Source organism: Trachypithecus francoisi, unplaced genomic scaffold (genome assembly GCF_009764315.1).
Source record: "Trachypithecus francoisi isolate TF-2019V2 unplaced genomic scaffold, Tfra_2.0 Lachesis_group9, whole genome shotgun sequence".
Taxonomy (NCBI): domain Eukaryota; kingdom Metazoa; phylum Chordata; class Mammalia; order Primates; family Cercopithecidae; genus Trachypithecus; species Trachypithecus francoisi.
In genome coordinates, this window is record NW_022681474.1 from 45,019,615 (window position 1) to 45,091,703 (window position 72,089).

General features: G+C 36.7%; 1 long non-coding RNA gene across 1 annotated transcript; it reads right to left on the minus strand.

Moving 5' to 3' along the window:
• Positions 1–11,922: 11,922 nt before the first annotated feature.
• Positions 11,923–32,081, minus strand: LOC117082441. The gene is made up of 3 exons (XR_004436613.1): positions 31,957–32,081; positions 22,484–22,488; positions 11,923–11,933 (listed from the first exon to the last, which is right to left on the minus strand). It is a non-coding gene; the product is annotated as an uncharacterized LOC117082441 (long non-coding RNA).
• Positions 32,082–72,089: the final 40,008 nt, after the last annotated feature.

Consider the following 72,089-nt stretch of genomic DNA (forward strand, 5'->3'; position numbering starts at 1 on the left):
TAGGTTACAATGGCCTACGGAAGTTACTGATGTATATTATCTATGATAGCAGAAACTAAGCTCCTTTAATGTGTGATTACCAGTACCTATTTAATGGCTGGCAGGGAATATTAAATATACTTAAAAATATGTAAAAGATCAATATGATATTTCCTAATTAAAGTTAGTTTACTAAAGGTTATGAAAAAAAAAAGATTACATATCTGCAAATAGAGATAATTACACTTCTTTCTTTCAAATTTGAATGCCTTTTATTTCCCTTTGTAGCCTAATTTTTCTGACTAGAACTTCCAATACTCTGCTGACCAGAAGTGGAAAAAGCATACATTGTTGTCTTCTTCTTGATCTTGGAGGAAAAGCTTTCAGTCTTTCACAGTTGAATGTGATAATAGATGTGAATTTTTCCCTTATGGTTTTTATCATGCGAAGGTAGTTTCCTTCTATTTCTACTTTGTTGAGTGTTTTATTTAATCATAAAGTGTTTAATTTTGTCAAATCCTTTTTCTGCTTCAATTGAGATGATCATTTGTTTTTTTTCATTCATTTCATTAATGCAGTATATTACATTGTTAAATTTTTGTATATTGAACCATGCTTGCATTGGCATAATAAAAATTTCACTTGGTATGGTGCATGATAATTTTAATACATTGCTGAAGTTAGTGTACTGGTATTTCAGGATTTTTGAATTCATGCTTAAAAAATATATTGCTCTTTACTTTTCTTATAGCATCTTTTCTTGGCTTGGCTATCAGGGAACTGCTGACCTTATAGAATGAGTTAGAAAGTGTTCCCTCCTCTTTAACTTTTTTTTTTTTGGTAAGAATTTCAGAAGGATTAGTGTTAGTTCTTTTAAAATATTTGGTAGAATTTACAAGTAAAGTAATCAGATCCAGGGCTTTTCTTTGCTGGATTGATTCAATTTCCTTACTACATAGAGGTCTATTCAGACGTTCTATGTCTTTGTTATTTAGTCTTGGTAGGCTTTGTATTTCTAGGAATTTGGCCATGTCAACTAGGATATACAATTTGTTGCTGCAATATTATTCATATTACTTTCTTATAATCCTTTTTAATTCTATAGAATAAGAAGGAATGACCTTGCTTTCATTTCTCATTCTGTTGAGTCTTATATGTCTTTATCATTGTCAATCTAGCTAAAGTTTTTCAAAGAACCAATGTTTGTTTTGTTTATCCTTATATTTTTTTTATGCTCTTTAATTTATCTCCACTCTAACCTTTACTTATTTCCTTCCTTCTGCTAGCTTCAGAATTTGATTAGTTTAGTTCCATAAGTTGTAAAGTTTGGTAGTTGATTTGAGATTTTTTTTTTAATTAAAGTATTTTTAGGTGTAAATTCTTCCCTTAGCACTTATTTTGCTGTGTCCCCAAAGTTTTGGTATGCTGTTTTTATTTTCATTCATCTCTTAAAATTTTCTAATTTCTTTTGTCATTTCTTCTTTGACCTTTTTGTTGTTTAAGAGTGTATTAATTTCCACAAATTTGTAAGTGTTTCAGTCTTCTTTCTGTTATTGATTTCTAACTTCATCCTGTTGTGGAAGGAGAAGGTACTTTGTATGATGCCTATCTTTTAAAATCTATCCAGCCTTAATTTGTCATCTAATATATGCTCTCTCCTCAAGAATGTCCCATGTGTACTTGAGAAGAATATGTATTCTCTGCTCTTTGGGAAGAGTGTTCTATATATGTCTGTTAAATCTAGTTAGTTTATTGTGCTGTTCAGATTCCTTGCTTATTTTTTTGTCTGGTTATTCTGTCCATTATTGAGAGTGGAGTATTTAAGTCCCCAGCTGTTATTGTAAAGAATCTATGTTTCCATTTAATTATGTGAATTTTTACTTCATACAAGATGGTCTATTATTATGTGTGCACAAGTTCACAATTGTTATATCTTCTTGCTGTACTGAATATTTTATTACTATATAATGTCTTTCTTCATCTCTTATAACAATGTTTTGATTTATGTATTTCCAACTTTTATTTTAGGTTGAAGGGGTGCATATGCAGGTTTCCTACTTGGGTAAATTGTGGTCGCGGGGGTTTGGTGTACAGATAATTTTGTCACCAGGTAATCATCATAGCACCCAACTGGTATTTTTTAAAAAATTACCCTCCTCCCACCCTCCACCCTTAGGTAAGGCCTAGTGTCTATTATTTGCTTCTTTCTGTTCATGTATGCTCAATGTTTAGCTTCCACTTGTAAGTGAGAACATGTGGTATTTGGTTTTCTGTTCTTTCATTAATTTGCTTAGAATAATGACCTCCAGCTCCATCTATGTGTCTACAAAAGACCCAACATCATTCTTTTCTATGACTGCATAGTATTCCATGATGTATATGTACATTTTCTTTATCCAATCCACCATTAATGGACATCTAGGTTGATTCCATGTCTTTGCTACTGTGAATAGTGCTGTGATAAACATACATGTGCATGTGTCCTTACGGCAGAAAAATGTATACTTCTTTGGATACATACCCAACAATGGGATTGCGATGTCAAATGGTAATTCTGTTTTTAGCTCTTTGAATAATCTCCAAACTGATTTCCTCAGTGGCTGAACTAATATGCATTTGCACCTACAGCATATAAGTGTTACCGTTTCTCTGAAACCTAGCCAGCATCTGTTACTTTTTGACTTTTTAACAACAGCCTTCTGACTGATGTGAGATGGTATTTCATTGTGGTTTTGATTTGCATTTCCCTAATGATTAGTGATAAATGAGCATTTTCATATGCCTATTGGCTGCATGTATATCTTTTTTTGAGAAATGTCTGTTCATATCCTTTGCCTATTTTTTGAAGTGGTTGTTCGTATTTGCTTGCTGGTTTAAATTCCTTATAGATTCGGGATATTAGACATTTGTCAGATGCATATTTTGCAAATATTTTCTTCCATACTGTAGGTTTTCTGTTTACTCAATTGATAATTTCATTTGCTGTTCAGAAGCTCCCTCGTTTAACTAGCTCCCAATTGTCAATTTTTCTTTTTGTTGCAATTGCTTCTGGAATCTTAGTCACAATGTCTTTGCCAGGGCTATGTCCAGAATGGTATTTCCTAGGTTTTCTTCTAAGGTTTTATAGTTTTAGGGTTTACATTTAAATATTTGATCTATCTTGAGTTGATTTATGTATATGGTGTAAGGAAGGCGTGCAGTTTCAATCTTCTGCTATCCAGTTAACTCATTTATTAAATGGGGAGTCCTTTCCCCATTGCTTGTTATTTTTGGTTTTGTTGAATATCAGATAGTTGTAGGTGTGCGGCTTTATTTTTGGGCTCTCTATTCTGCTCCATCAGTCTATGTGTCTTCTTTTGTACCAGTACCATGCTGCTTTAGTTACTGTAGACTTGTAGTAAAATGAGATAGTGTGATACCTCCAGGTGTGTTCTTTTGTCTTGGAACTGCTTTGGCTATTCTGGTTCCTTTTGGTTCCATATGAATTTTAGAATGCTTTTTTCTAATTATGTGAAAAATGTCACTGTTAGTTTGATAGGAATAGCATTGAATCTATAAATTGCTTTAGGCAATAGGGCCATTTTAACAAAATTGATTCTTCTTATCCATGAGCATGGAATGTCTTTTCCATTTGTTTGTGTCATTTCTGAATTATTTGAGCAGTGTTTGAATTTATTATTGTAGAGATCTTTCACCTCCCTGGTTAGCCATATTACTAGGTATTTTATTCTTTTTTGGCTGTTGTGAATGGGATTGCATTCTGATTTGACTCTAAGCTTGGATGTTATTGATGTATAGTAATCGTGTTGATTGTTGTACATTGATTTTGTATCCTGAAACTTTACTGAAATTGTTTAACAGATCTACGAGCCTTTGGGCAGATATTATGGGGTTTTCTAAGTATAGAATCATGTCATCTGTGAAGAAGGAGATAGTTTAACTTCCTATTTGATACCTTTAGTTTGCTCTTCTTGCATGATTCCTCTGGCTAGGACTTCCAGTACTATGTCATATAAGAGTGGTGAAAGAAGGCATCTTTGTTTCGTATCTGGCTTTAAAGGGAATGATTCCAGCTTTTGCCCATCAGTATGATGCTGGCTGTCAGTTTGTCAGAGATGGCTCTTATTATTTTGAGGTATGTATTTTTGATACCTAGTTTGTTGAGGGTTTTTTACATTAGTGATGTTGAATTTTATTGAAAGGCTTTTCTGTGTCTATTGAGATGATCATGTAGTTTTTGCTTTTAGTTCTGTTTATATGATAAATCATATTTATTGATTTGCCTATGTTGAATCAACCTTGAACCCCAGAAATAAAGCCTATTTGATCCTGGTGGATTAGCTATTTAATGTGCTGCTGAATTTGATTTGCTAGTATTGTGTTGAGGATTTTTGCATCTATGTTCATCAAAGATACTGGCTTGAGGTTTTCTTTTATCATTGTGTCTCTGCCAGGTTTTGATATTAGAATGATGCTGGCCATATAGAATGAGTTAGGGAAGAGTCCCTCTTTCTTATTTTTTTGAAATGGTTTCAGTAGAATTCATGCCAGCTCTTCTTTATATGACTGGTAGAATTTGGATGTAAATCCTTCTGGACCAGGGCTCTTTCTGGTTTGTAGGTTTTTAATCACTGATTCAATCTTGGAATTTGTTATTGGTCTGTTCAGGGTGCCAATTTCTTCCTGGTTCAATATTGGGAGGTTGTATGTTTCCAGGAATTTATCAACTTTGTTTTTCTAGGTTTTCTGGTTTGTGTGTATAGAAGTGTTCATAATAGTCTCTGAGGGATTTTTGCATTTCTGTGGGGTTGTTGGTAACTTCTCCTTTGTCATTTCTGATTGTGTTTATTTAGATCTTCTCTCTTTTTTTCTTTATTAAACTAGTTAGGGGTCTATCAATCTTATTTTTTCTTTCAAAGAACCAACTTTTGGTTTTGTTCATCTTTTGTGTGGTTTTCCTCATCTCCATTTCATTTAGTTCAGCTCTAATTTTGGTTATTTGTTTTCTTTTGCTAGCTTTGGGCTTGGTTTAGTCTTGTTTTCCAGTTCCTCTAGTTGTAATATTAGGTTATTAATTGGAGATCTTTCCAACCTTTTGATGTGGATGTTGAGTGCAAAAAACTTTCCTTTTAACACTGCTTTGGATGTGTCCAGGACATTCTGGTATGTTATATCTTTGTTTTCCTTTGTTTCAAAAATTTTCTTGATTTCTGCCTTAATTTCATTATTTGCCTGAAAGTCATTCAGGATCAGATTATTTGATGTCTATTTAATTGTATGTCTTTGAGAGATATTCTCTGTATTGATTTCTATTTTTATTGCACTTTGGTCTGAGAGCATGGTTTATTTGATTTTGTCTATTTTTTTAATATGTTGAGAATTGCTTTATGGCTGAGTGTGTGGTCAATTTTAGAGTATATGCAATGTGTAGATGAGAAGAATGGATATTCTATTTTTGTTGGGTGGAGTGTCCTGTCCATTTGGTCAAGTGTCAAGTTTAGGTCTCGTTTTTAAAATTCTTTTAAATTTTTGTCTGAGTTAATTCAAAGAACCTTTCTAAAAACTCTGAGATTCTTTCCTCACCTCAGTCTATTCTGCTGTTAATACTTCCAATTAAGCTATGAAATACTTATAGTGAGTTTTTCAGTTCTATCTGCTCAGTTTGGTTCTTTCTTAAAATGGCTATTTCGTCTTTCATTTCTTGAATTGTTGGATCGGGATTTTTTTAGATCCCTTGGAATGGGTTTCAACTTTCTCCTGAATCTCTATGACCTTTGTTGCCTCCAGATCCTGAATTCTATTTCTGTCATTTCAGCCATTTCATTCTGGTTAAGAACCATTGCTGGGGAGCCAGTTGTTTGGAAGTAAGGAGATATTTTGGCTTTTAGAGTTATCGGAGTGCTTACACTGGTTCTTTCTCATCTGTGTGGGCTGATGATTCTTTGTTATTTTATTTTACTTTATTTTATTATTTTATTTTATTTTTGAGACGGAATTTCACTCTTGTTGCCCAGGCGGGAGTACAATGGCACAATCTCAGCTCACTGCAACCTCCACCCCCTGCTTCAGCCTCCTGACTAGCTGGGATTACGGGTGCCCACCACCATGTCCCACTAATTTCTTATATTTTTAGTAGAGATGGAGTTTCACCATGTTGGCCAGGCTGGTCTTGAACTCCTGACCTCAGGTAATACAACTCGACCTCCCAAAGGGGCTGATGGTTCTTTAACTGTGATATAATTTGAGTACAGTCAGTTAGCTTCATTTCTGGATGTTTTCAGGGGGCTGAGGTGTGTAGGGACATTATCTGTGGCTGAATTGTTGTCCTTTGTTTCTTAGGGGCATATATTAGCAAAGTATTTTTGCTGTTGATACTTGGGCTGCAATTCAGCAGATGGAGCGGAAGTGTAATGGCTGGTAGACAGGCTTCTCTGTATTTCCTTGCAGTTGCACCTGTGTTCCTTCTCAGTGCTCTGAGAGTGTGTGTTCCTCTCCCAGATCTAGGCTTGGCACTCTTGGGCTGTGCACTGCAGCCTTGGGGTGAGCTCAGGATTTTTGCTTTTTTCCTCAGCTTGGGGGAAGCAGGTGTGGGGACTTTGGTGGTGGCAATGGCAGAGGGTCTTTCCCTTTCTCTTGGGCCTCCACCCCAGAGAAACACAGAGCAACTACCAACCAGAAGGATCAGCCAAGAGTGGAGCAGCTGCATTGTGGGCCAAGCCAGGGAGCCTTGCCTCTTAAAGAGCAGGTGGAGTGGAAGGACTCATGGGGAAGACAGTCTGGCCTCTTCTCCATAAAGTGCCTGCAGCATTCAGGCTCTTTGTTCCTTCCCCAGCCTGGTGGCAGCAAACGCAGGTACTATTGCAGTGGCACAGGCAGAGGGGCTTTCAGATGCCTCTTGGAACTTCACCCCAGAGAAACATAAAACTACTGCCAATGGGAATGTTCAGCTGGGGAAATAGAAGTGGCTATACTGTGAGCCTGAGCTGGAGGCCCTGCCTGGTGAACAGCAGGGGATCAGGGGCTTATAGAGAAGAGAGACTGAGTTCCCCTCTGTATGGTGGCTGTGGCATGCTGGAGGTGCCAGCAAAGCAGCCAGGGTCTTTATTCATTCCCCAACCCAAGGGCATCAAGGGTGATACCACTGCAGTGGCAGTGGCAGAGTGGCTGTCTGTTGCTTCTGGGAGCTCCACCCAGAGAAACAGAGCCACTGTCAATGGGAATGTTCAACCAGGGGTGAGGCAGCTGCACTGTGGACCCATGCTAGAGGCCCTTGCCTAGTGAAGAGCAGTGGGTCAGGGGTTGACAGGAGAGACTGGGCTCCTCTCCTGTGGTGCCTTTGTGTGCTGGAGGTGCCAGCAAAGTGATTGGGCTTTTTGTTGTTTCCCCAGCCCCAGAGCAGCAAGGGCAAAACTGCTGCCATGGCAATGGCAGAGGGGTTGTCAGTTATCTCTAGGAACTCCACCAGAGAGACACAAAATCGTTGCCAATTGAAACCTTTAGAAGTGGAGTGACTGCACTGTGGGCCCAAGCTGGGGGTCCTGCCTGTCAAGTGCAGGCAGCCAGGGGCTCACAGGAAAGTAAGATCAGACTCCTCTCCATATGGCAACTGTGGCTTGCTGGACAAAGTCATCCGGGTCTTTATTCTTTCCCCGGCCCAAGGACAGCAAGAGCCGTACCACGGCAGTGGAATTACAGACAGCCTGTGGATTGTCTCTAGGATTTCCTCCCTAGAGAAATGCAGAGCCACTACCAAATGAAGCAATCAGGCAGGGGCAGAACAGTTGTGCTGGAGGCCCATGTGGGGAGTGGCAGGGGCAGGGACCCATGTGGAAAACAGTCTGGCTGCTTTTCCATAAAGCAGCTGAGTGTGCTGGAGGCCTGTGATAGTTCTTGTGCTCTCTGCTTCCTCCCTAGCCTAAGGACAGTAGGGGCAGGGGCTCTGGCAGCAGAAAAGTGGTGGGCCTATTGATTGCCTCTGGGAACTCTGTCCCAAAGAAATGCAGAGCTGCTAGTAGCCTAAACGCACAGGCAGGGGCAGGGGTGAGGGGGCCACACTGGGGTCCCAGGGAAGTAGGCTTTACCTGTCCAGGGGTATCGGAGGTGAGGTCTATAGTTCGTCTGCTCCTCAGCGTCATGGATGTGGCTCCTATCCTGGGACCACATGAGAGATCCTCACCTCCTTTGTTGATGGAGCTGTGGCAGCAGGCATCAGGGTCCTCAGGAGTCCAAGGCCCTTGTGGCTCCCCATGGGCCTGAGTAGTGGTTCTGCCCAGACTGCATGCAGAGTGTCAGCCTGGAGGTCCCAGGGAGAAGAGGTCAGGGGAGATCTCCTGTGCCCAGAATTGCAAAGGTCCATGGTAGAAGTGTAGGTCCCTGGAGACTCTCACTTACCAAAGGAGGTGGGGAGACACCCTTGACTCCATGCCAATCCCAGGTGAGTGGGTGTCCTGTCTTGCTCCTCTCTGCTGTCTGTGAGTCATGTTGCTTCTTTAACAAATCTCAATGTGTCCTCCAGAACTATCCAGTTGAAGAGCTAGTGTTTACTGGTCACTGTATCTCCTCTCTGTGAGAGTGACGCACAGTAGCTGCTTCTAGTCAGCCATCTTGCCATTGGTCCCCCAAGTTTTTGATTTAAAGTCTATTTTGTCTGATATTAGTATAGCTACCCTGCTATCTTTTGGTTACTATTTGAATGGGATATATTTTTCCATTCCTTCCTTTTCAACCTATTTGTGTCTTTGGATCTACAGTGAGTCTCTTGTAGACAGCATATAGATAGATTTTTAAAATCTATTCTTCCAGTTTCTGTCTATGGATTGGTAAATTTAATTCATTAACATTTAAAGAAATTATTGGTAGGGAGGAATATAATTGTTATTTTACTGGTGTTTCCATATATCTTATAGCATTTTGTCCTTATTTTCTGAATTACTGTCTTCTTGTGTGTTTAGTTGGTCTTTTGTAGTAAAATGTTTTAATTTCCTTCTTACTTCCTTTTGTGTATAATCTATAGCTATTTTTAACTGCATATATTTAAGGTGTACAACATGATGCTTTAACACATAGTTAATTGATTACCACAGTCTAGAAAATTAACATATCCACCATCTCACACAGTTATCTTTCTTTTTTTGTGTGTGGTGAGATTAGCTAAAATTTACTCTTTTAGCAAATTTCCAGCCTACAGTGCAATATTATTAATGATAGGTCTCATGTTGTACATTAGATACCTAGACTTATTCTGTATAACTACATACAACTTTGTACACTTTAAACTACATCTTCCTATTTTCTGCACCCCTGGTAGCCACCATTCTACACTCTGTTCTATGTATTCAATTTTTAAAAATATCCCACATACGAGATCATACAGTATTTGCCTTTCTGTGGCTGGCTTACTTCACTTAGCATAATGTCTTCTAGGTTCTTCCAGTGAACCAAATGTCCCAAATGTCAAGGTCTCCTTTTCCAAGGCTGAATCATATTCCATTGTGTGTGTATATGTGTGTGTGTGTGTGTGTGTGTGTCCATATGTGTATGAAACATTTTTTAAAATTCATACATTTAAAAAATTTGGTTGTTTCCATATCTTGGCTATTGTTTCATTGATGGACAAATTTGGTTGTTTCCATATCTTGGCTATTGTGAATAATGCTGCAGTGGATATGGGAGTACAGATATCTTTACAAGGGGTTGATTTGCTTTCCATAGGGTATCACTATTTTCTTTTCAGTTACCATGAAGATACATTGAACATCCTAAAAGTATAACATTCCAATTTGAGTTTGTACCAACTTACCTTTAATAACATACACAAATTCTGCCACTGATTGGTAGGTCCATCTTCACCCTTTTTCAGTTATTGGTGTCAGAAATTATATCTTTATGCATTTTATGTCCAGAAACATAAATAACTATTTTTATGCATTAGTCTCTAATTCATGTAGAAAACAAACAAAAGAGTAACAAACCAAAGTTACAATACTACTAGTTTTGTAATTATTTATGTATTTACCTTTACCATAGATTTTTATTTCTTTACATAACTTCAAATTTGTGTCTAATGTTCTTTCATTTCTCCAAAAAGGACTCCCTTTAGCATTTTGTGAATGGCTAGTCCACTGGTAATAAATTCTGTCAGCATTCTTGCAATTAAAAATGTTTTTAGTTCTTACCATATGATTTTTAATAGATTTTGTTTTTTAAAGCAATTTTAAGTTCACAGCAAAATTAATCAGAAAGTACAGAAAGTTCTCATATATTCCCTGCCCCCACATATGCAAAACCTCTCTCAGTATTGACATCCCACACGACAGTGGTACATTTGTTAAAATCAATGAACCTGGCTGGGCGTGGTGGTTCACCCCTGTAATCCCAGCCGTTTGGGAGGCCGAGGCAGGTGGAGCATTTGAGGTCAGGAGTTCAAGACCAGCCTGACCAACATGGTGAAATCCTGTCTCTACTAAAAATACAAAAATTTGCTGGGTGAGGTGGCAGGTGCCTGTAATCCCAGTTACTCGGGAGGCTGAGGCAGGCGAATCACTTGAACCTGGAAGGCGGAGGTTGCAGTTAGCCGAGACTGCACCACTGCACTCCAGTCTGGGTGACAGAATGAGACCCTGTCCCTCTACACCCCCAAAAAAATCAATGAACCCACATTGATACGTCGTTATCACTCAAAGTCCATGACTGACATTAGCGTTCACTCTTGTACATTCTATGGGTTTTTGACAAATAAATTCACCATTGTGTTATCGTACAGAATAGTTTTGTTTTCCTAAAAGTCCTCTGTGCTTGCCTATTCATCCCTCTCTCCCTCATCCCATTACAACCACTTATCTTTTTACTGTCTCCATAGTTTTGCCTTTTCTGGAATGTTATATAGTTGAAATCATGCTGTATGTATGCAATCTTTTCAAATTGGCTTCCTTCACTTAGTAATATACATCCAGGTTTCCTCCATGTCTTTTCATGGCTTATTTCTTTTTAGTGCTAAATAATATTCCGTTGTCTGAATGGGTGACTCTTCCAGTTGATTTATCCATTCACTTGCTGAAGGACATATAGTTTGATTCCATGTTTTGGCAATTATGAATAAAGTTGCTATAAAAATTCATGTGCGGGTATTTGTGTAGACATACCACTTCAACTCTTTTGGATAAATGCTAAGGAGCATGATCACTGGATTTTATGGTGACAGTATGATTAGTTTTGTAAAAACTGTAAAACTGTCTTCCAAACTACTGGATAATTTTACATCTCCACCAGCAATAAGATTTTCTGTTGCTTCACACCATCAATAGCACTTGGTGTTTTGGCCATCCTAATAGGTATATAGTAGTATCTCATTGTTTTAATTTGCAGTTTTCTAAAGTAACTTATGTTGTTGAACATCGTATTCTTAAAAAAAATTATTTCCATAGGTTACTGGGGAACAGGTGGTGTTTGGTTACATGAATAAGTTCTTTAGTGGTGGTTTGTGAGTTTTTGTTGCACTCATCACCCAAGCAGTATACACTGCACCCTATTTGTACTCTTTTATCCCTCACACCCTTCCCACCATTTCCCCCTGAGTCCCCAAAGTCCATTATGTCATTCTTATGCCTTTGCGTCCTCATAACTTAGCTCCCACTTATGAGTGAGAACATACAGTGTTTGGTTTTCCGTTCCTGAGTTACTTCACTTGGAATAATAGTCTCCAACCTCATCCAAGTTGTTGTGAATGCCATTAATTCCTTCCTTTTAATGGCTGAGTAGTATTCTATCATATATATATATATATATATATATATATGTACATACACACACACATATATACATATATATATATGACAGTTTCTTTATCCACTAATTGATTGATTGATTGATGGGCATTTGGATTGGTTCCACAGTTTTGCAATTGCAAATTGTGCTGCTATAAACATGTGTGTGCAAGTATCTTTTTCATATAATGACTTCATTTCCTCTGGTTAGATACCCAGTAAGGGGATTGCTGAATCAAATGGTAGTTCTACTTTTAGCTCTTTAAGGAATCTCCACACTGTTTTCCATAGTGGCTGTACTAGTTTACATTCCCACCACCAGTGTAGAAGTGTTCCCTGTTCACCGCATCCACACCAACATCTACTATTTTTTGACTTTTTGATTATGGTCATTCTTGCAAAAGTAAGTTGGTATCACATTGTGGTTTTGATTTGCCTTTCCCTGATCATTAGTGATGTTGATCATTTTTTAATGTTTCTTGGCCATTTGTATATCTTCTTTTGGGAATTGTCTATTCATGTCCTCAGCCCACTTTTTGATGGGATTGTTTGTGTTTTCTTGCTGATTTGAGTTCATTGTAGATTCTGGATATTAGTCCTTTGTCAGATGTATAGATTGTGAAGATTTTCTCCCACTCTGTGTTGTCCGTTTACTCTGCTTACTGTACTTTTGCCTTGCAAAAGCTCTTTAGTTTAATTAAGTCCCAGCTATTTATCTTTGTTTTTATTGCATTTGCTTTTGGGTTCTTGGTCATGAAATCCTTGCCTAAGTCAAGGTCCAGAAGGGTTTTCCCAATGTTATCTTCTAGAATTTTTGTAGTATCAGGTCTTAGATTTAAGTCCTTAAACCATCTTGTGTGTGAGAGATGAGGATCCAGTTTCATTCTCCTGTATGTGGCTGACCAATTATCCCAGCACCATTTGTTGAAAAGGGTATCCTTTCCCCACTTTTTGTTTTTGTTTGTTTTGTCAAAGATAAGTTGTCTGTAAGTATTTGGATTTATTTCTGGGTTCTCTATTCCATTCCATTGGTCTATGTGCCTATTTTTATACTAATATTGTGCTATTTTGGTGACTATGGCCTTATAGTATAGTTTAAAATCAGGTAACATGATGCCTCCAGAGTTGTTCTTTTGGCTTCATCTTACTTTGGCTAGGTCGGCTCTTTTTTGGTTCCATATGAATTTTAGAATTGTTTTTTCTAATTCTGTGAAGAATAATGGTGGTATTTTGAAGGGAATTGCATTGAATTTGTAGATTGCTTTTGGCAGTATGACCATTTTCACAATTTTAATTCTACCTATCCATGAACATGGGATGTGTTTCCATTTGTTTGTGTCATCTATTATTTCTTTCAGCAGTGCTTTGTAGGTTTCCTTGTAGAGGTCTTTTGCCTCCTTGGTTATGTATATTCCTAAGTATCTTATTGTTTTGCAGCTATTGTAAAAGGGGTTGAGTTCTTGATTTGATTCTCAGCTTGGTTGCTGCTGGTGTATAGAAGAGCTACTAATTTGTGTACATTAATTTTGTACCTGGAAATTTTACTGAATTCTTTTATCAATTCTAGGTGCTTTCTGGAGGAATTGTTAGGGTTTTCTAGGTAAACAATCATATCATCAGCAAACAGAGACAGTTTGACTTCCTTTTTACCCATTTGGATGCTCTTATTTGTTTCTCTTGTCTGATTTGTCTGGCTAAGACTTTCAGTAGTATGTTGAAGAGGACTGGTGAGAGTGGGCATCCTTGTCTTGTTCCAGTTCTCAGAGAAAATTCTTTCAACGTTTTCCCACTCAGTATTATGTTGGCTGTGATTTGTCATAGATGGCTTTTATTACATTGGTTATGTCCCTGGTATGCCGATTTTGCTGAGAGTTTTAATCATAAAGGGATGCTAGATTTTGTCAAATACTTTTTCTGTATCTATTGAGATGATCATGCAATTTTTGGTTTTGGATCTGTTTGTGTGGTGTATCACATTTATTGACTTGCATATGTTAAACCTTCCCTGAATCCCTGGTATGAAACCCACTTGATCATGGTAGATTATCTTTACAATGTGTTGTTGGATTTGATTAGCTAGTATTTTGTTGAGAATTTTTGCATCTATGTTCATCAGGGATATTGGTGTATAGTTTTCTTGTTCTGGTTATGTCCTTTCCTGGTTTTGGTATTACGGTGATACTGGCTTCATCGAATGATTTAGGGAGGGTTCCTTCTTTCTCTGTCTTGTGGAATAGTGTCAGTAGTATTGGTACCAATTCTTCTTTGAACATCTGGTAGAATTCTGCTGTGAATTGTCTGGTCCTGGACTTTTTTATGTTGGTAATTTTTAAATTGCCATTTCAATCTTGCTGCTTGTTATACAGGGTATCTAATTCTTCCTGATTTAAGCTAGGAGTGTTGCATATTTCCAGAAATTTATCCATCTCTTCTAGGTTTTCTAGTTTATGTGCATAAAGGTGATCATAGTAGTCTTGAATGAACTTTTGTATTTCTGTGGCGTCAGTTGTAATATCTCCCATTTCATTTATTGAGCTTTCTTATGGAGCAATCTCTTCTTTTCTTAATCTTGCTAATGGTCTATCAATTTTAATTATCTTTTCAAAGAACCAGCTCTTTATTTCATTTATCTTTTGTATTGTTTTCTTTTTGTTTGTTTCAGATTCATTTATTTCTGCTCTGATGTTGTGTATTTCCTTTCTTCTGCTGGGTTTGGGTTTAGTTTGTTCTTGTTTCTGTAGTTCCTTGAGGTGTGACCTTAGATTGCCTGTTTGTGCTCTTGCAGACTTTTTGATGTAGGCATTTAGGGCTACGAGCTTTCCTGTTAGCACTGCCTTTGCTGTATCCCAGGGGTTTTGATAGATTGTGTTACTATTGTTGTTCAGTTTGAAGAATTTTTGAATTTCCATCTTGATTTCATTTTTGAGCCAATGATCATTCAGGAGCAGGTTATTTAATTTCCATGTATTTTCATGATTTTGAGGGTTCCTTTTGGAGTTGATTTCCACTTTTATTTCACTGTAGTTTGAGAGAATGCTTGATATAATTTCAATATTCTTAAATTGATTGATGCTCATTTTGTGGACTATCATATGATCTATCTTGGAGAAAGTTCTATGCCATGTTAAATAGAATGTATATTTTGTGGTTGTTGGATAGAATGTTCTGTGTATATCTGTTAAGTCCATTTGTTCCAGGGTATAGTTTAAATCCATTGTTTCTTTGTTAACTTTTTGTCTTCATGACCTGTCTAGTGCTGTCAGTGGAGTATTGAAGTGCCCCACTATTGTTGTGCTGCTGTCTATCTTATTTCTTAGGTCTGTTATTAATTGTTTTACAAATTTGGGAGCTCCAGTGTAAGGTGCATATATGTTTAGGATTGTGATATTTTCCTGTTGGACAAGGCCTTTTATTATATAGTGTCCCTCTTTGTCTTTTTTAACTGCTGTTGCTTTAATGTTTGTTTTGTCTGATATAAGAATAGCTACTGCTGCTCACTTTTGGTGTTCATTTGCATAAAATGTCTTTTTCCATCCCTTGATCTTAAGTTTATGTGAGTCTTTATGTGTTAACTGAGTCTCTTGTATGCAGCAGATAGTTGGTTGGTGAATTATTATCCATTCTGCAATTCTGTGTCTTTTAAGTAGAGCATTTAGGCCATTTACATTCAATGTTAGTGAGTGTTGAGATGTGAGGTACCATTGTATTTGTCATGCTATTTGTTGCCTGCATGCCTTGGTTTTTTGTTTTTGTTTTTTAAATTGTATTTTCGTTTTATAGGTCCTGTGAGATTTATGCTTTAAATAGGTTCTGTTTGATATATTTTCAGAATTTGTTTCATGATTTAGAGCTCTTTTTAGCAGTTCTTGTAGTGGTGACTTGGTATTGTCGAATTCTCTTAGCATTTATTTGTCTGGAAAAGACTATCTTTTTCTTCATATATGAAGCTTAGTTTTGCTGGGTACAAAATTCTTGGCCAATAATTGTTTTGTTTGAGGCACTGAAGATAGGGCCCCCATCCCTTCTAGCTTGTAGGATTTTGGTGGAGAAATCTGCTATTAATCTGATAGGTTATCCTTTAAAAGTTACTTGGTGCTTCTGTCTTACAGCTCTTAAGATTCTTTCCTGCATGTTAACTTTAAATAACCTGAGGGCAATGTGCCTAGGCAATGATCTTTCTGCGATGAATTTCTCAGATGTTCTGTGTGTTTCTTATATTTGGATGTCTAGGTCTCTAGCAAGGCCAAGGAAGTTTTCCTTGATTATTCCCCCAAATATGTTTTCCAAACTTTTAAATTTTTCTTCTTTCTCAGGAACACCAATTAGTCTTATATTTGGTTGGTTAATATAATCCCAGACTTCTTGGAGGCTTTGTTCATCTTTTCTTCTTCTTTTTTCTCTGTCTTTGTTGGACTGGGTTAATTCGAAGACCTTGTCTTTGAGCTCTGAATTTTTTTCTTCTACTCATTTGATTCTATTGCTGAGACTTTCCAGAGCATTTTGCATTTCTGTAAGTGTATCCATTGTTTCCTAAAGTTTTGATTGTTTTATATTTATGCTGTTTATTTCATTGAACATTTCTCCCTTCACTTCTTGTATTGTTTTTTGGATTTCTTTACACTGGGCTTCTGCTTTCTCTGGTGCCTCCCCGATTAGATTTGTAACTAACCTCCTGCGTTCTTTTTCAGGCAAATCAGGGATTTCTTTTTGGTTTGAATCCATTGATGGTGACTGAGTGTGATTTTTTGGGGGTGTCAAAGAACCTTGTTTTGTCGTATTGCCAGAGTTGGTTTTCTGATTCCTTCCCAGTTGGGTTGGTTCTGTCAGAGGAAAGGGCTAGGGCTGCAGGCTGTTGTTCAGGTTCTTTTGTCCCATAGGGTGTTCTCTTAATGTAATACTCTCCCCCTTTTCCTTTGCGTGTAGCTTCATGAGAGCCAAGCTGCAGCGATTGCTGTCTGTCTTTGGGATCTAGCCATCCAGCAAGTCTATCAGGCTCAAGGCTGGTACTGGGAGTTGTCTGCACAGAGTCCTGTGACGTGAACTGTCTGTGGGTCTCTCAGCTGTGGATACCAACACCTGGTTCAGTGGAGGTGACAGAGGGGTGAAATGGACTGTGTGATGGTTCTTAGCTTTGGTAGTTTAATACACTATTTTTGTGCTGGTTGGCCTCCTGCTTGGAGGTGGGACTTTCTAGAGAGCATCAGTTATGGTAGTATGGGAACAAACAGTTGGCAGATGGGGTCCTACAACTCTTAAGAGTATATGTCTTTTGTCTTCAGCTACCAGGGTGGGTAGGGAAGGACCATCAGGTGGGGGTAGGGCTAGGTGTGTCTGAGCTCAGACTCTCGTGAGGGTGGGTCTTGCTGCAACTGCTATGGGGATAGGGGTGAAGTTCCCAGGTCAATGGAGTTATGTTCCTAGGAAGATTGTGGCTGTCTCTGCTGTATCATGCAGGTTGTCAGGGGAGTGGGGAAAAGCCAGCAGTCACAGGCCTCACCCAGATCCTACACAATCCAAAGGATCGGAGTCACTCCCACTGTGCCCCCACAGCAGCACCTAGTCTGTTTCCAGGCAGTGGGTGAGCAGGGTTGAGAAATTGCCCCAGGCTACCCACCTCCCAACTGTGAAAGCAAGTATGGCTTTCCTTCTTCCCCCACTGTGGCATCTGCACACCGGATTCATACCCTCCCCCGGGTTCTGGTCAGGAGACTTCTGGATCAGTTCAAATTGTTACTAAGTTCACCTGGAGATTTCCTTCTCCCTGTGGCCTTTGCCAAGTGCCTCTGGCCACCCTACCAAAGGACCCTTGTGAAGCCAGGCAGAGATGGCTTGCTAGGGAACCCAGCGAGCTCACAGGGCTTTTTCCACTGCTTACTCTACCCATGTATTTTGGTCAGCTCTCTAATTGACTCAGCTCCAGGTAAGGTCAGGATCTTCTCCCATAATCTAGATGTTCAGTTTCCCCATTGGGTGTGTGTATTTGAGGCGGACTATCTCCTTTTCCCACATCCACAGTTTGGTTATTCACAGTATTTGGGGTGTCTCCCTGGTATTGAAGGAGCAATCCACTTCCTTAAGAGGGTCTATAGGTCCTCTTGGGTTTCCTGATTAATTCCTGCAGTTATTCTGAAGCAAAAATTCACGATGTGAGCCTCTACTCGCTGCTCTATCTGTCCAAGATGAAGCTACAATCTAGTCCTGTCTCCCATGCACCATGATCCCCTTATTCTTTCACTTATTTTTAGTCAGCACATAAATGTACATATTTATGGGATACAGTGTGATATTTCAATACATGTATGCATTTGATGGTAATTGGAATATCCAGTACCTCAAACACTTATGATTTCTTTCTGTAGGGAACATTCAAAATTCTCTCTTCTAGCTTTTTGAAAATACACAATAAATTATTATTAACTATGTTTTCCCTATAGTGCTATAGGGCCCTATAACTTACCTTATTTAGCTGTAATTTGTATCCATTAACCAACCTCTTCCTACCTTTCCTCCCTACTAACCTTTCTAGCTGCTAATAACTAAAATTCTGCTTTCTACTTCTAAGAGAACAACTTTTTTTTTAGCTCCTCCAGCTGAGTGAGAATATGTGTCTCACACGTCCGTGTGAAGAGACCACCAAACAGGCTTTGTGTGAACAACATGGCTGTTTATTTCACCTGGGTACAGGCAGGCTGAGTCTGAAAAGAGAGTCAGCAAAGTGTGGTGGATTATCATTAGTTCTTATAGGTTTTGGGATAGGCGGTGGAGTTAAAAGCAATGTTTGTGGGGCAGGGGATGGATCTCACAAAGTACATTCTCAAGGGTGGGGAGAATTACAAAGAACCTTCTTAAGGGTAGGGGAGATTATAAAGAAGCTTCTTAAGGGTGAGGGAGATTACAAAGTACATTGATCAGTTAGGATGGGGCAGAAACAAATTACAATGGTGGAATGTCATCAGTGAAGGCTATTTTCAGTTCTTTTGTGGATCTTCAGTTGCTTCAGGCCATCTGGATGTATACGTGCTGGTCACAGGGGATATGACGGCTTAGCTTGGGCTCAGAGGCCTGACAATATGCAGTATTTATTTTTCTGTGCCTGGCTTATTTCACTTAATGTAATGTCTTCCAGGCTCATTCATGTTACCATGAATAACAAGATTTTATTCTTTTTATGGCTGAATAGTATTCTATTGTGTATGTATACCACATTTGTTTTATCCATTCATCTTTTGATGGACATTTTAGTTGATTCCATATCTTGGCTATTGTGAATAGTGCTGCAATAAAGATGAGAGTGCAGATATCTCTTTAATATACTAATTTCATTTTTTGGATAACTACCCAGTAGTGAGATTAATGGATCATATGGTAGTTCTATTTTTGGTTTCATGAGAAATCTTCATACTATTTTACCTAATGCTTGTCCTAGTTTACCTCCCACCAACAGTTTATATGAGTTAAGCATTTTTTCATATGTTTAATTGCCATCTGTATATCTTCTTTGGTGAGGTATCTGTTTAGATCTTTTGATCTGTTTTTAATTGGGTTGTTTTCTTACTATTAAATGTTGAGTTTCTCTATATCTTAGATATTTCTTTTGTAAATATTTTCTGCCAGTCTGTGCCTTGCCTTCTCATTCACTTGTTATCACATTTTGCAGAGTAGAATATTTTAATTATAATGAAGTCCAGCTTATCAATTATTTCTTTCATGGATCATACTTTAGAAGTTGTATCTAAAAAATCATCTCCATACCCAAAGACATATAGATTTTCTCATATGTTATCCCCTAGTTCTTTCCAGTATTGCATTTTACAGTTAGGTCTATGATCCAATTATTTAGGTATATGATTGAATTAATTTGAAATATTTTTTGTGATAGGTATAAGATCTGTGTGTAGATTCTTGGTAAATATTGGATCTATGTATCTATAAACATGGACTAGCTCTCCATTTTTTTAGTTCTCTTCTTAGCTTTTATCTGGCAATATGTCAATTCCTCTCTGATTTTTGAAAGACAGGGTGCTTTCTCCTCACCCTGGTTCCTGCAAGCTGTGTGCATGCTGCTAGAGAAAAGCATCAGCATGACTGCTTGCCCTGCGACTAGGGATTGGGGGAAGGGTAGAGCTATGTTAAAAGTTCAAATTGTGTTAAGAGCTGTAATTGACCAAAATTAATTGCAATTTACTATTTAAGCCTTTAATAAGCTGCAGAGTTCCAAAATAGTTACATCAGACAGATTCCACCAGTGCAATTGTCTAAGTTGGGAGACAAGTTCTTGGTGTGTTTTACTCCACTATCTTCCCTTTAGCTACACCACTATTGAGTTGATTTTATATTCTGCAACCCCAATGATCTGTCTGTTCTGTTTATTGTAAGTTTCTGTTTGGATTATGTTAACTGGTCAATGTAGAAAGCTAATGCTGTCTGTAAGACTGGGAATTTTATCTCTTTTTTCCAATTTTTCTCTTATTTATTGTCTTCTTATTACTATATTTGTTCTGACCTTCAGTTTAATGTTCCACAGTTGCTGTGTTAGTGGGAATACTTGTCTTGTTCTCAGTTTCTAAGAAAATGCATCAAAGTTTCTCCATTAGGTAAAATGCTTTCTGTAGTTTTGTTTTTTGTTGTTGCTTTTTACAAAATAAAAATGTTCCTTTTACTTTTTGGTTTCATGAGTTTTTAAAATGGTTGATGAATTTTATAAAATTTTTTGTATACTCTAGTAATAATCATATATTTTTTCCTTTATTCTCTTAATATGGAGAATTGCATTGGTAGACTTTCTGATATGGAATTATGCTGTAGTACTAACTTACTTTGATAGTGATACATTTAAAAATGCATTAGTAGTTATTTATTAGCTATTAGGTAGATATTCTGAAAATACATCTATGGTTCTCTTCTGTCACTCTTTATCTTTTTTTGGGAAAAATGTGTTTGTCTCAAAAATTATTTATTTTCTTTTTTATGTTTTCTGGAAGATGTATTTAAAGATTGAGACTCTACTTTAAAAGTTGGTAAAACTGCCTATGAAAGTATCTGGGCAAGGAGATTTTTGTTTTTAATTTTAATTTTAATTTTAGATTCAGAGAGTACATGTGCAGGTTTGTCACGAGGGTGTGTTGTGTGATGCTGAGGTTTGTGCTGTTATTGATTCCATTACCCAGATAGTGAGTATAGTACTCAATAGAAAGTTTTTCATCCTTGCCTCCCTCCCTCCCTCTTTTAGAGTTCCCAGTGTCTATTGTTCCATCTTTATGTCTGTGTGAACTGAAGATTTAGCTCCAGTTTATAAGCAAAAACATGCAATATTTGTTTTTCTGTTTCTGTATTAATTTGCTTGGGTTAATGATCTCCAGCTGCATCCATGTTGCTTCAAAAGACATGATTTCATTAATTTTTACGGTTGTGTAGTATGCCATGATGTATATGTACCCCAGATTTTTTATCCGATCCACTGTTGATAGGCACCTAGGTTGATTCCATGTCTTTGCTATTGTGAAGAGTATTGTGATGAACATTCGAGTGCATGTGCTCTTTTTGCAGGATGATTTATTTTCCTTTGGGTACATACTCAGTAATGGGATTGCTGGGTCAAATGATAGTTCACTTTAAGTTCTTTAAGAAATCTCCAAACTGCTTTCCACAGTTGCTGAACTAATTTACATTCCCACCAGCAGTGTATAAGTGTTCCTTTTTCTCTACAACCTTACTAGCATCTGTTATTTTTTGACTTTTTAATAACAGCTACTCTGAATGATGTGAGATTGTGTTTCACTGTGGTTTTGATTTGCATTCCTCTGAAGATTAGTGATGTGGAACATTTTTCAAATGTTGTGAGCCACTTGTATGTCTTCTTTTGAGAAATGTCTGTTCATGTCCTTTGCCAACTTGTTAATAGGGTTGTTTGTTTTTTTCTTGTTGATTCTTGTAAGTTCCTTATAGATTTTGGATATTAGTCTTTCATCAGATGCATAGTTTGAAAATATTTTCTCCCATTCTGTAGATTGCCTGTTTACTCTGTTGATGGTTTCTTTTGCTGTGCAGAAGCTCTTTAGTTTAATTAAGTCCCACATGTCTATTTTTTATTTTGTCGCATTTGCTTATGGGGTCTTCATCATAAATTTTTTTATTTATACCAATGTCTAGAATAGTATTTCCTAGGTTTTCTTCCAGAATTTTCATATTTTGTAGTCTTGTGTTTAAGTTTTTAATCCATCTTGAGTTAATTTTTGTGTAGGTGAGAGGCAGGGATTCACCTTTATTCTTCTGCATATGGCTAGCCAGTTTTCTGGGCAAAAGGATTTTTGGAAGAGATAGTCTTTTGTCACCCTATCAGTTTGGTTTAGTAGTTTTTCTAGGTTTCAGGGTTTTCTTTTCCTTTTTTTTTTTTTTGAATGAATTTTATGCTTTTGCATATCTCTAAATATTATAGAGATTTTCAAATTTCTTTATATATAGATATTCATGATACTGTCTCTGTTTTAAAATTTTCTGATTGTGTCTCCAAGAACAACTCTTAGAGTCCTAATGGAGCATTATTAATAAGAGTGGTCAGGTTACATGTTGTTCTCAAAGATTTTCTTCTCTTTCTCTTGTTTCCTCCCCCTTCCTCCTTATGCTTTCCCTCTTGTTGTGGCCTTCCTTTGACAGTGTCATATTCTGTACATACTCACAAACCCTGGGAACTCCTGTCTCGTTTCCTACATAGCCATGTCCAATTCACCACTCCTACAATCCACAGCTGCTTCTAACGGGTACTGCCTTGTTCATCACATCCTGTTGCTGCTTCCATTACCTAGTCCAGCTTTCAACTGACTCTGGCTTTTTATTGAGTAGTACAGCTCCAGCAGTACCAAGGCTTATGGTCTTCATTGATGCTATAGTGGTATCACCATCTTCTTTTGGATACTTACAACTTGCTGCACACCCCTTCACTGGAGTGTCCAAGGTGATGGTGGTCTGTGGTGAATCCACTTTACACAACCTTCTGAGGAGTCCTAAAGTAGTCCCATATATATCTCAATGTCTCAAAGCGATTTAGAAAACAATATCTTGAAGTTTTTGGTTATAGCCACCAACCCTCTCTAAGGGATTCACAAGTGAGTATTTAGGCTTGGGCCAGGAAATAGATTTTTGTGAAAAACAGTAATGTCCTTCCTGTTACATTTGAGACCTGGCTTGTATACCTGACATTTCTTTTTCTTTATTTCTTTTCTTTTTCTGACTTTGTGTGTGTGTGTGTGTGTGAAAGCTCCTTTGTTCCTTACGGGAATGGACTTTCAATAGACAAAACTCCATCAGTTGGCAAACATGCCTGGATATTTTAACACCCCAGGGGTGTGCATTGTTCCCTCTCCCCATTCAAACGAGAAGGCCACTGGAAAATAAAACTAGCAGTTGGAAATAATATTAGCAGGGACCTGGCCAGCGTACTTCTGCCTCTAGTATGATGAATTACAGAATAAATCAAAATGATCACATAAAAATGAGCACAGATCAAAACAAAAAATAATTTAGAATTCCAAATTTATCTGTCAAGTGCTCCCACCAATGGACCATATTTGGATGCCTCATATCAATCAAGATTCAATAACCAACTCCCCTGGGATTCATTGTATCTCTTTAGTGTGACTTCTCATGTCTCTTTACTTACCTAGTCAGTATGCATTACCTATCATAATCTCCAAGGGAACAGCATGATACTTCTCATTTTCAAGTTTTTGGAAATCTTGACTCCATTCTTTCATTTATACAACTTATATTCTGGATTTGCTAAAACCCGTTATATAATTTTAAAAAATTAAATTAGAGCCCATGCTGGCTGACAAGGCATGGCATTCTCAAGTTTTTGACTCTTTTTCATTCTTACTAGAGAACCACTGATGAGGCTGATGGGGCGATGCAATGTTTTTCTCTGCTTGAAGAAGTCTACTTGTGAGGGACCTCTGGAATAAGAGGAAGAAGACTTGAGATTTAGTCCCAGGTCATCCACTCTTCAGACCTATGAACTTGTGGACAACTTATCTAACCATTCTAGCTACGCTTCCAGTGTTCTTTTTTTTTTTTAAGGGGGCAGGGGAGATAAAATATAAAATTATTTTTTTCTGGCTATTATTTTAAGGATATTGGATAGAAAATTGGTGTAACAATACTTGATTGTCTCTAACTTGCATGCTTGTATAATAAGATGGGCAGAATTTTATTTTCTTAGCAACTAGTTAGGTACATTTTTCTTAGAGTAAAATTAACTTTATCGGGTCAGTTGTTTAACGAGTGTGTTAGGGGTAAAAGTGAAATTTCTAGTTGAGTAGGCTAGCGTAAAAGCTTTAAACCACTACTTCTAATTGAGACTGTGTAGTAGCAGTTTAGGAAGGGATGAGGAGTAAAGGGTTTTGTTAGCATCCTGAATACTGCTTGGTGAGTGATGCAATGCCTCCATTTGACTCTTATTTATCTTCATCCTCACTCTTTGCTAATGTATCACAAAATATTTGAACGTTTTGTAAAATCTGGTGGAAAAGATTTTCTTCTGTCCCTCTGTGAGGAAGTCAGTTTTAAAAGTAACTGGAACTCCAGGAGTATGACTTGGGTATTGCTTGTGTGATGTCAACATTTACATCAGATCCATCTATATCAGATGAACTGAGAAAAGAAACACAATTTTTGAGTTGTTTCTGTGGGTGAATATTTCCATCCTTGTAAAAATTGCAAGCAATCTTAACCAGCAAACCCAAACCACAGCAATGCAAACCAGACACCAAGGAAGACAAAGATCATACCAGTGGTACAGGCAGCACAGATGTTTAAAACCAAGATCTCCACTTTGGGAGTCCGAGGCAGGTGGATCATGAGGTCAGGAGTTGAAGACCAGCCTGACCAACATGGTGAAACCCCGTCTCTACTGAAAACACAAAAATTAGCTGGGCATGGTGGCACATGCCTGTAATCCCAGCTACTCAGGAGGCTGAGGCAGAAGAATTGCTTGAACCCGGGAGGCAGAGGTTGCAGTGAGCCAAGATCACACCTGGGTGACAGAGCAAGACTCCATCTCAAAACAAAACAAAAAACAAAAAACCCAAGATCTCACTATGGTGTTGTTTCCACACATGGCTGAGAGAGTATATGACATCTGATGGCTGTGCTACCATGGTTTAACTTGGGCTGTGGAGAAAGGATTTCTTCTTGGCAGAGAAGGGGAGGGTAGGAAGACACAGGCCTAGGGCCAAGTCATGAGCACATGGGTGTCTTGCAATTAGAACACAGACTTGAGAACAGCCACACATTGTCAACACTATGATTTCTTCAATATTATAGTTGGTGGGAAAGCATCCTCTTCCTGCTCAACATCCTGAAATTCTCTGGATCCTATGAGTTCTGCCTGAAGTCTGGAAGAGTGGCCACAATTGCCAAAAGTCTAGTACCCATAATCTATAAGATGGAAAGATGGCAATGGCAAGATATGAATCAGCTACTGGGACTGTGTTTGGAATATAACCAGTAAGAGAGACAGGACCAGACTAGAGGCAGTCTAGTCCTGAGATGTCCAGAGAGAGGCCATGGGCAAAAGAGTGAAAAAGATTGCTTCATCAGGGAACTCACCTCTGTCTCTACGCTCAGGTTCTATGCCCCAAACTGCAAGACCCTGTTAAGACAGGGAAGAAAGCAAGGCACAATTAAGTGGGGCCATCTGGAGCTTCAGACCACTGGATTACACATGTGAGATATTCTTGGCTATTCTCACTTTTCCATTTCCAACTTTCACATGAAAACTCTTATTTTGGCCTTAAATCCAATTTAGCAAAAAGTCTTTTCTTTGAGCCTTCTGCAGTGTTGCCTGTTGCAATGTAAGCATGAATCCAAAAAATCAGATGGAAGTGGTTACAGATGTCATGGTGGTGAAACAGGTCTCCCTCTCATCAATCTTGAAACCCTGGCACCTGTTAAGAAAAATTATTAAAACCTTGAATATAAGGTAAAAGACTGACTCTGTGTCCTTTTGATGTTATACTACAACGTTGTCTTTTAGGACTACCTAGGGATTATTTAATTCTCTAAGAGAATGCTTTTTCTTGACATTTATTATTGATTAAAATCCAGACAGTGTGCAGTTACATACAAACTTGCAGAAACTGAGAAACAATGCATGATTTTTGATCAGCAGAAATGGAAATGATTTCTTTCAGACAGTAAAACATAATCCCAGGGATACATAGTTTTATTGCCTTGTAGAACATTAACCAGTTGTGCATATAACTTAGCGAAATTGTTTCCCTATCCAAGTTTTACCTGACAATATAAATCTCTGACCATTAAATGCTCTTATAACTGCTTTGTGTGCTTCCCAGTTACTGGATTGAGTTAAATTACTCTCTGATATGTTTGTGTGAGTCATATTTCACTGTGTTTGGGAATTATACATTGAGAGACTAAGAGAAAACATCTAGGTGAGAGAATGGAGCCCCAGTCTTCTAAATTTTACTCTTCCCCCCTACTAAACCAAAAATCCTCAGCTAAATGTGATGACTGGTTTCATCTCCTGGATCTTATCCAATCTCTAGTGTATGCCCTTGAATCTGGATATACTTATTTTATTATTTACACTCAGAAGATAACCTATAGAAAGGATAACAGGCTCAAATCAAGCATGAAAACCCACCATTATTAGTTTGGGGTAAACATTATAATTTTCTACTGCTTGTCTCTCATCACCCTGAGGTTTCCTGTTTAATAATAAAATCATCTGTTTCTTTTTAATGCCACCCACTCAGTGTACCTATTTGACAACTGTTTGTTTCTAATTTGTGATGAAGAAGCATTTCTAATGTGTGATGAAAAGTGTCCATTTATTCGAAAAAATACAAAAATATAAATTACCCTGCTTCAGATTGATGTTATATTTTGCTTACTTTGTATTGCTCGTGTCTGTGATACTTTAATGTTGTAAGCGTAAATGGAAGAATCTAATGAAAGCTGTAGACTCTTTGCCCTGAAAAAGATGAACATATACATGAAGTTTCCAAACAATGTTAGAATTTGGAAGATGCCATAAGGCTTATCTATGGATCAGTGAAGAGTCTGGGAACCCTGAGTGAAGAAATTCTCCTCTACCAGTAAGAAATACCCTCTCACCTTTTTTCTCCTCCTAAATCCACATCTATATCACCCTTTTTGAATTTTTGGGATCACATCCTAGTTTCTCTTTATAACCTAAATATTTCAGCATTTAATTTGTGCTGCTCCAATTTCTTTTCACTTAGCATTACATCTAGTTTTTACCATAATAATGTATATACATTTTTTGTCATGAGCTATATACTTGATAAGAGATAAGGTTTCTTCGATGTATACTTTTCTTGATGTAACTTGCACTCTTAAGCTGTTTATCTTTTTTGCATTATGACTTTACATATACTGCTAAAATTTAACTATGTGGGATCAAAATGGAGGAAAGAAGCCAAATTCCAGTTGAAATTGTAACATTTGCTCTCTGGTGCAATGTGAACAAACCTTAAATAGAAGTTATTATAGTCCTCATGATATTGTTTTTAAAGGGACTGTATTTCCACTGTACTGAAGTCCTTGAAGCATACAACTGGTATCACATCTGAATCTGCCAGTATTGAGCAGGCCGGTTGGTATGAAGCAGCAGCTCATAAAATATTTGAATGGATAATGAGTGTTAAGAGAAATTTCAAAGATTATGTCGCCTCAGGCTGATACTGGGTTTTTCAGTTTCATGGTTCATTACTGTTGGATTAGTTAGCCAACCCCACTTTTTTCCTTCATGCTCTGTATTACTATTGACATTGTGGTGAATAATTCTACTCTATAAACATGAAAGCAAAAAAAAAAAAATGGAGCTTTTTGTTTAAAATGTATGATAAATACAAGAAAAAAGAAATCAGTGTTTTACAGACAGAAAGAATTAAGACCAATTGAGGTATCTCTTTAAGCTTAGAAGCTAATGTATTTCTTTAGTGTCCTCTTATAATCAGACTTTCTGGAAGTTAAAAACACAGCAGTTTGGATTTATTGGTTCTTCTACTTGAAAGTGACATTTCTGAGACATAGAGGAATAGAGGAAAGAACATGGGTTTTGGAGTCAAAAGAACTAGTTTAAAATCCAGGATTCAGACTGCCATGCTGTAGGACTGAGATAAGTTATTTAACTTTTACATGTCTCATTTTCTTAATCTGTAAATGTTGAGGTTATAGAATGTGTAGGGTTGTTGGGAGTCAGTCATAAGTAAAATAATTTCCTGAGGGTATGGCCTGAATTCTAAGATACATAAAGAAATAGACTCTATCAGTATTTTGTCTCTTCTCAGTCAAGTCAGACTCTGCAACAACAGTTTGTTGCTTTTAACTTACATCGTGCCTCATGCAGAGGTGGTGAAATTTTCTACATACACATATGTGTAAATTTCTTCATTATTTGAAAATAATAATTACAATAAGAATAAAGGGAGAAAACACAGCTGAATTAAGAGAAGAAAAATATACACAATCAACACAATTTGCAATCATTGAGAATAAAACCTGAGTTTCCTGAGAGTGATGGCGACTATGTAAATGAAATGGTTTGCACATGTCACCTGTTATGTGTATCCTTGCAAACACCCATAGATGACCCATCTTATTAACGTGTAATTGCTTAAATTCAACAACCAGGTATAGTCAACTCTGGATGGTTGGAAGCCCAATGTATTTCTTCCAATTGAATTGCCCACTCTTGGCCAGTAGGTTATTATTTTAAAGTCGACCTCTTCCTGTGATAAACTCCATCTCACACCTTTTTCAATTTGTTGCTGTAGAGTTTGTGGGAAGAGTGGTAACTCGCTGTTGCTCTCACATATTCACGAGGCTAAATTTAAAGAGAAATTTCTCACCCAAGTCTTTTCTAGAGTGTTGAGTGATGCGCTGTCCTCCCAGTGTTAGAGTGCTCATCTTTCCAAAAGTCTCCCGTGCCACTTCCCTCTTTGCTAAACTTTGACTCTCTTTCTTTGTACGTACGCATATGTGTGTACATATACAAATATGTGGAACATTTATAGTACCTTTTCCCAGTGACCATTTTACCATTTCTTTATCCCACGAGCTCAATGGTCAATTCTCCATCTCAGTCTCAACGTCTTTAAACTGGTTTATTTAGAAATTTTTCTTGAGTTATCTTCCTATTTCCTTTCCAAGGTAGTCTTTTTTCTACATATGTATTAAATCTCTTAGCTGTGTTTTCTTCTTCGTTGTCCTGTGTTCAGTATATTTTGTCAGTGAATGTATACAATTGATCATTTTGGAGAAATGATTGAGTGGCACATTTAGAGGATAATATTATGTAAGGAAGAGATAAAAGGTAACTGTACATACAGACTTGAAATACAGCCTTAGATCCTGTGTTCTAGTTCAACATTGCCCCCTGATAAAATAAAAGATATTCAACAAGCTACATTTAACAGCATTTGTTTGAGCAAAGAACCATTCTTGTATCAGGCAGCCCTCAGAACCAGAAGAGGTTCAGAGAACTCTGCTCTGCAATGTGCAGTGAGTATTTATAGGCAGAAAAGGTTGATGCAAGCAGAAACAAGGAACAAAAAGCAAATTGGTTATTTCAAAGGTACTTTTTTTGTAAGGTTAAAGCAGAGGGGATTTTCTTATTATGCTAGCTAAAGCTGGCTTGTTTGGAGATGTGGTTATTTCTCTCTCTCTCTCTCTCTCTCTCTCCTCTAATTTCTCAGGCCAGATAAATGACTTAGTTTTGGCTTGGGGTGTTTTAGTTTAGCTTGAGTGACTCCATTTTTGTTTGGTCTGGTTGGGGCTAATGCCAGAGCTCAGTCCAAATTAATGGATTTCTATAAATTTTATTTAATACACCCAAGCATGGTTCTGAGTTACATAATTGAAACTCTGTGGCCTTTCCTTCCCCTAAAGACAGCTCAGGGGAAATGAGAGCAGCTCACTCTAGCCCTACAGTCTCAGTGCTTGGCACACTAACAACAATGTTCAGTTTATGTGGCCCCTGCGTCTATAGTCTGTGAAAGCCTCAGGGTGGGGTCTGTGTCTTACTTATCAATTTTTTTTTCTAGTTTCTAGCCCCACATATAGGAACTGCTATTAGTCAATAAATGTTTGCCAAGGGAATAAATTAACACATGAACGACTGTCTCCAAGTTCAGTTTTCTCCTAAAGCTAGAAAGAACTTTGTTGATGAACTTCGAAATTGTTCTAATTATGGCACTGTAATAGGACGCAAGGGTCTTCATTCCATCCCTGTACTTCTTCTACCTAACGAAGAACGCAGGAGCAATTTTTTAAGCTGGCCATTATTGTAATTTTTTTTGTTTAAAAATATGCATAGTAATGGCAAACATACCCAAGAGTCTTAAAACAGTTATTGTAGGGACATTGTGTCAGACTGACTTTACTCAAAAGCATATTTCTCTCTTCCTTCTGTGCATGTAAACCACATCTCATCTTTGACCATGTGTTTCCAGCTCTCACTTTTTTCTTTTCTCTAGCTTTGCCCTTCTCCAGCTTAAAATATTTTCCAAACCATTTTTTAAATTCTGATTTTTCACTTTTCATTTTTCTTACCTTCAGTAAATGTTATTGCTTCAGGAAAGACATCCTGATAGATTGATAGACTCTAAACCTCAAGACTTAACTCCCCTAAATGTCCAACTTCCCATCCCCAACGATAACAGACAGATGACAGACACACACACGCATGCGCACACAGCTGTTACTGCCTTCATAAGTCGTAACAGCAGCTATCCTGAATTCATTGAGTTATGCTAAGAAAGGGCCTGCTTAATTAAAGAAAGGTATTATATATTTGCAACCTACAAGCTAATAATCAATCTAATCAATCTAATAGAAGTACTTCCCTTTGGGCATGATGGTTGCAGGGATGGGAGAGCTTCACTGTCTGTTGTATACATAGATTCTCAGAGGTCATAAAAGAAATTATTTTAGTTGTATAACAATTTAATATGATTAATATTATACTTTTAAATATTTTACTTTTTCCTTTATAGAAACATATTTCTTAGAAATGGTGGACTTCATCAATTCCTTTTTTGTAGAGGTGAGGAACTGAGTCTCAGAGAAGTTAAATGAATTGCCCAAAGAATAAACAAATAAGTGGCCAAGATAAGACAGATAAGACTTGCACTCGGAGTTTCTTTTTTTTTCTTTTTTTTTTTTTTGAGACGGAGTCTCGCCTTCTCGCCCAGGCTGGAGTGCAGTGGCGCGAACTCGGCTCACTGCAAGCTCCGCCTCCCGGGTTGACGCCATTCTCCTGCCTCAGCTTCCCAAGTAGCTAGTGCTACAAGCGCCCACCACCACGCCCGGCTAATTTTTTCTGTTTTTAATAGAGAGGGAGTTTCACCATGTTAGCCAGGATGGTCTCGATCTCCTGATCTCGTGATCCGCCCCCCTCAGCCTCCCAAAGTGTTGGGATTACAGGCGTGAGCCACCGCGCCCGGCTGGACTCAGAGTTTCTAACTCCAGAAGCGACATTCTTACAAGCAATTTCTATTGGACTTTAAGTTTACAAACCACTCTCATACAATCAACTAATTCAATTGTTACAATATTGTATTCAGTTGACGTTTTCTACATTTTACTAAGAGAATCTACCAAAAGCCCCTCAGAGTTGAAGCCAGGACATATCCCAGGTTGTTTGTCTCTAAATCTCTGAATTTTTAACTGTCACTGCTGAACTTTCTGTCCATCATATGTCCCTGAGGAATAGTGATGGAAATAATTGGAAATTTCTGTGATATTTTATTTTCTTAAAGTCAAAATTGTCAATGACAGAAAGATTCTTGCATTGTTTTAATTGTAGCTTCTCAGCCCCTCAGAGGACAGGTAGCATCAGACAATTTGACTACTAACCATCGTTATCAGGGAAAGATGTTCTTGAAAGTTGCTTTTGTTATAAACTAAATTGTATCTGCCCTAAAATTCGTATGTTGAAGTCCTAAGCTCCGGTGCCGCAGAAGGTGACCATATTTGGAGATACGATCTTAAAGAGGTAATTAAGATAAGATGAGGTCATTGGGCATTAATTCAATAAGATGGGTGTCCTATAAGAATAGGAAATTTGTAAGCAAATTAACAGAGGCAGAGAATCAAATATAATGTGTTTTCACTTATAAGGGGCAGCTAAACATTGAATACTCGTGGACATACAAATGGCCAAAATAGACACTGTGGACTGCCAGAAGCGGGAGGGAGAGGAAGAGGTAGGGGTTGAAACACCAACTATTGGGTACTATACTCACTACCTGCGTGATGATGGGATCGGTCATACCCCAAACCTCAGCAACATGCAATACAGCCATGTAACAAACCTGGACCTGTGTCTCCAGAATCTAACTAAAAGTTGAAATTCTAAAAAATGCTTTGAAAAAAGAATAGGAAATTTGGACACAGACATGTACAGAGAAAAGACACCGAGGTCAGAGGGAGAAGATGGCCAACCATATGCCAGGGAGACAGGCCTAGAACAGATCTTTCTTTCATGACCCTCAGAAGGGACCAACCCTGCTGACACCTTGATCTTGGATTTCTGGATTCCAGAACTGTGAGAAAATAAATTACTGTTTTTAAAGCCATCCAGTTCCTAGGAATTTGTTTTGGGATCCCTAGCAATCTACTACGGTATTCATAAATAATTACTTAAGCAAAGTCAAGAATGGCTTTGTAAGTCTTGACAAAATAGTACACTATCTTTGATACGACAAGGAGAATTTCGGGATGTACAAGCTTCCAGAAATTATAATTAAAGAAAATTTTCCTACGGGTGGGAGGAAACTTTTGGAGTTGATGGAGGTCTATGACACAGATTCTGGTGATGGTTTCACCAGTGTATACTTACCTGCAAACTCATAAAATTGTATCCATTCAATGGGTTCTCCTTTTGGTATGTTAATTATACATCAATAAAATGGCTTGAATACACACACACACACACACACACACGAATATCATTCAACTTCTCACAGTCAAGGACACCAGGATATTGGTAATGTGGTCAGTGTTACAGAGATGTCCAGCACTCAAACTTTGAGATTCTGTAAGGCTTCGGTTAGATTATAGTGGTAACCTCTCTTCTAGGCTTAAGGAAGCTGACTAGTGCTTGCTTACAAAGATTTTATGGTAAGCAAGGATAGTGTGAGGTGATAGCAGAAAGCTAATTTTTAAAGTTATACTTCATTTTCTGTTCCATTTTCTGAGCATTTCATTATCTAGCTTTTTCACTGTTAATTTATAAGCAGGACACCAGTTTTCCTTTCCTATTGTCACTAGATGGCCTGATACAAGTTAGCAGTAATATTTGGAGAATGGCATACCCATCTGCAGTATAAAGTCAATTACTATCACGCCTGTAATCCCAGCACTTTGGGAGGCCGAGGTGGGTGGATCACAAGGTCAGGAGTTCAAGACCAGCCTGGTCAATAAGGTGAAACCCTGTCTCTACTAAAAAAATACAAAAAAAATGTAGTCGGGCATGGTGGTGCACACGTGTAATCCCAGCCACTTGGGAAGCTGAGGCAGGAGAATCTCTTGAACTCGGGAGGCGGAGGTCGCAGCGAGCTGAGATCACACCATTGCACTCCAGCCTGGGTCACAGAGTGAGACTCCATCTCAAAAAAAAAAAAAAAGTTACTAGAAACTGGCTTTTGTAACGCCAAGGAATTTTCTGTCATTCTTCTAGTATAAGGAAGCTCGTTTGGAAATGCAATGGTAAGAAAGTCCACATGAAAGTCATGAGTTTTGAGAACTGCAAAGGGTGTTAATTCATCCAGTCCAATAACTTTGAACCACAGATGTACATCATAATCATCTATGAAATTGTTTAAAGTCAAATATACCTGAATGTCCCTTGTTCCATGGGCCCAGGGTGAGCCTTGAGCATTTAAGTTTATGAAAATTGCCACAGGCGATTCTTATGTTCACTCTTGAAGAACCAGGACAACTTCCTCATTTACAGGCTTCACAATGACTCAGGGCTGTCTGGGCTGGAGCAGGCTTGGAGGCAGTTCTGAGTTCCAGCCACCTCCTTTCTGCTGCATCATAATCTCTTAGTATTCTTTCAGTGTGTTTTGCTGTCCTCACTCTCCCCATCACCACAGCTTTCTCCTAGATTTAAATTTGACTTTGGTGAAAGAGGAGATTAGAGAAATATCACAAAACCTTATCAGATGAATGCTCAGCAATCAGAAAGCAAACATTTACCTCCTCCTCATCTTCATTACCCCCTGGTGACCATGATTTCTATTTCATCACCAGCCTGGCTGGGCAGCCCCTAATTAAATAGTTAGCTTCATCAGCTGCAGGCTTTGAGATAACAGTAGGAGCAATAAAGAGTAGAATGTGACTCAGATAGGTAGTTGTAGCTAATGAATGACAATCATATACAGAGTTTCAAGTGCACATTTCAGGGGATGCATTCAGTTAGCATATTATTAGTGGAATTGCTAACAGTACTAACCAGAACACTGGGACCTTATCTTTCCTGTCATGTAGCCCTCCTCTAGTTTGGAGACCTGAGTCAATCAGTCAAGCTTGCTTACCCTTCTGCTTCCTTTGTGTTCAATACCAATGATAAGAAATATGGTATATAGGGGACCATACATCTGTTTGCAGGTTGTTTAGAAACCTGTGTGTTAAGTCTTAAGTATGTAAATTGGATTATTTGTATCTAGGTCTTCTGGAGAAAGACTTTGCTTATGTATTCAATTTATTTTCATTACTTGGCAGTACTTAGTGAAAAGGCTTTTCAATTGCCTCAGAGGCAGGATGGTCCAATCTAGTGGAAAGATCATTTCAGTAGGATCTGAAGACTTGGATTTTAGTTTCAGCCCTGCCTGAAAGAGGAAGGCATGAGTTCTGTCTGTTTCTTAAATGCAATAAGTTACTTATAAGGTTTGATCAATGATCAATGGGTCATTGTGAGATAAGATAATACATGTAACAATACTTTGGGATGACGCACTGTTGTGGAAATATGATGCTATTCTGGTCCAGTTTCATGGACTCATTGATGTAGTCATTAAAAATAACATGATTAGCTTTCCAAGGCAATTTTCAGATTTTAATTTGTTTTTTTGAAATATAATATGACGGCAATTTTCTCAGTTTGGAATTGCTGCCTCTTCTATAGAAAATAATTGAAACTGGAAAACTGAAAATATAATGTAAATGTAATTAGATTTAAGTGTCGCTAATATTTTTGGTTCTATTCGCTGTGCCACTGGGGCAAGTGCCTATCTACTTGTTATGCATGTAGCATAATTGTTTATGAAACAATTCACTTTTCCTAGAACCATTTGGAAAATGTTATGGTATCTTTACTTTGCTCAGTATAAACAGGGAGGCAGAAAGCAGCTCAAAACTATGGAAACTCAGGGGGTGGTGGCTTACCATACTCAGTGGAACCGTATTTATCCATGTTTTCCCCCCAAATCTCCGAATTTATTAGATTCCCACATTAGGAGGAATCATCCCTTCCAAACTGAAACTTTGTTTGTGGAGAAATGTCTTGGGATTGATTACAAAGGGAGAGTTATCAAATAAATATTCCTCTTTCATGTTATTGTTTTGACTGGAATATAATTGTAAGGTCTTAGAGACACAGAGCAAATATATTATTCATTTGTGCATTAATTTTTAAAGGAAAACATTTTAGTCTGATTATGAATTCTACAAGCAGCATAATACTAGACAATAAAGAAATGGATAAAGATGCTAGGAAAATCACCCATAATTCTGCTTTCAAGAGTTAATACCATTTGGTGTGCCCCTTAAGACTTCTTCCTTCTTGTGTTTACTTATAAAATATATATACATCTTTGTGTATGGTTTATAAACAGTGGGATGCTATTACATGCTGTTTTGCAAGACATTATTTTCATTTGATGGAATACCTTTTATGGTTTCTGAGTAAATGCGCCTGTGCATCATCATTTTTCATGGCTTTAGTTTTTTTCCTTTTATGGACTGACCATCATTTAATTTTCCAAACACTTTTATTAACCCTGTAAGTTGTTTCCAATTTCTTATTGTTATAAACAATGCTAAACTTTCAGCACCGTTATTTAATGTAAAAAACAGGGCTCAGGCTGTCTACTGTACAGGCTTTACATGAGAAGTATACAAAATAATGTTTGCACAAACTATGGTAACATATATTCATATAAGATGGCATGGTGGCTCATGCCTGTAATCCTAGCACTTAGGGAGGCCAAGGCAGGCGGATTGCCTGAGCTCAGGAGTTCGAGACCAGCCTGGGCAACACAGTGAAACCATGTCTCTACTAAAACACAAAAAATTAGTCAGGCATGGTGGTGTGTGCCTGTAGTCCCAGCTACTCGAGAGGCTGAGGCAGGAAAATCACTTGAACTCAGGAGGCGGAGGTTACAGTGAGCTGAGATTGCACCACTGTACTCCAGCCTGGGCAACAGAGCAAGACTCTGTCTCAAAAAAAAAAACACCAAAAACCAAAACAAACAAACAAAAAACACTTTCATGTTATCTAGGTTTTCAAATGTGTTATCATATTGTGGGAACTTCACAAATTTGTAATTTAAAAATGTTACATCTGTGTGTATGTTATTCTCTTTCCTAATACTTGTGGTCTATTTTTATTTCATTAGTCTGAGATTACCAAGTCAATCATTCAACAAACACGCATAGATGATTTTTTCCTGTGTTGGTCACAGTGCTATGCTAGGGATATAATGGTTAGCAAGGCAGACATAGTCTGTGTTCTAATGGAGACAGACACGCTTCCATTCATATGGCAGATACAGAATTTAAAAGGACTATGTGTATTAATGTGTTCTCACACTGCTACTAAAGACATCCTGAGACTGGATCATTTATAAAGGAAAGAGGTTTTATTGACTCACAGTTCAGCTTGGTAGGGGAGGCCTCAGGAAACTTACAGTCATGGCAGAAGGGAAAGCACACACATTCTTCTTCACATGATAGCAGCAAGAAGAAGTGCGGAACAAAGAGGGAAAAGCCCCTTATAAAAACATCAGATCTTGTGAGAACTCATTCCCTATCATGAGAACAGCAGCATAGGGATAAATGTCCTCATGATTCAATTATCTCCCACCGGCTGTCTCCCACAGCATGTGGGAGCTGCAATTCAAGGTGAGATTTGGGTGGGGACACAGCCAAACCATATCAGACTAGAAAACAATGAATAACAAATTTTGTAAGGAAAATGAATAGGGATTTGAGAATGAAAATAATGAAAGGGGTAGTCTCAGATGAAGTGTGCAGTAAGTACTTTCTGAAGATGTGACACTCAAACTGAGACATTAAGCATGTGAATACAAATTCATTTTTAAAAAACAAGAAAAAAGGAAAGAAACGATAGTAAGACGGGAGCATTTGGGGTGTGTGGGAGACTGGCTGAGACAATGCTGTAGCCTTACAAACAGGTTATATAATAAAGAGTCCTGTGACCACAGCAAGGAGCTTTGGTTTTCATAGAAGTGCAGTTAGAAGCCTAGATGTCATTCACACCGCTTTTATTTTTTCTTCCCTATGTTTTAAGTTAAAAGCTTCATTTATTTTACTTTTCCCTTTATGATGAGACAAAGCAGTTTTTAAAAATGTTTCCTTTCTTGATAGGCCTCATGTAAATGTTATGTTTGTCCAGTGTAATACCTAAGTTGCAACTTTAATTTTGATGAAATGTTAACTAATTCAGAAGAATATATTTTTTATTTAGAAAATTAGCCCTTTGATTTTTAGACATCCTATCTGTTATTGAAAGAGAATATTGGAAATCTCCAATTACACATGTAAATTTTCTATTTATCCTTTTAATTCCATCTACTATTGTTTAATATACTTGGAGAACTTTGTTATTAGTTGCATGTAAATTTAAGGTTGTGTGTCTTCTTGTTGAATTTACTTTTTCGTCATTGTGAAACAGCCCATTTTACTTGGCTAATTCTATTTGCCTTAAACTCTTCTTTGGTGTTATTGATAGAGCTATAACAGCCTTCTTTTGGTTAGTGTTTTCTTGGTAAATCTTTTTCTTACATATCTTACATTTAAAAAATATCATTGTCACCTCCCAAACACAGACACAGTTTGCCATTTGTTGTTCTCAATTTCTGTATTCGAGTTTACTGTGCCCCAAATTATCAATGACTTTCTTTATGACTTGGGGGTTTTGTATCCTGCTTAAAAAGACTGATCCCTTTCCAGTTTGTAAACTTATTAGCACATGGTTTGTTCTGGAATTTTATAGTTCTATGCTTTGTGCTTAAGTTTTTGATCTATTTGAAATATTTTGTTTTGTAAGGATTGGAGTAACAGCATGATATTTTGAGTGGTGAAGGACATTGATTAACTGATTCTGATGCAGTGTTTAAAACAACGTTAGCAGAAACTAACCTTGTATGTTCTCACGTAGGCAAATTTGTACACTTCTTTTTTTATTACTTGATCTATCAATAACATATGAATGTAAGTTAAATTATATCAGAATTTTTATAATTTATCATTATAATTTAAAATCCTTAATATCTTAATAATTGTGAACTTACAGATTTAAATATAATGTTATTTGGCTGATGGCTTCCTTGCTGTTATATTTTCAAATTGATTTTTACCTTGGAAGTATAAAATATAATCTTTTCGTCATTTACAGCTATTTCACTTAATTTTACTCTGCCAAATTAAAAAATTGTTTCTGTTGCTTCTTCTTTTTAAAATTTACATTTTGTTTGACGTATCTTTACCCATTCTTGAATTCTTTAATCTTCTAGAATTTTTAATGGTCTTGTAAAGAGCATATGTTCCCCAGTTCTCAGAATCTTATTTTCTATTCCACATCCACTAAGGTATCTGCATGTATTAGGGGACATAGTTTATGCATTAATTTATTATAATTAGCACAGCAGCAACTGTATAAACTGTTCTTTTCTCTATGTCTCTGAAGAGAAAGATGAATATTAGGGAGGTGAAATAAGTTACCTAGAGTTACACACCTAAAAATTGTCTATTTATTGTAAAAGTTCTTTAAAAATAATCTTATGTTGTTTTTTTTTTTTTTTTTTTTGAGACAGAGTCTTGCTGTGTCACACAGGCTGGAGTGCAGTGTGGCGTGATCTTAGCTCACTGCTACCCCTGCCTCCCAGGTTCAAGAGATTCTCCTGCCTCAGCTTCCAGAGTAGCTGGGACTACAGGTGTGTGCCACCATGCTTGGCTAATTTTTGTAGTTTTAGTAGAGATGGGGTTTCACCATATTAGCCAGGCTGGTCTCACACTTTGGACCTCAGGTGATCCACCTGCCTTAGCCTCCCGAAGTGCTGGGATTACAGGAGTGAGCCACTGTGCATTGATTTTTATTTCTAATTTTATTTCTTATGCATTTTTCTTACTGTATTTCATTATATGGAACATCTTTTCTTTTGTTTTATCTTCTTCATTTTGGAAGATTTTTTTAATATTGTAGTCAAAAACACATAAAATTTACCATCTTAACCATTTTTAAATGTACAGTACAATACATTTGAATGTGACAGATGTCGAAAATGTTTTTGTCTTGCAAACCTGAAACTCTATGTGCATCGTACAAGTCTCTTCATCCCACCCCCAAGAAGATATATGTTCTTAAATATTTCAAGAGGATACTATAATTATCTCTTTAATTATTTGCCTCGAGAATGTCTTTGAAATCTTCATGTTGAAACTTGAAATATAGGACACATTTTCCCTCTTACCTTAATTTCAAGTTAATATAATCCGAGTTTTATTTCTGTACAATTGTTACATTTTTTCCTATGTCCTTTGTCCTATGTATCTTTATTTTACTTATTTATTTTTCTGAGACAGGGTCTCACTCTGTCACCCAGGCTGGACTGCAGTGACGTGATCATGGCTCACTGCAGCCTCAATCTCCTGGGCTCAAGCAATCCTCCCACCTCAGCCTCCATAGTAGTTAGGACTATAGGCATGCACCACCATGCCTGCTAGTTTGTGTGTGTGTGTGTGTGTATTTTTTGTTGTTGTTGTTCTTGTGGAGGTGGAATCCAACTCTGTTGTCCAGGCTGATCTTGAAATCCTGGACTCAAGTGATCTTCCTGCTTCAGCCTCCCAAAGTGTTGGGATTACACGCCTGAAGAACTGTTCCAGGCCCATAAGTGTCTTTAAAGAAGAATGTTTAGACCACTTTTTTCACCTTCTTAACCACATTTGTCTTAGAGTTATCTCTACATCGAAGTGGTTTGAGTTCATTTAAAAATCACTTTTGCTTTTCTTGTGATTTATCTCATTATTTCAATCTTTCTTTTTTGATTAGAATATGTATTTGAGAATTTCTTTTATTTTTAAATTGTGGACATAATGGCTATGCTCTTTGAGTGCTTGAATATGTGAGATTATTATATTTTTTATTGCTTTAATAATTCCCAATAACACATTAATAAGAGTTGCTTACTTAAGCAACTTAAGAGTTTGAGAAATTTCTCAAGTATTAACTTTGGGTATAATGTTACCTATTTTTATGGTTTTTAATTTTTAAAGTTTTTCTTCTATATTAAATTAAACTTTAGAGCTAAACTCTAAGTCTTCTGGACCTAAAGTCCAGCATCACATATAAATGTAATGCAATATATATATGTATATATATACACAAAATATTTGTAATTACAGTTATATTTAGGTGCTGTTATTGCCTGATTTGTTTCCAGCTGTCATTTTATATATAGCTATATCATTGCATGTGGATAGTATAGTTCAGATATGATTGACTAGTAGACTGCATTTTTTATTGCATATGTTTATTTGAGCATGTACCTCAAAACATTACATATTTATTTAACAATTGTGCATGTAGTGCTATTAACTCACATATTAAATTTTAATAAAGTTCAGGTTCTTTCCAAACATTTTAAGAAAAATAATTAAAATCCATATGCTCTGAGATTTTTTCTCTGATTTCAAAGTTGGTGTCTGCACTTTGATTTTTTGGCTGTGTGCTTTGGTAGGCTATACATACAGATCAAATCTGGCTTGTTTACCACTGTAACCCCACTACCTTCCACAATAGCTGGAATCTTGTAGGTGCTCAGTAAATACTTATGGAATGATTGATTGGTTTAAGAATGACTTACACATATGCTAAGTTTATAAATGCTAAGGTAGATATCTAGAGAGAATAATTTATTTGCTAATGTCACACAACTGTCATTCCAAATTGGGGAAACTGCAATGCAGTTTTCTTTCTTGCATTCCAGAAATGGTGCTGTGCAGAGTCCAGACTTGCACGATTTCCTTAAGGGAGCTATTCCAGGAGTGGAGAGGGGAGAGGGAGGGAAGGGGAACACATTTCAATTAGGTATGTCCAAACATGTTGATCTCAGCTTAAATCTATTTTCTTTGTTTACAAAACAAAAACAAATGATAAAAGCAGAAAAGTAGATAAAGTTCAAAATTCATATCCCTGCACAATGCTGTCTTTTAAATTAAATGCCTATTATTACCTCTAAGTGGATTTACATGTATATGTGACAATCGTATTTCATTTTGTATTCTGACAGTAAATAGGCCTCTAAATGTGAGCATAATTAGAATATATACACAGAATATAGAAAGACATATTTAAAAATTATATTGAGATAATGCATAAGTCACATTGAACACCTCAGTAGGTATTAAATATATGATTAGCTTTTATATTATTTAAAATTGATCCTTTTAGCTTTCATCTTAAAATATCAGGGGAACTGTAAAAATCTCACAGCCTGAGATAAAGAGTTGAGGAGGACAATCTATTTCTAGGGGAAAAATGTTAGCTGCCGTATCTGTCTTAGAGTCCAGGATGACTTTGACAGATGTGGTCAATTTTGATACTGCGAAGTTACTAAAGCGTCCACAAGATGGCAGATCCAGAGTCTGGGATGCCTTATTCACTAGCATCTGACAAATGTGCCCAGTAAGCCTTATTTTTACAACACTGATCAGCCAAGCTGATTGCAGCAATTAAAATTAGCATGCTTAAAAAAATCAACTTGCTACTTTCTGTCTTTATTAGAATATATGTCACACCCCTTTAAAATAACAGTCAGCCTCATGCCACACCATATTGGTTACTAAATCTATAGCAATGAAAACCTAGCTAATACTGTTCCACTTTTCCTAATTATTTCAAAATGAATCACCTTGCTTTCGTATAGTTACGATGTAACAAGATTGCCGTCATACCAAATACATATGAAAACCCCTCTTTTTAGAGTTGTCTCATCCACGTTGTCTTATACCAGTGGTAACCAACCTTTCTGGCACCAGAGACAGGTTTCGTGGAAGACAAGTTTTCACGGACGGGGAAAGGAGGAAGGAGATGGTGAGATGGATGGGGGCATTCTCTCATCTAGTTTTGGGATGAAACTGTTCCACGTCAGATCATCAAGCATTAGATTCTCATAAGGAGTGCATAGACTAGATCCCTCGCATGCATAAGGAGTGCATAAACTAGATCCCTCGCATGCACAGTTGACAATAGGATTCGCGCTGCATGAGACTCTAAAGCCATGGCAATTGACAGGAGGTGGAGCTCAGGTAGTAATGCTTCCTGGCCTTCGGTTCACCTCCTGCTGTGCTGCCCAGGACCAGTCCATGGTTGGGGCCTGGGGACCCCTGTTTTGTATACAGTTGGGAGAGAACTATCTCCTTTCCTCGCAGGTTGTTGCATAGTTCATGAATTAACTGATGTTAAGTCCTACAGAAAAGTTGAAAGAAGAGTTAATGAACACCTAGATGAACTCCCACCTAGATGTCTCAGTCATTAACATTATGCCAAATTCTCTTTCTCTTACACACACATAATTATATATGTCACACACAGAGATGCTTTTTGCTGAACAACCTCAGCATGAAGTAGGCAACGTGACATTTTAGTCTTAAATAGTGCAGCATATATCTCCTAAGCATAAGATCATTACTTACCTAAGCAAAATATCATTATTAGTCCTAATAAAATAACTTTATTTTATTAATATACATTTTTATGTTCAAATTTCTCCAATTGCCCTAAGAACATTTTATAGAGAAAATCCAATAAAAGGTTGTATACCATACTTATTTGTTATTCTTAAATCCTATTTAACCTAGGATGGTCTTCCTTCTGCATTTGTATTTTTCAGGACATTCAATTTCTAGAACTTTTCAGAGCATTGTAGCATGTTGCACATTCTGCATATATCTGACTGTTTCTTTGTGATCAGATTTGGGTAAAATATTTTTGGCAAACATTACATAGATGGTGTTATATGTTTATTTTTTAGCAGTAGGAGATATATAATGTCAGATTGTTATACAATCGGTCATATTAAGTTAAATTCCTTGGCTACATTGGTGACCTATGGAACTCTCCATAAGTGTACATTTTCTCTTTTGTAATTATTATTCTGTGTCTTAGAGGCTTTATGAATATCCAGTTTATAAAAGCTTCTACCCACTGGTTTTAGTATCCATTGATCATTCTTTGAAATAATTTTTGTAAGGCAAAAAATTAAAATATTAATCCATGCATTCGTTCCACAGATACTGACTGAACGTATTCCAGCTGTGAGGCTTTGGGTGAACTGGTGATACAATGGATAATAGAGTGATATGCCCCTTCACTCAAGAAACATAAAGTCTGGAAGACAGACAACTAGGCACAGACATTAATCCATTTTTGTAAACTTTATTAAGAGCCAGAAAGAAAGTAAGCATAATGCTGTGATAGAAAATAATGCTATGTGCATGTAATTTAGTGTGGATAGAGAAAGTTTCTTACAGAGATGTCATTTAAACAGAGACCTAAAAATGACATGAAACAAGCAGTGTGCGAAACAAGCAGTGTGCGATGTGGAGAGTTAAGTGCTTGAGGAGACGGTTCGGATGGAGATGAGAACAATCTAAATGATTTTAATAATTTTTTAAAGATCTTTCTGCCTACAATGTTGAGAGTCAATTTTAAAATTATAAGAATATTAAATTCAATAAGACTTATTAGAAAACTGTTGAATTCATCCAGGTGAAAGATGAGTTTAGGATAGCAAAGATGAAGAGAAATCAAAGGAGATACAGCTGACCACCAGTATTAGACAAACATTATATTATTATTATGTGAAGATGTTTATATCAATGACATAGTTTAAAATGATAAATATTTCTAGTTTTTTTTCCCCTAAGAAATGAGGAGTCTCTTACTTGATTTCAGTATAATTTGGTAGCAATACTGCTTATTTATTTTGGCCTGAGGGAAGTGAGGCAATAAGTGAGTATCTGTGTGTGTGTGTGTGTGTGTGTGTGTGTGTCTGTGTGCACACACACGCCACCCTTGTGGGGTAGAAGGAAATATTGGGGAAATGATTGTGGCTCAACATAAGACCACTACTTTTGAAAGAGAGGCTGAGAAATTTAATCAAATTTTATCTTCACAAACAGCCTAAAATATATACTTGCCCTGTCTGATCTTACTTTCTCTTCTTCATCTTTTCACAATAGACATTTGGAAGAATAATTTTTGCACTGATCTTATATCCTCCACACCCCTCCCACTCAGAAAGTGCAGCTCTTGAGTATTTAAAGGTATCAGCCACAATAACCCTACACTAGCTTGAATTCACTCCTGACTGGCTTATATTCTATTCTAAATTTGCATAAATTCTGACTTTTGGAATTGTCTCTTGAATTTATCTGTTTCTGCCCTTTCCACGTCTCAGTTGACTTGTCTGGGACACCTCCACCTTGATCTTTCTGCTTTTAACCACCAAGGGAGGACACCCTGCCCTTGAAGGACCACTGGTCCCTCAAGCCCAATTTCTGGCTTTGAATCATCTCAGTATATCCTTCCTGGTTTGGAATTCAGACAAGTTAGTACACACTTGCATGTTAAGGCCCTCAAAAAACAAGCCTAATAACTCCAGGCTTGTCCTAATAAACACAGAAATCAATCAATAAATGCTCATTATATTTCTAACAAAGTAGCCATTTGCAAATTGGAAACTCTTTTCTAATTTCAACTTCTTTCCAGAAAGGAGGCAACTCTTATTTTTCTTTTACTTTTTTTGAGTGTGGCCTTCAGAGTCTCAATACTCCTTTTAAAAAATGCCCTTAAATGGTGCTACTTCCCAGCCTTTGCACACAGATTTAATATTGAGCCTCACTTATAAGTTATGCAGCATCAAATTTGGGGAAATAATGAGTGATCAAGTTAGAAGTTCTGTTTAACGGTGGTTTTTTTTTTTGTTTTTGTTTTTAAACTCTCATGTGTAAGAATCGATTCCACTAGAACAAGGAAGCTCACCCTGAGAGTGATTTTAAGAAACAGACAAATCTATTCAAAGATACAAATATCAAACTGTTTTTTTTTTTTTTTTTTTTTGAGACGAAGTCTCGCTCTGTCGCCAGGCTGGAGTGCAGTGGTGTGATCTCGGCTCACAAGGACTGGCTAATTTTTTGTATTTTAGTAAAGATGGAGTTTCACCATGTTGCCGAGGCTGTTCTCCAACTCCTGAGCTCCGGCAATCCGCCCACCTAGGCCTCCCGAAGTGCTGGAATTACAGGCTTGAGCCACCGCACCTGGCCATCAAACTGTTCTTTTGGGGCAGAAAACACCACTTAGTTTCACTTCATCCAAATTCATCCATGCACACACACCATTATTTCCCAGGCTAGTCCACTGCTCTGCTGGGATAGCGACCAAGAAATTCACACTGTTGCTGCCGAAGGCTCCTCTGCTCTTTAAATATGCAAAACTCGAGTTCAACTTGGTGTACTTTAAGAAAAAGTTTTGTAATACACGTAACAAGAACATTTTCTGGCTGTCAGACCAAAAACCTGCTTTTCTTATAGCCCTGACAACGTAAAAGAGGTAGAGGTAGGTGCAAAAGTGGAGAAAGAAGATTGAAGCTCACAGAGATGTGTACATAGGAGAGGTGATTCAAGCCCTTTATTTTCTGGATTGGAAAATACTTATTTAAGTTTAGAAACCTTTGGATTTTTATTTCTCAGTTTTTTTTTTCCTCCATGAATTCTTGTCTCAAAACCAGCCCCAGAACAAGAGATGTAAAAGGAGAATCAGAAAGAAGATTTGTTGCTTAGAAAGAATGGCATTTATGAGCATGTGCTTTTCCTTTATTTGGCATTCTGTTTGCATCACAGTATGGTAAGGATGGGGTGATTTTGTTCTTAGAGTCCCAGGCTACTGGCATCCCAGAAGCTCTGCCAATATGCTTTGTGATGTCTTAGCTTTTTTCTTTTATATATATATATATATATAGTAAATTTAGTAAATTTAGGTCATGTCAATGTGTCAGAAAAACATAGGAAATTCAGAGATGAATCATGGCAAAATTATCAAGTCAGTGAAGTGAGTCTTTCAAAATGTAAACCTCCTCTACGTAGGTTTTCTGAATTGACCTTTGGTGTCACTCTGAGGGCAGTTCGTTGTCCTTGGACATGTATTCTTTATCCCTCTCTTCCCCTCAGCTTGCCACTATATACTTCATTACATTTATTTGATAATCCTTTCAGAGATTAGGCTAAAGTTGGGGATAATATTAAGAAATGAATGTGGATAAGACAATGAAAACTCTCTCATATAAGTAGAGAAATTTAAACTCTCTTTGGCAAGCTCTTGTTTTCAGTATTGCTGACTCCATCATGAGGGAGGGGACTTTGGCCTAATGATGCGGGTGGGGGGTACAGGATTGGGAAGTGAAGAGCAAAATGCTTGGGATATGATGCTGAGTTTCTTGCTTAAAGAATGTGTAAAGCATTTAGCATGGGCCTCTTACACAGTAAAACTTAAATGCATGTCGACTAGTAGGCTTTTTATGCCTAACACCTTTTTGAAGAGAGTCAAAGACATACATGAAGGATTTTAAGGTTGAAATTGGAACTTTAAGAATTAGAAAGGGGGAAGAAAACACTCATCATTTACTGAGCCTCTACCACATGCCATAGACTGTTCTAGAGAATTTATACTAATGGTTAAATTAACCCTCCATACTCCCATGAAGGAGATATAATTTGGTATAAAAATTAATACCATTTCATAAATGTGGGAACTGACAGACATAGGTTAATATAAAGCCATGTTCTCATGTCTAAATGGAGGTAGAATCCAGATTATAGCCCACTCATTTTTGTCTCCAAATTTCATTTTACCACTCCTGGGTTGTACTGATAACTTCTAAATCACACCAAAATCAATAGAGTGCACTGCTGTCTACTGATGAGTGATTAGTCTCAGGGCCATCTTCCAGTGTTTTAGAACAGCTGATGACAATGGCAATCAAATGTACATCAGAATGATGAATTTGAGTCAACAGGTATTATTGAGAATGTGTTACCTGCTGGCTGAATGGCAAGCTAATCCGCTATTACAATGTCTGACTGTTTCTGAACAAACCTGATTTTATCCCCCGAGATGTGCTGATGGCTCCCCATTCCCACTCCCAATGTACAGCCTTGATTACTAGCACAGGACACAAAGTCCTTCTCCACAGGCTTTCCTTCCACCCACACCACCACTTTGCTCTTCTGAGTAAAATTCTTTTATGTTATTGCCCCTGTTAGATTTCCATCCTCTGGAACAGAGACTCCAAATTTGCATATCATGTACTTATTCAAAAAAATCTATTTTATGTGTACTTTCAATATGCTGGCCCCTACTAATCTTTTGTGCAAATTAGAAAGAGGTGTTTCTTCACTTTTCCTTTGGATCAGAAACTTTTCCAAATGTAATGATTTCTGATAGAAAAGTCTACATTTTTGTTACCTGCTTTCTGAAACAAATATACAAATCTCCCCTATCTATAATATAAATGTCTCGTCTTTATGCAGTGCTGTGTAATTAACTCAAATGGATAGATTTGAATAGCCAGCAGTTATTTATTGAATACCTATATGCTGTGATATTTTCAGTAAATGATAATAGCAAAATGCCAAACTTATTGCTTTTATGGAGCTTGCATTTTGTGGAAATTATCAAGGATTAAATAAAAAAGAAAAATGAGGATCATGTATATTATATTGTGGTAATGCTAAGGAGGAATAGTAAAGCAATGAAGTTATATACAAAACATCAAGTTTTAGAAATTACATATATTAGGTACTGATCTATTACAAGCATTATAAAATATGCATAAATATAAATTTTAAAATTAGATAAAACTAAACATGAATGGCAGTCCCAATATCACCCTTGGTGAATGATCTTTTATCTCTCCGTAAGATGAGATGCAAGATGATAGAACTTTCCACAATGCTGGAAATCTTCATTCTGTGCCATACACAGAATGTGAATGTTGCATATTTTAAAAATAGCTAATGGGTACTAGGCCTAATACCTGGGTGATGAAATAATCTGTACAGCAAACCCTCATGACACAAGTTTACCAATGTAACAAAGCTGCACATGTACCCCTGAACTTAAAAGAAAAAAAAATGTGACTATTGAGACAGAGGAACTGAATTTTAAATCATCTTTAATTTAAATTAATTTAAATCTATATAGCCATAAATATCTAGTGCCTATTGAACAGCAGCAGAGAAAGCAAAGTTCTGCTAAGGATGCAGTGCCTGAGGTAAGTAGAACATTCCCTTGACCTTGAGTTATGGCATTCATTTCACCTGCAGACCCTAAGGTTATCCTAACCTTAACCCTGTTTGACCTGGATTAATAACATGTGTTCTCCATCAAGTTTCTAACAGGCTTCCTGCTGAATTCCAGGATGCTTAATTAACCTTGTGTAACACTGTTTATTGCACTTCTGCTAGGATGTTCTCATCTATGCCTATGGTGACCCTGGCTTCACCCATGCGGTCTCATATATTCACTGGTTCCAGATGTTGCTCTTCTAGCTACTTCTCCTCAGACTCCTCAGACCCTTCTGTTATGAAGATTCTATCCTCAGATTGTCTACATTTTTAGAAATTGATTCTGCAACAGTTAAGGTTGGGAGGCTGGTTGTGCTGTGGACCTGTTCTGCTTTTCCAAACACTCCCTGGTACTTAATTTAAAATGCAGTCTTCCCATCTCATCTTAAACTATTGTTTAAGGCCAATGTTTTCTATTAAACAGCTGATTAGAAACCCTCCCAAGAGAGTGCTTCTGGGTGTAATATTGGATTAAGTAATCCTTCTGGATCTTTACTTGCATCTCTAGAGCATGGTGGTGCTAAATGTGCAAGGATTATTTGAGAGTCTCAGGTTGGTGTGAAAATATCAGGTTCAAGCAAGACAGCTGCCTCGGGCTGTGTGAAGCCCTTTTAGATTGCTGCCACTACAAAGGAAGTCTCATTAGAAGATTCCCATACCAGGAGATATCATGAGACCATCAAACAGGAGGTGAGTGGCAAATAACTTCAAATAAGCAGAACTCTGTTGCCCAAGTTCTCTGCCCACTTGGACAGGCAGCTCCGTGCCAGGAGGTGTTTTATTCACAGCACATAACCACACACAACCCCAGCAGCTCATCCAGGAACCCCAAATAGAACCAGCAAGATCAAAACTTCTGAATTCAGCCTGAGGCTTCCTTCTCTAAAAAAAGAGGGGGAGACATCAAAGCTAGAGCTCAGAAATTTTTTCCCCAGACATTCACATAAGCCTAGCAAAGATTGAAGTGAAATAAAGAGGAAGTCTAAGCAAAAATATTTAAAATAATCCTAAGCAAAACAAAACAAAACAAAACAAAAAAACCCAAAAAAGTTACAGAGAAAAAGAGTCATCTCCAATAACTGTTTGATTTTTGGATAAGACAACAACAACAAAAATCATAATACAGATTAAAATATTCCCAAGGAAACAAAGGAGGTGAATTATTAAACGTAAGAGGAGAAAGAAATTAATTAAAAAACAACACAAACAATAGAATTGATAAAACATTTTATTCTTTAAACAAACTAATGAAATAGAGATGCATTTAATTTAAGCAATATTGAGAATGAGAAAGTGATTGTAATTCACAAAAGGATGTTGTATAAAATTTTGTGGTAATTATGTTTTACTATCTTGATGAAATGAATAGCATTGCCAGAACATATAAATTATTATCAGAGGCTAATAAAAAGGAAGTGAACCTAATATACTCCAAACCATAAAGTAAATTGAAAAAGAAGAGTATAAATATCAATAACATTTGGTCCAAGGTAGTTTTGAAGAAAGTCCTTGTAACCTTCGAGTAACAAATAATTTCCATGATGTTTAACAATTTCTAGATTTAAAAGATTTTTTTAGTCGTGCCTATTATAGCCTCTCTGAGACTATATAAAGTGAGCTTCCCCAGGACACTGCACTGGCTGGACTACCTGTGCCTCTATGACCCCCTGCACCACCCTGTCAATGCAAAGATAGAGAAGCTCCTGCTTAGGGTCCAGGAAACTCACACCACATTTTGAGAGAAACTGGAGAATGAAAACAGCCTGAAAATGAAGTTGACAAATATAATCTTCCTAGCATTTTTAACATTTTGAATAAAGTAAAACTGAACAGAATATATTTCAAGTCATGTTGGACAAGGCAATATTAAGTAGACCGAAGAAAGAGTACAACTTCTAAAATTATGTAAATCAATTTAAAAATGAAGTAATTACATCAAGATACATTATCAAGGGCAAAATATGACTTATAAGCTAGAAATAATTAATTGTAATTTATTTAATTTATAAACAATTTAAAATAGGCAGTTATATGATATTCTCAAGAGATTTGACTAAAATTACAAAAGGGTAAAAAAGTTTTAAAAAGCACATGTAAGCAATAATGAAGCAGAGTTTCCAAGATCAGTGTCTATACTTGCATACGATGCATAACAAACCACCCAAGCATAGTGGCGTAAGCAACAAACCATTTGCAGATTCTGTGTTCAGGAACTGCAAACCACAGCAGGTTTGACTCATCTATGTTCCATAAAGTCTGAGGAACACTAGCTGGGAAGATCAGTTTTTTAGTCCATTTGGGATGCTATAAAAAATCCCATAAACTGAAGAGTTTATCAATAATGGAATTTATTCCTCCCTGTTCTGGAGCTGGAAGCTGAGATGGAGCTGCCAGCATGGAAGAGCCCTCTTCCAGGTTGCACATTGCCAACTTCTCCTGTATCCTTACATGGTGGATACAGAGTATGCTAGCTTCTGGGCCTCTTCTTATAAGGACACTAATTCCACTTATAAGGGCTGTACTCTCATGACGCAATTATTTCCCAAAGGCCCTACTTCCTAAGACTATCACCTTGGGAGTCAGGGGTTCAACATATAAATGTTGAAGGGGGCACAAATATTCAGTCTGTAACAATCTGGAAGTCATTCACATGCTTGGGGCTGGATATTGCCTGGGGGCTTCTTCATTTATTCATGCAGAAGCTGGGCTGGGATGATTGAAGGGCTTGACTTACCTAGGGTTGTCCACTGATGTACGTGTATACGGCCTGTCCATATGGCTTGGGTTTCTGGCAGTAGGATGGCTAGGTTATGAGAGGGAGATTCCAAGAGTAGGCATTTGAAGAAACTAGGGAGAAGCTGCATGGGCTTTTATGACCTAGCTCAAAAGTCACATAGCATCATTTCTGTGCAACTCTACTGGTGAGAGCAACCTTAAGATTATCCATGGGACCTTTGCTAAACCTCCATAATAAAAGATTATGTGGAATCCAAAGCAAGAAGCATTAAGCAGGACAAAGTCAATCAATTTATTTACTACAGAGTGCCATTGGCAACGAAGCTGTAACTGTTGGGGATCTTTATGTGTTAAAAAATTATATCAAAATATATAATGCAGAGCATTTTCCCTCTCTATTTTTTCTAATCAAGTCTCAAAAAATATAAAAGCTCTAATTTCTATACAAATTAAGGTTAACCTGATATATTTAAACATTTACACACTAGGGAAAATGCTCATTTTTTTCTGTGTCAACTGATAATTTCAAAACTAACGTATGTTGGGCCACAAAGGAAATGTCAATAAAATCTTCAAAGCACAAAATGTATAAGTCATTTTTTCTGCCTCTAAATTTTTTGTAATAAAACTAAAAATAAATTGTAAAAATAAATGTTTAACTAACATCAAAAAGCAGTAACACAGCAATTAAAATGTCTTCTAAATATCATATGTCAAAGAGGAAATCAAAAGTGCAATTACAGGCTTTTTGCTAATTAGAGAAAATGACAACAGCACATAGCAAAATGTATGGGGCATAGCTAGTTTTGACTGAGAAAAAAATAAGTGTACACTTTTTTATAGACTTCACTCCCAGGCACGGTGTTCTGGAATGTAAATTCCAATATTATTATAATTACATCTATTTATCTATCATCTCTCTATGTAATCTAACTATCATTTATCTATCTATTCAACATTCATTCTGTGTGTATTACAGTTGCCATGGCAGGGAGTAATCTAAATACCTATCAGTAGAATTCAATGCATAAACATTACTTTAATACATTTTGGGACTTCCATGCAATACAATTATATGCAGCCATTATGTACACGTGAAGAACTGCCTATGATATAGGAAGGTTAAAAAAAAAATAAAGAAGACTACAAAGAAGGATGCAGAGCAAAATTTTGCTTGTGTGGAGGAAATCTAGAAGGATGTAGCAGAAGGAATGCCAGTATCTATTCCACCTTTCCTTTCTTTTTTCTGCCACAGTTCTGATTTTTGTTGTTGTTGTTGTTGTTGTTGTTGTTGTTGTTTTTGCTGGTAATTCACCATCCACCACATAACCATGTGCTTCACTAACAAGCCCTGGAATCTTCTTTCCCTTCCTAGGGATTTAACAGTTGACATGTGATGCAGTTCTGATAAATGACATGAGGGAGAGTCTCCTCGGGGATTTTGGAAAATGCTTTCTTGTTCTTAAAAGTACAATTTAATACATCTGTGTTTTTCAATGTAATACTTTTGTGTTTACATGTTATATTTAGAAACTGCTGTAGCTACCTTGCAACCCCAAGGGAAGCTAACCCAATCTGATGAAGACGGAAAGTAGCTCCTTTGGATCACTGAATAAAGCAGCTTGGAAGATGTTGTCCTCTCTTGGAATTTATTCTTTTTTGTTTGTTTGTTTGTTTTTGTTTTTTTGGTTTTTTTTTTGAGACAGAGTCTAACTTTTCCTTCTCTTCAGCCAGTTGAGCTGGTACTGCTCTTTTGCAGCTGGAGTCATTTTACTTATACATAGGATACACATCAAAAAAAAAAAAAATACACGTTAAACAACAGATAAAGTACAATTGAAGAAAGAAACCTGATGCTAACTAGAGATAACTAGCTACAAGATAGATGTATATCATGATATATACACGTATATAAGAGCACAGAAAAGTAGCAAAGAAACATGGATGATAGAATAAGAAACTCTTAAAAACATCTGATTGGCATCCCAAAAGATGAACTACAAAGATTTGGGAAGAGGCTTTATTTAGAGAATTAATGGCTTCACATGTTTCAAGATTGGTGAGAATTTAGCTCAAGTTGGATAACTAAAAAGAATTTATGACTAGACATACAGTAGTGAAACTGTAAGATAGGAGGGAGAGAGAGAGAGAGAGACAGAGAGAGAGAGAGAGAAGTAAAGAGAGGAAGAGGAGAGGGATTCTAAATGGAGCTGGATAGAAAGGAGAGAATGACTTACAGAAGAAAGGCAACTAGAATTACAGAATACTGCTTGGCAAAAATAAAACATGGGAAGTGTTATTTAAACATTTATCAATTGAACAATTTTGAATTTGGTGTGTCTTTGAGCTAGTCATTGTTATAACTTCTAAAGAGGTGGCAATGAGCAAAATCAAAAGGGTCCCTGCTCTCATGAAATTCACTTTTTTTCTTTTTTTTGAGATGGAATCTTGCTCTGTTGCCCAGGCTGGAGTGCAGTGGCACAATCTCGGCTCACCACAACCTCTGCCTCCCAGATTCAAGCGATTCTCCTGCCTCAGTCTCCCAAGTAGCTGGGATTACAGGTGCCCACCACCAAGCCCGGCTAATTTTTATATATTTAGTAGAGACAGGGTTTTGCCATGTTGGCCAGGCTGGTCTCGAACTCCTGACTTCAGGTGATCTGCCCTCCTCGGCCTCCCAAAGTGCAATGATTACAGGTGTGAGCCACTGTGCCCAGCCCACATTCTTAGAGGGACAAATGGATTTAAGTGGGTAAACGACAAAAATTAAAACTAAAGATAATTGTATAGCATAAAAGTCATATGTAGAAATAAAGTATGAAGTTAGAAAGTATTTGCATTGGCTGTTTTATTTTATTTTCTAGCTTTATTGAGGTATAATTGAAATTTAAATTGTATTATTTAAGGTGTATGATGTGATATTTTGATGTATGCATATGTTGTGAAATGATTACCATTATCAATCTTGTTAACATATCCATCACTTTACATAGTCATCATGTGTGTGTGAGAGAGGGAGATGAGAATACTTAAGATCTACTCTCTTAGAAGATTACAAGTATGTAATCCATGATTATTAAACATAGTCGACACTGGTTATTTTAGATGGGGTCAACAAGGATAAACTTAATTGTGAAACGACAATTGAGCTGAAATATTCACAATGAGAAGGACTATACAAATAATTGGAAGCAATCCTCTAGGACCTGAAGTAAGAACGAACCTCTCAGAGAACAGGCCAAGCAGAGAGAAGGGGGAGAATGGCTTGAGATGTGGTAGCAGTGCTGGGCAAGTGTGAAAGCAGACTGGATCTAATTTTCATGGCAATAAGAATTTGAAAGATTTTAAGAGGGGAAATAATAGGCATGAAATTACATTTTCAAAAGGTTATTTTGTCTGCTCTGTGACAAATTGAATGCCATCAATTATAGAAACAGTGCACTTTACTTTGGATTCTCCCTGCACTTTAAAAAAATTTTTTAATTTTTTTGCCTTAAAGCCAAGGTGAGAGTGTGTATCTTAGGATTCTTCCAGTTTAAGTAAGAGAGCTAGGTAATTGAAACTTAAATTTAAAGCATACCCAATTTTGGCCCCAGACAAACAAACAAAATTAGTCAACATTATCCAGCTTCAGGCTTGGTTTGATCCAGGAAGTTAAAAAAGTCATTAAAGTTGTGACCCTCCGTCTTTCAGACAAGGTTTTTCTATGTGATATACATGATGGTCCCTGGCATCTTGAGACTTCCATCCCAACCACATTTTAACTTCAGAACAAGGAAGGCTTCTTCCTTGATAACACTGAAAAAAATATTCCAGGTAGGGAGAACTCTCATTTGCCTCCTTTTGATGATATTTCTATTTCTTAACCATTCCTTGAGGCCTGGGGCGTTTGGGCACTGTGATGAATGAAGTCAAGGTCACATTCCTACTGCTGGGCAGCTGGAAGAGTGAGGTTAGTCTCTCTTAAACCACACAGTATGATTTCCCTATAGGAATGATGGTAAACCCTTACTATTAGGTTGGTGCAAACGTAATTGCAGTTTTTGCCATTACTGTTATGCCATTACATTTGCACCAACCTTACCGAAGAAGGTGGAGAGGTATTTGCCAGCAAACAAATTGATATCAATGCCAGACACAGAAGAGGAAATCTGCCCATTTCTTTAATGAAATTAGCACTCACGACTCCACACTGTTTGGTCTTCTTGGTAGGGACAGAATAGTGGTCAAGAGAAATCCTAATAGTTAAAATTAAAGTGCTTTTTTTTTTTTTTTTTTTTTAGCCTGTGTAATTTCATTAGGAATCACCAATTAGTCTCGTAAAACTGATGAGTCAAGTGGAGAACTTGATATTTTCTTCCAGCAGAGGTTCCCTATACCATCTTATAGTACCAGCAGCATGAATAAAAGAAAGCAGCTAAAAATTCTCCCTAAATGCCAACGTCCAAAGATGGGGCTCCAGAGAGAGTTTTCTATGGGGTACCAGATAAATTGACTATTTTTTTCTTCACTAGGTGAACTATGTTTCACACAATGGCCAAGTTGTTTTTGTTTGGCTATTATCCTAACTACTCCCTAAGGGTCAAATAGGGGAGTATCACAATCTACCATAGAGGTTGAATATGACACTGACCATCGTATAGAAAAGTTATAACCTACAATGTCCATTTGACTTTTGATATTATTTCCCTCGCATAACAAAGAGTCATTAACTAGAGAACAAAGAGTCATTAAATAGAGGAAAATATTTCAAAATTATTCACATTAAGGTCTCAGTAGCATACTGGGTAGGAACACATAGTTATGAGCATAAAAAGAAAAATTAGTACATGAATTTTAATTTCTGTTCTGCATCACTTCATAGTATGTTTGAGCTTTTAAAAACGTGTTGAGGCTGCATTATTTGTAATTGGCCTGAAATGAAGCAATGTCAAAAGGAAGGCGAAATGGATTTTTAAAGAGACTAATACTGGCAATGTCAAAAGGCATAATTTTTAAAGCTTTAAAGCAAATTGTTTGAGTTTTAGGCATAATTGAATTAGATTATGGTTGAATTCAGAGCTAATCATTTTTTGTTCTAGTAAAGGAGACTATTGAAGGATAACAAAATAAACCTACTCAGTACCTTTTCTCAAATAATTTTAAATGCGTTCATCATTGTTTTATTTTTGCTTTAAAAATTTACTCAGAAAGCCACTTTTACTTATTGCAAAGTAGCTTTCTGAGCCCAGGTGTTTATTGCCCCGCTCCCCAACCTCCCATTTTATTGCAAAATAAAAACGGAAAATTTTAGTGCAAAAGTGCATTGGACAAAGTCTGTATCAAGAACAGAAATCCAAAAAGAGTCCTATCCACAGCTGATGAAAGCATTTTTGCTATTTAGAGCATTTTGGCAAATGACAATAACCAACATGGAAAGGAAAACACTTTCTATATAGAAATCTTTGCCATACAACTATCTTTACCAGTATTTGCACCTCATCTTTGATAAGACTAAAAATCATATCTTAAACTTCCAAACATCTCTCTTTTTAAAATTAGATAAAATACTAATATTCTTATTTTCTCTTTGTCCCTAATATAAAAAAGAGCTTCTCTTAAATCTGGGTGTGCACATGCACAGACTTCTTTTATAAATGAAAAGGAATTCCATACAATACATCAAAAGGTTAAGTAATTCAAACAATGAGAAGTTTTGTGGGTAAACTTGCAAGCTGTCTTCCCACCACCAAAGCAAGCATGCTATATGACACAGTAAAAAACAAAACAAAAAAACAAAACAAAGAAAAAGCCCAAGAACATATTTTCAGAAAAATATTCAGAAAATATGTGCAATATTTAAAAAGCAAAAGCGATAAACCTAGTTCACAGTATATTGACTGTGAGAAAATCAGATCAGTGAATTAGAAAATTGGTGAGTTTTCCATGTTTTCCGGGGTAAAGGTGAAGAAAGGAATATGATAAGTTTTAAATGAGAATTACTGATGATAGGTTTAGTTAATTCACCATATATGCCTAATATGCATTCCATATGGAAAGAAGAGATCACCAATAATGAGAGTAAGAAATAACAGGATATCATTTCCCACTTACTAGAAAATTAAAAAGAAATCTGATATTAAGTGTTCCAAATATAACTTATACAGTGCTAATGAGAATCCTAATTAGTTAGTAGAATCATTTGGAAATTGACAATTGATTTCCAATTCATGCATAATTGACATACATACATAGAATTTGACTTTTTACATTTATTCCAAACATTCATACTCTGCTACCAAACCATTATACACTCTTATGTATATTGCTCCCTTTGTTTGGATGCTTTCAGAAGCAGACCTGGAGACTAAGATTTCAGTGCAAATAGTATTTTTGTGTGTGTATATGAGGTAGTTCCGGGAAATGCCAGTGAGAGACTGGGAGTGAGACAGAAAAGGAAGCCAATACAAGAGTGGATTGCCAACAATTTACCACTGTGGACAACTGGAGCTCAATCTGATGGAGGAATTGTAGAAGATGGTATAGAACAAATCTTCAGGGTTATTCTAGTCAACAGGTAAAAAATCTGGGGTATTTATCTCCAATTCCCTGTCCATCTCTGGTTAAGGACTATTTCTGGGAGCATTAATTATTGCACACTTCCAGCTTGCTCTGAGCATGTGTCCAGCCAGGGAAGTGTTCTCAGGCTGCCTGCAGCCAGCAGGTGTTCACAGAAGTCAACCTTCGGAGTACAATAGGGAAGACAGACAGAATAAGGATAGTGTGCAAGCAATGTCTGCTATAGTAACTTAATGAAAGCATGTCATGTGCAAGGAAGTCTATAAAAAGATATACCATATGATATCATTTGTAATAAAAAAAATGGAAACATCTGAATGTCCATCATTAGGAAGATGAAAAATTAAATCTGACAAAGGCACAAGGAATAAACTAGATCTCTGTATATCAACATTGCTAAATCTTAACATCAACAAAGAATAAGCTGCCAAATGATACACACATTTATGATAGCCTTTATATAAATGTAATGACAAATAATATAAGTAAATCACACACATATATAATAGCATTTTTAAATTTCAAAAACGCACTGAGCAATGTAAACATACTTGTGTATGTTTAAAACATTTTTAAGGCCCAGAAGCATACATAGAAAATTTATGATGCTTTTTATCTCTTAGAAAGAAAATGGGATAGGAACAAATAACAAAATGGATTTTATATTTATCTATGATATTTATTTTCATTAAAAAATAAACTTGAATAGAACATCAATATGTTAAAATGTCAATCTTGGATGGGCCCTGGAATACTGTTCTCTGTAACTTTCTCTTAATTTTCTCAAAATAAAAAGAAAATAAACATGAAAATGGAAGATGAAGAAAGAGCATCAAAATTTAAAATAAAATATTCTTGGGCTGAAATATGCATGAAAAGTTTAGAGATAAAGTATTCTGAGCAAAAACTGGTGAACATCGATATGTTGTCATGTCATCTATTTTGTAAACAATATTGGTTGGAGCCTTCTCTGCATGTTGGATGATCTCCCACAATAGTGACCTGTGAAATCTCAACATTCCCAATTTTAAACACTTCATCAATCAAAGTGGCAAAAAGCGGCTGAGATATATAGTACAGGGGACAATGTGCTGGGCTCGACACCTGAGAAGATGTCAGCAATCCAAAGGCCCCTGGGGACTGCATGTAGCTGCTGGATCTCAATACAAGGAGCTGCCATAGCTTTCAAATCCACTTTTCCACATTTTGATCCGATTTTCTGGGAAAGAGACAGAGAAGTTTTGGGTTTGGTGGAATGGCCGAATATGTCAGAACCTGGCTGCTGCTGCACTGCTCTAGCTACTTTTCTCTGGCATCACAAACTCCTTTCTGTGAATCTTCTTCAACCTTTTTTTTTTTTTTTTGAAATGGAGTCTCTCTCTGTCGCCCAGGCTGCGGTGTAGCGGCGCGATCTTGGCTAACCGCAACCTCCGTCTCCTGGGTTCACGCCATTCTCCTGCCTCAGGCTCCCAAGTAGCTGGGACTACAGGTGAGTGCCACCACGCCCAGCTAATTTTTATGGAGTTTTAGGAGAGACGGGGTATCACCGTGTTAACCAGGATGGTCTCAATCTCCTGACCTCGTGATCCTCCCACCTTGGCCTCCCAAAGTGCTGGGATTACAGGCGTGAGCCATTGCACTTGGCTGAATCTTCTTCAGCTTTTAAGTTCCAGGTACATTTGTAGGATGTGCAGGTTTACTACCTAGGTAAACATGTGCCATGGCAGTTTGCTACACGGATCAACCCAACACCAAGGTATTAAGCCCAGTATCCATTAGCTATTCTTCCTGATACTCTCTCTCCTCCCCTTCTCCCCTGACAGGCCCCAGTGTATATTGTTCCCTCCCATGCATTCATGTGTTCTCATTGTTCAGCTCCCACTTATAAGTGAGAACATGTGGTGTTTGGTTTTCTGTTTCTGCATTAGTTTGCTGAGTATAACGGCTTCCAGCTCCATCCATGTCCCTGCAAAGGACATGGTCTCATTCCTTTTTATGGCTGCATAGTATTCCACGGTGCATATGTACCACATTTTCTTTATCCAGTCTATCATCGATGGACATTTGACTCAAGCGATCCTCCCACCTCCGTCTCCTGAGTAGCTGGAACTACAGGCATGAGGCACCTTGCCCAGGTAACTTTTGTATTTTTTGTAGAGACGAGGCATTTGGGTTGATTTCATGTCTTTGCTATTGTGAATAGTGCTGCGATGAACATACATATGCATGTATCTTTATAATGGAATGATTTATATTCCTTTGGTTATATGCCACACATAACAATACTAACCTTAAATGTAAATGGGCTAAATGCCCCAATTAAAAGACACAGAATGGCAAGCTGGATAAAGAGCCAAGACTCATCAGCATGCTGTCTTTAAGAGACCCATCTCACATGCAAAGACACCCATAGTCTCAAAGTCAGGGGATGGAGGAAAATTTACCAGGACATAGAAAACAGAAAAAAGCAGGGGTCACAATCCTAGTTTCTGACAAAACACTTTAAACCAACAAAGATAAAAAAAGACAAAGAAGAGCATTACATAATGTTAAAGAGTTCAATTCAACAAGAAAAGCTATCATAAATATATATGCACCTAATACAAGGGCACCCAAATTCATAAAGCAAGTTCTTAGAGACCTTCGAAGAGACTTAGACTCCCACACAATAATAGTGGGAGACTTTAACATCCCACTGGCAATATTAGACAGATCAACAAGACAGAGAATTAACAAAGATAATCAGGGCCTGAACTTAGCTTTGGGTCAAGTGAACCTGATTGATATCTACAGAACTCTTCACCCAACAACAACAGAATATTCAGTCTTCTCATTGCCATATGGCACTTACTCTAAAATTGATCACATAATCCTAGGTAGAACACTCCTCAGCAAATGCAAAAGAAATGAAATCATAACAATCTCTCAGACCACAGTGCAATCAAATTAGAACTCAAGATTAAGAAACTCACTCAAAACCACACAACTATATGGAAATGGAGTGACCTGCTCCTGAATAAATAATAAAATTATTTATAATTATGATCCTGAGTAAATAATGAAATTAAGGCAGAAATTAAGAAGTTCTTTGAAATTAATGAAAACAAAGAGGTAATGTACCAGAACCCTGGGATGCAGCTACAGCATTGTTGGGCATTTCGCTCAAGCGATCCTCACATCACATCCTCATATCACAACTAAAAGAACTAGAGAACCAAGAACAAACAAACCCCAAAGCTAGCAGAAGACAAGAAATAATGAAGATCAGAGCTGAACTGAAGGGGACAGAGACATGAAAAACCCTTCAAAAATTCAACAAATCCAAGAGCTGTTTTTTAAATTAATAAAATAGACTGCTAGCTAGACTAATAAAGAAGAAAAGTGAGAAGAACCAAATAGACACAATCAGAAATGATAATGATGTGGGAGGGGGGCAGGGAAGTGCTGGGTAGAGAAACGCATGACCCTAGCTAGGGCTTCACCTTCGGGCCTGTGCCCACAGACTTAGTTGAGGACAGCCACTCCTACCTTCGTGCCCAAATGTTGAATTTTCCAAGACCACCCTGGCCCATCACACCCCATCCTGGGCCTATAAAAACCCCAGAACCTAGCGGGCAGGGCAGACACACAAGTGGCTGGACATCAAGAGGAGCAGATCGGTGGAAGAAGATACAAGTGATTGGACGTTGAGAGGACATGGGGAGCACACCGACCAACACCAGCACCCCAGCAGGCCATCGACTGGTGGAACAACGTGGAGTTTGGCCAGAGCGGTCAAAGGAGAGCCCTGGGTCACTCAGCGACCTGACTCCAGGGGAAAACCATCTCCCTTCTGGCTCCCGCATCTGCTGAAAGCTATTTCCACTCAGTAAAACTTTGCACTCCTTCTCCAAGGCCAGGTTTTAGCCAATTCTTCCTGTACACCAAGGCAAGAACCCAGAATACAGAAAGCCCTCTGCCCTTTCCACAAGGTAGAGGGTCTAATCAAGCTGGTTAACACAAGCCACCTATAGATGGCAAACTAAAAGAGCACATAGTAGCACATGCCCACTGGGGCTTCAGGAGCTGTAAACATTCACCCCTAGACACTACTGTGGGGTCGGAGCCCACAACCTGCCCATCTGTATGCTTCCCTAGAGGTCTGAGCAGTGGGGCACCAAAGAAGTGAGCCACTCTGCCTGCTGCACACCCTGTGAAGGGGACATGGGAACCTTTCCTATTTCAATAAGGGGGATATCACCACTGACCCCAAAGAAATACAAACAACTTTCAGAGAATAGAATAAACACCTCTATGCACATAAACTAGCCAATCTAGAATAAATGGATAAATTCCTGGACACATACACCCTCCCAAGACTGAACCAAGAAAAAAATTGAATTCCTGAATAGATCAAAAACAAGTTCTGAAACTGAGGCAGTAATAAATAGCCTACGAACCAAAAAAAAAAAAAAAAAAAGCTTAGGACCAGATGGAATTATAGCTGAATTCTACCAGAGGTACATAGAAGAACTGGTACCATTTTTATTGAAACTATTCAAAACAATTGAAAAAGGACTCCTCCCTAACTCATTTTATGAGGCCAATGTCATCCTGATACTAAAACCTGGCAGAAATACAACAAAAAAGAATACTTCAAGCCAATACACTTGATGAACATCAATGCAAAAATCCTCAATAAAATACTGGCCAACCAAATCCAGCAGCACATCAAAAAGCTTATCCACCATGATCAAATTGGCTTCATCCCTGGGATGCAAGGTTGGTGCAACGTATGCAAATAAATAAATATAATTCATCACATAAAGAGAACTGAAGAATCATGGTTATCTTGATAGACACAGAAAAGGGCTTCGATAAAATTCAACATCCCTCCATGTTAAAAACTCTCAATAAACTAGATATTGAAGGAACATACCTCAAAATATATGAAAAACCCACAGCCAATATCATAATGAATGGGCAAAAGCCGGAAGCATTCCCCCTGAAAACTGGCAGAAGACATCATGCCCTCTCTCACCACTCCTATTCAACATAATATTGGAAGTTTTGGCCAGGGCAATCAGTCAGGAGAAAGAAATAAAGGGTATTCAAATAGGAAGAGAGGAAGTCAAGTCATCTTTGTTTGCAGATGACATAATCCTGTATCTAGAAAACCCCATTGTCTCAGCCCAAAAGCTTTTTAAGCTGATAACTTCAGCAAAATCTCAGGATGTTTGTTTATTTATTTAGAGACGGAGTTTTGCTCTGTTGCCCAGACTGGAGTGCAGTGGTGAATGAGGCAACCTCCTCCTCCCTGGCTCAAATGATCCTCCCACCTCAGCCTCCTGAGTAGCTGGAACCACAGGTGTGCACCACCATGCCCAGGTAATTTTTGTACTGTTAGTAGAGATGGGGTTTCCTCTGTTGCCCTGGCGGGTCTTGAGCTCCTGGACTCAAGTAATCCACTCACCTTGGCCTCCCAAAGTGCTGGGATTACAGGCATGAGCCATTGTACCTGGCCCAGAAACTATTTAGACATTGTCTCCACTCTGAAGCCCATTCTGAGTAGAGCACAATCTTCAAAGAGAGACCGGGGAAGACTTGGTTTCTGAACATGTATGTTTTATGGTTTCAGTCTCTTGGGAGGTGCAACTCCTTGCCATTTGGCTCCATTTGTTGCTGCTGCATATTTGTAGTGGTAACTTCTTTTCTCTAGGCTCTTATTTAAATAACTAATGTGATTTTTTGTACCTTACCACCAAAAGGTCTTTGACTAAGACATCACTGTTTCAATTTAACTTTTGTCCCTTGTCCCTCCCTCCCTCCCTCCCGTCCTTCCTTCCTTCCCTCCCTCCCTCTCTTCCTTCGTTTCTTCCCTCCCTCCCTCTCTTCCTTCCTTCCCTCCCTCCCTCTCTTCCTTCCTTCTTTCCTTCCTTCCTTCCTTCCTTCCTTCCTTCCTTCCCTCCCTCCCTCCCTTCCTTCCTTCATTCCTTCCTTCCTTCGTTCCTTCCTTCTCTCTTTTTCTTCCTAGCAGTCAAGGCATCCTTCTTTCTTTTTTCTGAGAGAGTATTTGTCTCTGCATGTTTGCTTAAAGTAAACATAATATCTAAATATCATTATTTTGGATTTTTTCTTGATGATAAAATGCTTTCCTCTTTTAAATGTTTACTATCATCGATTAAAGTTTATTACAATTATTTCTAACTTTGATCCATTTTTGCATCCTTGAAATGGATTCTATTTAGTAATATATTTTTAAAATATTGCCTCTATATTTATAAGGTGTATATTCTGTAGTTTTCTTTTTTCATGCTATCTTTACCAGTCATATGTTAACCTTGTAATATTCTTTGTAAAGTTTCTTATTTTACTGTGGTCTTCCAATTATAAACAGCATTAAAAGTGTTAAATAACTCATCCAGGAAACAGAATGGACCTATCCCTTTTAAGGGAGTGGCTTACTTTTTAATATCATTCACTTTATTTGATAGTTATTGTTTAATTGCTATTTTTTCAATACTGCATCAGCTAGAGAAATAAGTAGATATCTAGAAAAGCATACACTTCATGTATTTAACAAGGAAAAACTACAGACAACTGTGTTTTTACCTCTGGATCTATTCTGGGACAGTGACTGGTAGTCAACAAGGACTCTAGCTTCATCCATAATGTTTCAGGAGTTTAACTTCATCTATAATATTTTAAAGATTTTAGATAAATTGCATCCATACAATTTTAGTGTAATTAAAAATTATTTATTTTTAAATTGAGAACTGAGTAAAGGATTAGATTAAATATAATGAATATATGTTTCCCATTTAATATTATGTTTGAAAAATAAAAGTCAGAAGGATTTAAATCATAAAATAGAAAATACAAATACAAATAAAATTAACATAATAATGATATATGAAGAAATCAATAAAAATTGTATTCTGGGTTATTAAAAATACTCAGCTGAATATTTATGCTTTTACTAGAAAGAATCACACAATATTACTAAAAAGCCAGTATTCCACAAGTTAATCTATAATTTTATAATAATTCCAATAAAAATAATGCTTTCTGGGAGATAATAAAACCACTCTAAAGTTTTTCTGTAAGAGCAAATATGTGAGAATTGACAAGAAAATTATAAAATATAATGAAAGTACACTAAGACTCACATATATTACAGAGCATTTAAAAAGTACAATTGTTCAAATAGTTATGAGAGTGAATCCAAAAATAATGTCTTAGTGGATTTATTAAAAACATCTGGACTTATATTCTAGTTTATATAAGAAATACACAGAAGTATATTTCTTCTGTATATTTTTCTTACATATGTCTTTATCTTATGTATATTTTTATATATTTATCATTTATATTCCTTATATTAAATAGCATCTCATTTAATCTGTTTTGAACATATATTTAAAACAGAATGGAAGAATTATTTAGTAAATATTTAAGAAATTATGTTAAGATGAAAGCCAGTTTATATTTTAAAAGTACCAAAATTACCTTCTATCTCATAATTTAAACCAAATAATTTCATGTGTGTGTAAGTGCAGATATGTTTTTGTGTGTATATGTACATATTAAAGATTTAAATTAAAAAAGATATGCCAGAAAAATGATAGTTTATTTCATTTGAGGATGGTAAAGTTTCATACCAAAGACCAAAACTACAAAAGGAAAAAAGCACACTGAAATACATAAACATTAAAACGTCTTGGCTAATACATACATACAAGGAAAATGACAAGCTGGGAGAAAGCATTTTTAGTATAACAAACACAGTTTTAAAATCCTAATCTAAATAAAAAATGAGATTTTATGTCCTTAAGCAAAATATACTTTGAAATGTAAAATTTGTACAAAAATGAAATACTACCTAGAGTTGAAACAAACTAACAAAAAAGTTTATTCTCATTAGTTATTGAAGAAATGCAAATCAAAGCAGCAGGAGGGTAACTTGTTATTTATTACCTAGCAAACTTGGAAAAGAAGCCTAGCAGGTTGCCAGTTCTGCTGCTACACAGGAGTTTAGCTAAAGGAGACTGTTACAGTTTGGATATGTGTCCCTGTCCAAGTCTCATACTGAAATGTAATCCCCAATGTTGGTGGTGGGGCCTAGTGCCAGCTGTTTGAGTCATGGAGGCAAATCCCTCCTGAGTGGCTTGAGCCATCCTGTTGGTGATGAGAGCTCACCCTGAGTTCACAGAAGATCTCATTCACACACTTTTAAAGGACGCTATCTCCTGTGAACTCAGAGCGAGATCTCACCTAGAGCCCACTCTCTCTCGCTTGCTCCTGCCTTCACCTTGTGATGTCCCTCCTCACCCTTCACCTTCTGCCACAATTGGAAGCTCCCTGAGGCCTCCTCAGAAGCTGATACCACTATGCTTCCTGTATAGTCTGCAGAATCACAAGGCAATTAAACTTCTTTTCTTATAAATTACCCAGTCTAAGTTCATTATTTACAGCAGTACAAGAATGGCCTAATACAGAGACCTTCAGTCAGCCCTTTACGATGATATTATTTCTCCAACTCATCTGAACTTTGGCAGGAAGAGAAGAGCCTCCAGGGATCCCCTGACCTGCCAGCTTTACATTAATAGTCAATACTGAATTGTATGCCTGTTGCTTCATGAGGCAATGTAGGCCAATGCTGCCCAGTAGAACTGGCTTCAGTGATGGAAAATATGTTGCCCACTAGGGTAACCACTAGCCACATGTGGCTATTAAGCATGTGAGAGGTGGATGGTGTGCTGAGGAACTGAATTTCTAATTTTATTTAATATTAATTTGTAATTAAATGCCACATGCGGCCAATGCTTACCATATTGGACAATGCAGCTCGAGGAAAAGCCCATTGTGCCTCTCATACTTATTTGTTTCAGTCAGTGCTAGACGTTTAAGTCTCTCAAGCTACCCATCCACTACTTTCTTTGCACATAGCTAAGAGAATGACTGTCCCTAGTCCCTCAAAGGCAAACTCCCCATGTGACCAGTGATGTCTTCCCTCTTGCTAACTCAAGGACTTCCCTCTCATGTTTTCTTTTCTTTCATCTACTTTGCATTCTCTTTTGGATCATTTGAATAAACACTTGCTAAGGTGTCATCCATCTTTAGGAAAAACTTACCATTGCCTATTTTCCATCCCTGAGCTCATAGCTGATTTTGTTGTTGTTGTTGTTTCTATTTTTGCTCCTATTCAAGGCAAAATTTGATGACAGAGTTATGTATAATAGCTCTGTCTACTTCCCTGCACCTAATTCTTTATTTCCCTTCATTCCAGTAAAACTGCTGTTGACAAAATGTTGTATCCACTGTATTACTAAACATATGGTTATTTCTTGTTCTTTTGATAGTGTGATATGTAATTTTAGAATGTGTTAAATAAAGATTATTAGACGGAAGACTTTTGCTGAATGGGATGATGCAATAACATACAAGAAATAGAACCTAAATTATTATTTCAAAAGATGCCAAGTAGTTCATATAATGGGAAAGATGAGTGAAAGGTTTGCAGAGTGGCAAGATAAAAGCAAATTAAAATTTGCATATTTATTGATGCCAGTAAATAAGTAGAAAAATAAAATATGGATAATCATTGATGTTATTTCTATGTATGTATAAAAAGGAAATTTGATATTAAATGTGATTGATAGGAATGCAAATATACTGGAAAACAGTAGAATATGCAAATTACTGTGACTGGAAAAGGGGGAAATGAATACATTGAAATGGAACAATTTTGCAATGTAAGAGATGGGTATAAACATATTTGTACATCAAAGTATATTAAATAATAAACATTAAATAAGGAGAGTAGAAATCCAAGTGTATAAATTATCACAGCGCATGGGAAGAAGTTGAATTTAATAATCTCAAATGAGTTCAGATTGGATTCAATAATACTATGTGCTCCTTAGGAAAACTAGAAAAGTGTTAATATAATTGTTAGGTTATAAATGTTCAAAATCAGGATAAATAAAAATAAAATTACTGCATTAACATACATGTAATGCAAGTAGGATGCAAGAGAAAACATTTAAAATAGGACAATAAAATATTCCTAACATTAAAATACAAATTTTTGCTGTATACAAGTTGTTCAGAATACAGAAAATGGGCAGCAGTACCTATCTACTTTCACAGGTTGTTATAACGCTTTTATAACAAAGGGGAAGACAGAGATAATACAAGAAGGAATCATTATTGGCCAGTTTCACTTAAAAATATAGGTTAAAAAATTCTAAATAAGATATTCACAAAAACAATCAAGTAGTGTATTAAATTAATAATTTACTTAAATAAGCTAAGCTTCAGAATGTAATGATGATTTGACTTTAGAAAATCTATAATATTTCCTATATCTGCAATAACAAATGGAATAGTATAATTTCAAGCACTTAGATGAACAATGATAAATTCAAACGAGTATTTAAGAAGTACGTGTTTTTTTTTTTTTTTTTGAGATGGAGTCTTGCTCTGTCGCCCAGGCTGGAGTGCTGTGGCCGGATCTCAGCTCACTGCAAGCTCCGCCTCCCAGGTTCACGCTATTCTCCTGCCTCAGCCTCCCGAGTAGCTGGGACTACAGGCGCCCGCCACCTCGCCCGGCTAATTTTTTATATTTTTTAGTAGAGACGGGGTTTCACCGTGTTAGCCAGGATGGTCTCGATCTCCTGACCTCGTGATCCGCCCATCTCGGCCTCCCAAAGTGCTGGGATTACAGGCTTGAGCCACCGCGCCCGGCCAAGAAGTACGTGTTTTTTGATAGGAAGTTCTTAGAACACTTGGAATAAAACTGAACTTTGTTATCCTGATAACGGATAACCAATGAAAAATTATAGCCATCATCAAACTAGTAAAAATTAGATATATTCCATTAAAATCAACAATGCTCATTACTGTTACTACTTTTGTTATTGTCCCAGTTAAAGTGATACTGGAGTTATAAAATTCAGAAATAAAGAGGAAAAATATGTATTTTTGGCCTAAAATATCTCTTTCCTTTTTTCTCTTAAAATATGATTGTCTATAAATTCCAAAAAGATCAAAGGGAAACTATTAGAAATAATAGAAGTTCAGTCAGATGGTCACATAAAAGATTAACATACAAAATCAATATTATATTTTCTATACAACATAATTAGAATTTTTTCTATAAAAATGGATCACATAGAAGACTTATTGATACAAATATTGAAGTAAATATGAATAATTTCATAATGTATTCACAACTGAGAAGTCTGAGTCTCAATATTTATAAAGTCAAATTTTGACAAAATTACCAATAATCAAAATAAATCGACTGAGAAACGTGTGGAAGTATTTAAGAAACTTAATAGACTGATTTTAGAATTCACAGAAATAGTCTAAATGCAAGAATAATCAAAACAATTCTGCCAAGAAACAGCGAAAGACATCTTGCACTACCAGTGAATAATACATGTTTACTGCTTCCACTTTGAGATAATGGAATAACTTGAATTTGGAAAAGACTCACAGAAAAAAAATGAAAAATGAAACAAATAAGTTGCATAAAAGAATCTATTTGATAATTAGTAAGTCCCTGAGACACCCAGGATTTGAGGATTCAGGATTCCTAAGAGAAGGGAACTACAGAAAGATGAGATAGCAGTCTTCAAGCATCTTTCCTTAGAAAAGTTTGACAGTTTTTGCTTTGATATAAGAGGCTGCCAATCAAGCAGATGGCTTGGACCAGGAGACAAAGATATCTGGAAGTCCTCCATGGCTAGAGATTTCAAATTTCAAGTTTGGGACTCTTCATAAAAGTAAGTGCTTGAAGATCCAAGTTCTTACAAATAAGGGAGGAGCAAAAAGCAAGCCTAATGCTCTAATAGTTTTAGCTTGAGGCAGCTGTTACATTTTTTAAACTGTGAAGGCCAAAAGACTAAGAAGAGAGATGGAAAACCGTTGAAAACCAGAGTAGAATTTTAGCAGTATCCCAATGTTGAGCAAACAAAAGTTGGAGTTCAGGACCTACAAGAAAGTGGGATCACAGTAAATTTTACAAGGTCCCCATTGTGATCCGTGAAATCTTCATTCTAAAATTAAGTGCAAAGCACCTATATACTGAAACTCAAATATTCTGCACTTCAGCTAGATGAAAAGCCTTTGAAAAATCGGTGTAGATTTTCTAGCAGTTTTCCTTGAGAACCCCGAGACTGGGGTCCGGGACGTACAAAAAAGAGAGGCCATACTAAGTTCTACAGGATCAGAAATGAGAGGTCCTCTTTCTAGAAACAGAGTAAATAGGGCTTTATAAAAGCTGCAGTTCAGCAGTTTTTGTCAGTCCCTAATTTGATTAAGGTGATTCCCCTGCCTTGGCCTATCATAAGAATTAACTTCTCCAAATCCTTAAATTTTTTATACAAAAGATGTGGCATGTCAAAAAAAACAAAAAGGATCAAGAGAAAAAATAGAAAATAGACATATAGATTTAATATATGATCCAATTATTGGAGTTATCATGTGGACATGAAAATGCTACTATTCATGTATATAAAAATGTTGACAATATGCAGAATTTCATCAGAGAATTGAATTTATATACTTAAAACACTGAAAACTATATATTTAATTTATGCAACAATAAAAATTAAAAATGTAATGTGTGGGATTCTTTATAGTAAAGGCACCAGGAGGAGGATATTCTCTTCCAAAGAAAACAAGTGTAAAATAAAACAAAATTATTAACATCAACCATTTCAGGGAGACACCCAAAGGTTGGCAACAACTTGAAAAATGTTTACTCACAGAGAACTGCTAGAGCATTAGGTAAGAGCAATGTTTATAACCTTTGCTGAGGACATTTTTAGAAGTGAAAGAACCACACGGAGTTAATGAGTTACTATTAGTTAATGAATTATTATTCACATATCCTTAACAACTGCGAAACTATGTTAGAGAGCCTAGCAAAAACTGGAAAGCCTAAGGAGACTTGCAATTTTTCTGTGACTGTAGTGTTTTCTTCAATCTACACACAGAGCAGAGGGCTTGAGTTTTCAGAATAATCTTTGCAAATCAAGTGACTGACTACTGAAATACCCAGGTTCAGGAAAAACTCCTAGAGAGCCAGGCCAAACTGTGTATATATTAATATAAATAATAAAAAAAAATGTATATGTATATATATTTGAAAACAAAACAAAGAAAAATCTATGTAGAAATAGCAGCAGCTCTACCTTATATGGGGGAGAAATGTCATAGTTTGAGCCCATGCAAATTAATTGAATACTAAAGCAGCAATAAGAAAAACAATCATTATAAAAACAGAAATGAATTTAGAGCCATTAAAACATATTACTTAAAACATACAGTTTTGAATCACAAATTATGAGACATGTGAAACCAGGGAGAAATTTAAACTGTCAGTCAAGGTTATTTATATCCAGTGGTTTAGTTATATCCAAGGTTTAGTTATATCCAGTGAAACTATCCTTCAAAAATAAAAGCAAACTAAAGGCAATTTAAAAAAAAAAAACTATGAAAATTTATTGGTAGCAGGACTGGACTAGAACAAAGGCTAAATATATTTCATTAGGTCAAAGATAAATGACACAGAATGATGCTATAAATCCACAGAAAAGATAATAGACATCAGAAATGGTAAATATTTTGGTAAATACAATATTATATGAATATACTATATGTACTATGGTTATGTATTATATACACTTTTTTCTTCTCTTTTCTTAATTTTTTAAGAGAAAAAAACTATTTGAAAACAAATTTTATTACACCACATTGTTGAGTTTGCAACATACACAGATGCACTACATATGACAACACTATTACATGGGAGGGTAGGATGCCAATATTTTTGTGCAAAGTTTCTATAACCAAGGTAAATAAGTATTAACTTGAAATATATTGTGATAAGGATAAATATTGTAATTCCTAGAAAATCAGTAGAAAGTAATGCACAGAAATAAGCTAGTCAATAAAGAAAATAAAAAGGTGTACTATAAAGTATTTAACACAAAAGATGTCAATAAAAGAGGAACTGAGAACAAACAAAAAAGAGAGATAAAAGCAAACAGCAAAATGGTAGACCTAATATGCCATTATATAGGCAGTTATATTAAATGTGAATGAGTAAATAATCTATCAAAAGGCACAGATTATTAATTGTATTAAAAGTAAGATTCAATTACTTGCTGTCTAAAGAGAGATATACTTTAGATTCAAAAAAATCAAAAAGTTTGAGGTAAAAGGATAAAAAAATTATATGCAAGCAATTAATGTAAGATAGGTGAAGTCGCTAAATTAATATCAGCTAAAAATTATCGGGAGAACCTGCTCCCAATGTTTAACGTGGATTCTTTTCTATTTCCTTGGCTGGGTTGAGAAATCAAGGGA